This window comes from Pongo pygmaeus, chromosome X, assembly GCF_028885625.2.
Source record: "Pongo pygmaeus isolate AG05252 chromosome X, NHGRI_mPonPyg2-v2.0_pri, whole genome shotgun sequence".
Taxonomy (NCBI): Eukaryota; Metazoa; Chordata; class Mammalia; order Primates; family Hominidae; genus Pongo; species Pongo pygmaeus.
Window position 1 is genome coordinate 16,931,688 of NC_072396.2, and position 72,089 is coordinate 17,003,776.

The 72,089-nt window shown below is 41.3% G+C and overlaps 1 pseudogene; it reads right to left on the minus strand.

Annotated features, from left to right (window-relative positions):
- Nucleotides 1-26,566: 26,566 nt before the first annotated feature.
- LOC129025430 (heat shock protein HSP 90-beta-like) lies at nucleotides 26,567-27,588 on the minus strand (annotated as a pseudogene).
- Between the last annotated feature and the right edge of the window lie 44,501 nt (nucleotides 27,589-72,089).

Sequence of the window (72,089 nt, forward strand, 5' to 3'; positions counted from 1 at the left end):
TGCTCTTTGCTTTCTCCTCTTCTTACCAGATCCTGAGGCTTCCAAACACCCTGCTCTCCCTCTCCTCTCTTCTTCCTCCTGTTTTCTTCACTTCACCCCTGCTGGACCCCAGAACCCCTGAATGGCAGAAACCCCAGGCATGGCATGGAGATATGGTCAGCCTTGGGGTTAAAGGTACATCGCTCCCTCCACATCCCCCAGGGTTTGCTGTGTGGCTCAGATAGGACTTGGGAAAAGGCCCTCCTGCTCTGATCATTCTCCCAATGCAAGGCCAGCTCTGGGATTTGGACCCATCCAAGGAAGAGCCAGGAGTCTGTCCCCAGCCTCTTGCCTTATGAACCCACCTCCTATGTTGGCCCTATCCTCTAATATCCTCTACACTGGCTGCTACCTGTGACTGCCTAGACTTCTCCAAGGCTTTCCAGACCTTGCCCATAGTAAGCCATGGAGCAGCAGTCAAGTAGCACCCAGGCTCAGGCCTTAGGGGAAGAGTTTCTCAAGAAAAGTTCCCCATTGGGTTCCTGATCTGGGATTCCATCACTACTGGTTATTATTCCAGAGGCTTCTTACTTCAGAGAGACTTTAAGGAACAATGAGGCTAGGCTCTCTGTTTAGGTCAGGAGCCACCTTTGGCTGAACTTAATTTCCAGGATGTCACAATAAGGTCAGAATCCCTGTGTCAAGTGGTAGCTATGGAGTGGAAAGAACAAAGACAGCTTAGAAGCTCAGACAAAATGGTGACCTGAATGTATATTGAAAACAACATGAGCTTTTGAGTTATAAAAAGCTCTCTATTGAGGGCATATTCTGTACTAGATACTGCACTAGGCATTTTATAAACATTTTCTCACATGCTAGCTGTGTGACCTTGGGCAAGGTGGTTAACCTCTCTGTTTCTGTTTCCTTTGCCAGGTAGAAATACCTACCTTGAAGAGTTGTTTTGAAGATTAGTCAAAACAACATACAGGAAGTTCCTGGCACATGGTAGGTATCTTAGCCCAGGCTGCCATAACAAAATACCACAGAATGGGTGACTTCAACAACAAAAATTTATTTTTCTCACAGTTCTGGAGGCTGGAAGTCTCAGATCAAATTGCTGTTTGATTCAGTTCCTGGTAAGGGCTCTCTCCTCGGGTTGCAGACAGACAGCAGACAGATCTCTCTCTCTTCCCCTTCTTATAAGGGCATTAATTCCATCAAGAGGCCGGGCACGGTGGCTCACACCTATAATCCCAGCACTTTGGGAGGCTGAGGCGGGCGGATCACAAGGTCAGGAGATCGAGACCATCCTGGCTAACACAGTGAAACCCCGTCTCTACTAAAAATACAAAAAATTAGCTGGGCGTGGTGGCGGGCACCTGTAGTCCCAGCTACTCCAGAGGCTGAGGCAGGAGAACGGTGTGAACCCGGGAGGCGGAGCTTGCAGCGAGCCGAGATCACGTCACTGCACTCCAGCCTGGGCGACAGAGCAAGACTCCGTCTCAAAAAAAAAAAAAAAAAAAAAAATTCCATCAAGAGGACCCCACCCTCATGATCTCATCTAACCCTAATTACCACCCAAAGGTGCCATCTCCAAATATCGTCACTTTGGGAGTTAAGGCTTCAACATAAGAATTTCAGGGGCCACAAAATTCATTCCATAACAAAAGACAGTAAGCAAATGATAGCTAGTATTACTATTACAATTATTAATAATAAAACAGGTATAAACTACTCCTTGGCACTAGGAAAATAGCTACAACGCATGGCTTTGTCTAAATCAAAGAAAATATGGCTTGAGCACCCACTCAGCTGAATGCGTATTGGCAGAAACTAAAGCATCAATTTCTTGGTGCCTCCTCGAAGACTCTCAGTGCTGTAGCAGTGCTGAGCTATTTCTCCCTTCTGTGTCTTGAGACCTCTGATGAACAGTTCCTCCATCACTGATTGGGCACCATTGATCTGGTCAGCTGCTACAGCGCCTGCTAACCATGATGCTTTCCACCATCAACAGAGCATTCTCTGTGATCCTTCCACATCTAAAGTGCTACACTCCTGTGAGTGCCACTGTCTTCTAATTGTGGAATTTCCATCCTAGTCCCTCTTCCTTATCCCCAGGATCCATAGCACCCAAGAATCAAGATTCCTCCCTCTTTAGACTTCCAAGCAGAAGTCTCCACCCACTCCCTTTCTTTGATAGTCCAATCCAGTTATGGGTTACCTTCAGGGCAGCCTTCCCACATCCCCAGTAAATTTGTCTTCTTCCACCCTGAGAAAGGTGAAAAGTATGTTTATTTCTGTTTTGATCAGCCTCAACTTCAAGTGAATATGTCAAAAGTTAACTTGTCAATCGTCTTCTACATGATTTTCAAAAGGATATTTGCTTACAAAGACATACGATGCCGTAAAATTTTAAGAAATTTAGTTAAAGAGGAATAAACATCCTCATTTGTTTTATTGGTATGTGGAATATGTTTTTTTTTTCTTGGAATATGGACTCTTTTAGGTTCTGAGAGGCCATCTAATCTATACTCCCAGATGAAATATTAAGTTTTATTTCTGTCAATTAAACCCTTTGCCCTGCACTGTGCCAACAGAACATCCAGTGAAAAGAACATCAAGTTGGGCCTCAGAAGATTTGGACTCTGGACCAAATTCACTCACTATTTGAGGTTTCAGCTTCCCCATCTCTAAGGCTCCTTCCACCCTTAACATTCTGTATTGTTTTAAGAAACAAGATCCTGAATTCTGAAGTGGTTACAACATTCATCTAAATATGGCATTCTGTTGTACAATAAGCCCCCTTTCCAAATGTCTACTCTAATTCAAAGAGCAGTGAGAACCATCACTAATCATGAAGTCCAGCAAACACTGATAGAACTCCAACAGAATTCTTGATGAGTTCAAATATTTCAGAATTCCTTGAGCACCCATGGCTTTGTGCCTTTAACCAACATTTTGTACATATGTTCCTCTTATTTATCACTGCTTTCTTAGGTATGAGTCTTAATGGCTATTGAACTATTGTGGAAAAGGGGTAAAATTTCAACATAGGTAGATGAAAGTTTGCTTTCTTGGAGCCAAACATTTCCTCTGATTTTATTACCCAGATATAATAAATAATCTTTGTGCTGAAAAGTGAAAATGAAACACAAAAGTGAAGGCTGTGTGATTGAAATAAGACTTGTGCATTCAGATATAATGTATAAAGTAGAAGACAGTATCTAGCATAAATCCTCTAATATCTCTCCTATAGTGTGCAAGAATCTGGGAAGCAGAAGTATGGTAATTCAGGCTCATGGTTTTCCTATCTGGAAAACAAGGATAAAATTGTAGGTCTCAAAGGGAAGTTGTAAAAATAAAAATACATTTGAATCAGAAGTATTTACTGGGCATCCAGCCTGTATTCCACCATGCTGGGCCAAGAGGAAGCAGGAGAGCAAGAAAGTCCCTGTGTCCAATCTCACAGGTGGCAGCCTCTGTCCTCTCACCATAAGCAGGACTGAGCACTCTCCTCAGACACCATAAAGGATTCATTTGCACTAAAGAATCAGTGAAAATCCATTGATCGTCTCCTGAGGAGATGAATAAGAAATTTGCATTGCACAGCACATAGCACATCTCATAAAATTTCCTATAAATACCTCTCCCCAAGTCTTTTCTCTGAGCCATGCAACCCCTGGGCTCATCTTTTTCCTCTAGCTCAGATATCACCATCTACCCTACTTATGTGGAAAATTTTCCCCATGTCCTGGCTTCTTTCTTCAGTCTCGTATAGCCCCACCCAATGGTGAGATCATAAGCTTCTTACAGTGAGGGATCATGTTTGTACTTAAGTTGCACAACGAAAAGTACCTTTATAAAAAATCTTCAATTCACTCTATGATAGCAGTTGGCAGGCGGGCGGGTGTCGAGAGCTGCAGGCACCCCAAATGCTTTATCCTCAGCAAAATGGCCCCTCCATACCTAAGGAATCCTGCCTGTTGGGTGGCAGTAACAAGACTAAAGAAAGAAACCAGGACAGGGCTGAAATCTTCCGAGGGGAGGAATGAAAGAAGGGGAGAAGCCGCCTGAAGGGATAAGTGGTGTCGGGGCTGGAGCTGGGAAATTGAATGGCTGAGAGGAGAGACTTGTGAAGAGACATTTATAGAGATTTTTTTGAGTGTGTTGTACAAGGCACTCAAGGCCCTGGCATAGAGTACAGATTTTACATGCAAGAAGCAGTAGAAGTGAGACAATTGCCCAGAATGTGAATGGGCAATGGGAAGGAGTTCAAAATAAGGTGTTAAATTCTTGTTGCCCAGACTGGAGTGCAATGGCGGGATCTCGGCTCACTGCAACCTCCGCCTCCCGGGTTCAAGTGATTCTCCTGCCTCGGCCTCCCAAGTAGCTGGGATTACAGGCATGTGCCACCACCCCGGCTAATTTTGTATTTTTAGTAGAGATGGGGTTTCTCCGTGTTGGTCAGGCTGGTCTTGAACTCCCGACCTCAGATGATCTGCCTACCTCGGCCTCCCAAAGTGCTGGGATTACAGGCGTGAGCCACCGTGCCTGGCCAATTTTTTTATTTCTTAATGTGACTGGATGACAGTTCATAAATGTCTCCCACCCTGGAATGACTCTCACCTCCCTCCAAATATCCTGTGCATCCTTCAAGATTCAGATCCATTTCCAACCATCCCCTCCCTGAAGTCTCCTCAAACCCTCTGACCACAGTGACACTTCCCCCTGTCTCAATTTAGAGGTATAATTTGTAATGTTGAACCGCTGTTTGGGGGTTCTTCCTCTCCTGCCATCCATCCAATACACAGCTGTGGGTCACTTTAACGATGGGAATACAATCCGAGAAATGCTTCTTTAGGTGATTTTTGTAATTGTGCAAACATCATAGAGTGTACTTATACAAACCTACACACCTATGCTATGTGGTATGGCCTATTGCTTTAGACTACAAACCTGCACAGGATGTGACTACTGAATGCTATAGGCAGTTGTAACACAATGTTAAGTATCTTTTTTTTTGCATTTAAACATAGAAAAAGTGCCAGGTGCGGTGGCTCATGCCTGTAATTCCAGCACTTCAGGAGGCTGAGGTGGGTGGATCGCTTGAACTCAGGAGTTCAAGACCAGCCTGGGCAACATGACAAAACCCTGTGTCTACAAAACATACAAAAATTAGCCGGACATGGTGGTGCACATCTGTGGTCCCAGCTACTTGGGAAGCTGAGGCAGGAAAATTGCTTGAGCCCTGGAGGCAGAGGGTGCAATGAGCTGAGATCGCGCCATTGCACTCCAGCCTGGGTGACAGAGTGAGACTCTGTCTCTATATTTAGAGTAAATAAATAAACGTAGAAAAAGTACAGTAAAAATATGGTATTATGATCTTACAGGACCACTGTTGCATATGTGGTTTATCCTTGACCAAAACGTTATGTGGGGCGTGACTGTATTATTATAGAAGCAATCCTTAACCACAGTTTTTATCACGTCATACCTCCACTCAAAAAAAAAAAGAAAAAGAAAAAAGAAAAAATTGACTGGCTCCTCTCTGCCAACAGGATTTTTAAAACTGAAGGAAATAAGTCATTTATGATCATGACAAATGTATTCTGCAGATAATGACCCAGTACCTCCCCTATATAAGCATTTTCCCAGAGCTTGAATGAATGTGGCAAGCTGTCAAACTTCAAGCCTATTTTAATACTCTTTCACAGCTTATGATCCTGGCTTACTTGTCTACCTGTCAATTCTATGCAGCCTCCAAAAACCTAGAGCCATGGAGGACAAAATTTAATGCTCACATTAGTGTTTTTCAAAGCCTAATCTAGGCCAACAAAGAACTACTCACTGTATCAACCACGGAAGTATGTAAGTGTCAGTAAAATGATTCTAGACCCCCTTTGGAAGCAATCATTCTGTAACTTCCATTGCTGGACTGTCGTGACCACCATTTAAATATTCCCAAACCTGTTGACCCAACCTAGTTATACAGTCCTCATTAGAGGATTTTCCTGAAAGTTTATTCTAACATTGGGTGAAACTCAAAGGAGCTGGAACCAAAATTACAACTGATTAAAGTAGTATTTTCAACCCGAGCTGCACATCAGAATCCCCAGTACCCGCTGTGGGCCAATTAATTCAAGATCTCTGGAGGTGGGCTTGCACATCAGCATTCAAATTCTAAAGTGTAGCCAGGGTTGGAAACTATTGCCTTGGAGGGGCTGCCTCTTGCTATCTCAATAGAAAGGGGGCATGCCCAGGCCAGCCTCAGGAACTTTGTAAGACATGGAAGCACACCAGCTCCTGAGAGGGCTGACAAGAGCAAGAAAGGATGCCAGCTTCAGAGAACCTAGGCACTACACTGAGGACTGAGGCAGGAAGACACCAAAGAGGAGCAAGACATCTGCATCCCAGCCACCCACGCTGCCTCCTGGAGGAAGCAGCCACGTTTCTGCAGTGAAATAAATACACAGAATCTTACTGATATCAAGATAATCATGGCTGGGTGTGGTGGCTCATGCCTGTAATCCCAACACTTTGGAAGGCGAGGTGAGCAGATCACCTGAGGTCGGGAGTTCGAGACCAGCCTGACCAACATGGAGAAACCCCATCTCTACTAAAAATACAAAATTAGCCAGGCGTGGTGGCACATGCCTCCTGTAATCCCAGCTACTAGGGAGGCTGAGGCAGGAGAATCACTTGAACCTGGGAGGCGGAGGTTGCGGTGAGCCGAGATCCCGCCATTGCACTCCAGCCTGGGCAACAAGAGTGAAACTCCATCTCAAAAAAAAAAAAAAAAGATAACCATGTAGCAGCAACGGGAATTTGGGAATTCGTTAAACTTTCCTACAACACTATCTTGCTTCTAGAGAAAAATCTATATGATCTGTAATTCTGCAGGGAAGCCCTGTTGTCCTCTGACCTAATTTAAACCATTATTAAATTACTTCTTCTCAACTGATGTTGAAAACAGAAAAGGCCTCGCTGAATGGCCATGTCTTAACATTGATTTTTACACCAACAACTCCTGACTCTGGGCCAGGCTCCCAGCCTGCATTTTCAGGGAGGTTCTGGGTAAACATCAACGAACAAACATAACCCTACACAGTGACATTGAAACTATCTGTCCGGCTTGCTTTAGCTCAATATTCTAGGTGACATTAGGCAAAAGAACAATGATGATTCAGATCTGGTAATTAAAAACAATTGCAATATTCAGATAATGGGACATTTTAATTCTGTTATGGTAACTTTCTTGTTTTGCAACATTTAAATCATTTTTATGCCATCCAGATATTTCTAAAACTTGAATCCAGTTATTGACAACAGACCATTTACATTCTTGTGAATCCTCAAGTTGAGAAATACCACAGAAATTATAATTTCCTCCATAACATGCAATAAAAAATAACTGGGTAACGTAAGTAAGCCTACTGGGCTCTGTGCCTAAGAAAGTAAAACAAAATCTTGTGGTCCTCCTTATCTCTAAAACTCAGGGTCCCACGACCCTCAATCTCTTATTTGTGTCATGCTCCCCCAACATACTCACCGTGCTAGCCTGTCCTCTCCCCTCAGCCTGAAGTCCAGCCTGGAGCAAAGCCTGCCTTTGTAGTGCCTAGGAGTAGTGCCTAGGTTCTCTGAAGCTGGCATCCTTTCTTGCTCTTGCCAGCCCTCTCAGGAGCCTGCCTTCCACATTATCCCTGGTTCTCTTGCCCTCAAACTTAACTTCATTCTCCCCAAATGGTGAAATTCTTCCATTCTGCTCTTCTTGGGAGGTCAGCATTAGGCATTTGAAATAGGAGTGTGCCACACTTCATGGGACCACTTTGTTGCCTCCACTCTCTCACTGTGTTCATTCTTTTGCCCACCAGCCACAGAGCAAACAATATTCATATAAATATATATTTATACACACACACACACACACGTACATGTGTGTATGTGTTTGTATGTAAATATATGTGTATGTATATATATATATATATATGTATGTGCATCACTGTGGTCAGTGAAAGAAAATACAGCATCCTTCCTCCCCACAACTTTCCCATCATCTCAACCCATTACTAGTATCTGGTTGTGGCAAAGAGTTGAAAGGAAAAACCACATACAAATAGGAAACTTCACTGCAGTACTATGTATCAACCAGCCAGCCAGTGGTCTTTGAAACCCCAAGACTCCAAAGACACATAATTTAAATGTTTATGGCCCCAAACACTACATTGTCCATTCCCATTGTATGGCATGTGCAGGATGACACTAACATAAAACTAGTCCCAGAAACTCAAAGCAGGGAGCAACCTCCCTGCCTCCATTGGCCTTGTCATGCAAGAGAGGGACAATTTGTCCACAGCTTTATTCACTGCCTGTGATTGTCCTGCCTGGAGCTTCGGGATTGCCAGATCAAACTGTAAACTTCTGACATTGCTACCTTGAAAATGAGTGTGGGATTAGGGGAGTGATGGGGGAAGGGAAGGTGAGTGCAAAGAGAGGGAAGGAAAAGGTACTTTCCTTGACTCAGAGATACTCGGGGATAAAGATTCTTATTGGATTTTTGTGGCTTATAAATGTCACACGCGTTCGTGTGAAGAGTCCACTAAACAGGCTTTGTATGATCAATAAAGCTTTTTAATCACCTGGGTGCAGGCGGGCTGAATTTGAAAAGAGAGTCAGCAAAGGGTGGTGGGATTGTCATTAGTTCTTATAGGTTTGGGATAGGCAGTTGAGTTAGGGGCAATTTTTTACAGGCGGGGGTGGATCTTACAAAGTACATTCTGAAGGGTGGGGAGAATAATACAAAGTACCTTCTTAAGGGCGGGAGAGGATATTACAAAGTACCTTCTCAAGGGTGGGGAGGGTGTATTGTACAAAGTCCATTCACAAGGGCAGGGGAAATATCACAAAGTACATTATCGCAAGGGCAGGGAGGGTGTATTGTCACAAAGTCAATTGATCAGTTAGGGTGGGGCAGGGACAAATCACAATGGTGGAATGTCATCAGTTAAGGCAAGAAGTGGCTAGTTTCACTTCTTTTGTGTATCTTCAGTTGCTTCAGGCCATCTGGATATATACGTGCAGGTCACAGGGAATATGATGGCTTAGCTTGGGCTCAGAGGCCTGACAATAATGACCTCAAATAAGTGATTATCCAACCTACAGTCAATACCTTCTGAAGCAGCCCATTCTATTTTCTGACAGCTTTAATCATCGGATACATGAAAATAAGTCTCTAGACCATAAACTCCACAAGGGCATGGGTCTTAGGTCATGTTCATAGGTAGGTCTCAAGGGCCTAAAAGTGCCTGGTACAGAGTAGTTGCTCAAAAAATGTTTGTCAAATGAATGCCTCCTGGTGGCTTCCCACAATGATTCTATTTCTACTCTAGAAAATTCAAAAGAAATCTGTTTCTTCATTATGACAACCCAACAAACATCTTAAGAAAATTGTCATGTTTACCCCTCTTCAAACTCCACTATAATTTTTTTTTCTTTTGCAAGTTAAACATTCCTAGTTCACTCAACCATTTCTTATAGGTTGGATTTCCACTCCCCACAACAAAGATTTACTGGATGCCTCTTATACAGTCACCACTGGGGAGGGGTGAGGCCATGAAAGAATTCTGGATAGTATCTACTCCATTCATCAGAGCCCGGCTCTGTCATCCACCACATTGTCCTAATTTGTCCACCAGAACAGTAATGAAAGGTTGTGGTGAATGGCCGGTGGAAATCCACATGGACAGTGTCTACTATTTTTCCCCAATAGAGCTGTCTGGCTACTTTATCCAAAAGAAGAAGGAGGAAAGGAAAGATAAGAAGAAGGAAGGGAGAGAGGGAGGGAGGGAGAAAGGGAAAGGAGGGAAGGAAGGAAGGAGGGAAGGAAGGAAGGAGGGAAGGAAAGAAGGGAGGCAGGAAGGAAGGAAGGAGGAAGGGAGGAAGGAGGAAGGAAGGAGGAAGGAAGGAGGAAGGAAGGAAGGAGGAAGGGAGGGAGGGACGGAGGGAGAGAAAAGGAATGAAAGAAGGAAGGAAGGAAGGAGGGAGGGAGGGAGGGAAGTAGGCAGGGAGGGAAGGAAGGAAAGAAGGGAGGGGGAGGGAGGGAGGGAAGAATGAAGAGAAGGAATAACAAGTGGGAAGGTCCAAATATTAAAAACAAAAACAAAAAACAAATAAACAATGGTGCCCTGGTTTTTCAAGAGAAAGGCTATGAACTTCCCAAACTACAGACTGATGAATTTGATATTGATTCTAAGCCAGAGATCAGCAAATTATTCTCCAAAGTGCCAAATAGCAACTATCAGAGGCTTCTCAGGAAAAAGAAGTGAGGTTAACCTGGCACTACTTCACGACTTCATACAGTCGTTCTCAAATGTGGCTTCACATTGGAATCACTTATGAATCCCCTAGAAATGATGAACTTCTGAGGCCCCATCCCAGGGATTCTGATTTCATTAGTCTGGGATATAGGCTGAGCACCAGGATTTTTCAAGGTTCCCCAGTGATTCTAATGTGTAGCCTTGCTAGGCTAATGTGGTTCTTGCTGGGGCTGAGGACCACTGCGTTCATGCAAACTCCCGGGGATCAATACATCTCTTTTTAAGGACTCACAATCTTTTTTTCTTTTAAGCCTATTCTAAAATATTGCATCTGGCCCTCCATCCATTTTTGAATATCAAGTTGTGTTGACACACAGCCATGCTCATTCACACACACATTGTCAGTGTCTGCTTTCACGCTCCTGCAGCAGCGTGGAGGCGTTGTGACTGAGACCATGTGACCCACAAGCCTCAAATAGCTACTTACTCTCTGACACTTTTGAGAAAAGTTGGCTGACCTCTGGCTTAGAATCAATATCAAATTCACCAGTCTATAGTTTGGGGAATTCATGGCTTTTCTCTTAAAGAATCAAGGTACCATTGTTTGTTTATATATTTGTCTTTTTTTAAACTTTTAAGTTCAGGGGTATACATGCAGGTTTGTCACAGTGGTTTGTTGTACAGATTATTTAGTCACCCAGGTACTAAGCCTAATACCCATTAGTCATTTTTTTCTGATCTTCTCCTTCCTCTCACCCTCAACGTCCAGTGGGTCCCATTGTCTGTTGTTCCCCCCATGTGTCCATGTGTTCTCATCATTTATCTCCCACTTATAAGTGAGAATATGCAGTGTTTGGTTTTCTGTTCCTGTGTTAGTTTGCTAAGGATAATGGCCTCCAGCTCCATCCATGTTCCTGCAAAGGACATGATCTCATTCTTTTTTATGGCTGCATAGGACCTTCTTACCTGTTACTCTCCTGAACCCTTCTCCTACTCCTCATGATTACTTAGAAAGCCTGGCAATAAGGTGATTTTCACAATATCACTTATCACAACACTGAAGAGGAGATGTAATAGATTTTATTCTGATGTATGAACGTATGTAATAGGAAGCCTTTTAAGATCACCTACAGTAGCATTTCATAATTGTTATATACACGAGGTTATTGACCAGAATAAGCATGTGTTTCATCAGTGTTTACATATTTCCTATCTGAGCATCCCACATACTGTACGCAGCCAAGCTTCCTACTCTACTCTCTGAAGCTTCAAGCTATTAAAACTCAAGATTATGATATATAACAAGTAATATTTGATATATAATGTCTACTATTTAACATACACTGGATGGCACACAATAGGCAATGTATGTCTGTGAGGCAGATATTGTTGCTGTGGCACTGGCTCTTGGGCATTTTTGGATTTCACATTGCAGGCGTTTTTAAAATTTATGATCAATGATCCGTGAAAAATGAGCCCTAAAATAAACCTGTGTTTCACTTTAGGCATGAATAGAATATATGGGAAGACATCTGTAAGCATATCCACCCCACCTGCCTTTACCTAGATCCTTCTCATATTACATAATAATAAGCTGCATTTCTGAGATCATTCAGCATGATCTGCTGGTAGCACAGAAGGTGCAGATGGATGACATGCGGCCAGAGCATTTATAATTATGTGTAATGCATACGCATATCGCTTTACTCCAGGTACATTAGAATTAGGGATAGTTTTGTCTGTCACTTGCACAGTAAATATGGACCTTCGTAGAGACTCATTTTCCATGGGATATTGATAAGCCCTAGAAATTTCCACAGCTGGAAAAACTGCATCACAGTGTGGACCTTCTTCAATTATGGACTTGCTCTGGTCCTAATAGTTGCAGGTTCAAAGAACACAGCATTGAGCTAGGCTGCTGGCAGCCCTCAGATATTAAGTACGTGAACATGCCTCCCACATGGGAATCACTCTCATTTCAGTCAATAACCCTTGAAGAAAATGGAATCATTAATTGGAGTAGTAAAATCTGAGAAAGCATTTTAATGCACTTACTGCATGAAATGTTTTCACCATTAGAAAGTCCTTTGATTGAGGGGAAGAAAACTGCTGAGAATTTTCAAAAGCTAAATGATCTTCAGAGTTACTCCTAAGCCTTTTACTAGCTTGATTTAAATCACAAGTAATGAATGACTATACAGTGTACCCCAACATAACATATACACAATTTATTAATATATATTTTGACAAGAAGATAAAAGAACCCATTTTGATTACCTTAAAGTCCCAAATATTCAGAATACCCAATGGCTCATGTGTCTGGTCTTGGGATGACTGAGAAAGCTCCTCCCAGTCCCACCTCAGCTGAACTCCCATCTCATCACCAAGTGGCATCTGGCCCTGCTTCCAGGTCCCTCAAGTTGTGACAGTCTGAATCATTGTTGATTTCTGGAAATCCACTTTAAACCATCGCGAAGAGCTATTGATGTGCTTTTAGTACTGAGTTGGTGTGTTTTGTGATCAAATTCTTTTCTAAAAGAATTCATCCATGGTGGGTCTGTGGTATTGTTCTCTCAGCCAGAATATTTAATTAACCAGAAGAACCCATTTCCATGTGTAGCTTAACTAAGTTTAGTACATCAAGTCACAGAAAAAAATCATTGTTCGGATTCCACCCTGAGCAGGGAAGACCGTACTCTGTTCTTTCCCCCATCAGAATGTGCCATAGCCCAGTAGAGGGGGGCTTTTACCTCAGTCCATCACCACGTCTCAGGTAAAAACAGCAGAGGTGGAATTTGACCCTGGCTTGCCTGGCTCCAAAGCCCACGTTATCTGTACCTCACAATAATGTTTCAAATTATGTTTTTGTTGTTGTTGTTATTGTTGTTTTGTTTGTTTGAGATGGAGTCTTACTCTGTCACCCAGGCTGGAGTGCGGTGGCATGATCTCAGCTCACTGCAACCTCCGCCTCCCTGGTTCAAGCAATTCTCCCGCCTCAGCCTCCTGAGTAGCTGGGATTACAGGCGTGCACCATCACGCCTGACTAATTTTTTGTATTTTTAGTACAGGCGGGGGTTTCACCATGTTGGCCAGGCTGGTCTCGAACTCCTGACCTCAGGTGATCCACCCTCTTCAGCTTCCCAAAGTGCTGGGATTTCAGGTATAAGCCACTGTGCCTGGCCTCAAATTATGTTTTTTAAATGTACCAAGGCTGCTTGTTAATTAAAATGAGACTGGGATAAATCTTTTAATAAGACAATTAACCACCTGACACTCTCTTTGGTCAAATCCAAAGTTAAACAGAGTCACCACATGACTCAGCAAGTCCACCTAAGGTAGATATCCAAGAAAAATGAACACATATGTCCACACCAAAACTTGTACATGAATGTTTACAGCAGCACTATTTCAATAACCAATAGGTGGAAACAAACCAAATGTCCATCAACTGATGAATGGATAAACAAAATGTGGCATATCCATACACTAGAATGTTATTCAACCATAAACAGAAATGAAATTCTGATATATCCTACAACATGAATATGACTTGAAAATATTATGCTAAGTGAAAGCTGCCTGACACACACACAAAAAAAACCATGTACATGTGAGTACATTTATATGAACTGCCCAGAAAAGGTAAATCTCTAGAGACTAAAAGTGGATTCGTGGTTGTCAGGAGCTAGGGGTGGTGCAGGGAATGGAGAATGGGGAGTGACTACTAATGGGTACAGGATTTCTTTTTTGGGGAGATGGAAATCTTCTAGATTACATTGTGGTGACAGTTGCACAACTTTGTGAAAACACTGACTTGTAAACTTTGAAAGGGTAAATTGTATCGTATGTGAATTATATCTCAAATGTAAAGGAAGGGAGGAAGGGAGGGAAGGAAAGGGGGAGGGAAAGGGGGAGGGAGGGATGGAGGAAGGAAAGTAGGAAGGAAGAAGGAAGCAAGCAAGCAAGCTTTCAGGCTAAGGGAGACTAAGGAATAAACAAACTTGAAATGGTATGCGGGAGAGGCCTCCCCAAGGCTAGGATTCAGCCTTCACTGGAGACGATGGGCTACAGCCCACTTGGTGGAGGAGAAGTGTGTCAGGTTGTCTTGGGGTTGCACTGGGCCAGAGCTGGTCTGTGTACTGACAGCCCTGGCCAGAAACTGTGGGCCACAGCTGGCAAGCTGGAAATCCCCCAACATGGGCCATCAGGCCAAGGCTGGTGGGAAGGAAACTGCCCACTGGAGTCCTGATAATTCATGACAAAGCTTCCCTTGGGGAATGGTGTTAAATTTTCTGGGAAGCTGGCATGGCTGGACTCTCCCGAAAAACACAAAGGTGTCACCTGCAGGGGGTCCTGCTGAGCTCATGGGGAAGCTAGCCGGGGCACCTATGGAAGAGGTTGTCACTGAGCCCCACCACAGCTGGGGCACCTGCAAAACTTGCCATGAAGCTGCCCATGGAGTGCCATTGAAACTCACTGGCATGAGCTCCACTGGGTATCCCACATGCCCAGCCCACTGCCACAGGACCAAGGAGAAGCAAAGCATACCAACACTAGAAAGAGAAGCCCTACCCTTCTCCCGAGTCATCCCAGCAGCCTCTACCAACAAAGCTCAGCATCACGCCAGTCAGCAAGGGGGAAGCGTCCCAGAATCACAATCTGGGCAACAAAGTGTGGATTTGGAGCTGAGGGGCAAAAGATGGATATTAATGGCTGTTCTTTAACTAGGAAAGGAGTTTGTGTTCAAATAAGTTTGGAAAACCCTACTTAACACACCACCCTCTTGATATACATTATTAGCAGTGCTAACAGGTTCTATGGGAACGCACCTTATTTAACTCTGCTCGACGTAGCATTTCCAAAATTCACTTGATCACAGAACTCTGTTCCTCCTGATCATTAACACCCACGCTCTCTGGGAAACTGCTCCGAGTGTGGTGTGGTGAAACTGGCAAAATAACCAGAACAGGAAAGAAGCCACGGCGGTTGGAAAGCAGCTTGTGCGCCTTCACTGAATCACATGGAGCCGTCTGCTGCTGAAGGGATTCCTCTGGAACAGAATGCACACAAATGGAGTCATCTGGCTGGGCTCACTCACGGCATTCCATCATTTTATTTACTGCACACAAACCATAAGCTCTGCAGACACTGTGGAAATACAGTTTATTTAGGTAACTAAAAATATCCCCCAAATGGCATTTGGCCATTGCTGCATTTCCCAACTCCTCTGGCTTGCCCAGGCCCTGCTCTAAAAATTACCCCTTGCTGATCCAAGGAAAAGAAGATGGTATTTAACAACCAGAATTGATGGTATTGAGGTCAGGGGGCTTGGGACGCCATAATCCTGCCTAGCTACTCAGTCGATTTTCCCTTTTTGAGATTCCTAAGGGAATTAGACATACACAAAATCACAAATGAGAATCAAAACAGTGTTTTATTATCTGCCCACTGGAAAGGGCAAAATGCAGCTAAGAAAAGAGTGAGCACACATGGGCTGTGTGGGGAGAGAGCCACTACATCATTCAGTCAGGGGTTCAAAACCCAGTTCACTCCATTTCTGGGCAGCTAGCCTCCAGATCCAAGTGCTTATGCCCAAAACAACATGTCTATAACATTACTTATCGCAGCAGGGCTTTTAACAGCAAAAGAATGAGAATAACCTAAAGTATTCATCAAAAGGGGACTGGTTGAATAAGCCATGGTACATCATGCAAAGAAAAACGATGGGCTGGGCGTGGTGGCTCACATCTATAATCCCAACATTTGGGGAGGCCAAGGCAGGCAGATTGCTTGAGCCCAAGAATTCAAGACCAGCCTGGGTAACATAGGGAGACCCTGTCTCTCCAAAAAATACAGAAATTAGCCAGGCATGGTGACTTGCGCCTATAGTCTCAGCTACTTGGGGGCGCTGAGGCGGAAGGATCACTTGAGCCCACAAGATCAAGGATGCAGTGAGCCATGTTTGCACCACTGCACTCCAGCCTGAGTGACAAGGCAAGACCCTGAAAAAAAAAAAAAAAGAAAGAAAAGGAAGGAAGGAAGGAAGGAAAAGAAAAAACAATGAAAACTATGCAGCTATAAAAACAGAATGAGGGAGATGTCCACCTAATGCTACACAGAGAATTCCAGGAAATAATGTTAGGTGGAAAAAACAAGGTGAACAACATTGTATATCATATACTCTTGTGTGTAAGAAGGAGGGAAATTACAAACGTATTCATACTTGCATGTATTTGGCAAGATTCTTTCTAAAACCTGATGAAAGGAGTTACATAGGAGGCAAGAAGGAACCAAGAAGAAGCAAATGAGGAGAAAGCTTATCAGTCTGTATTTTTAAAACATTTTTTTGGTTTTTGAACTATGTCGATGTGTTATTACCAATTTGAATTTTTAAAATCTTCCCCATCCCCCTACAAAAAAACACCAGTCTGCCACTTGCTAGGTACATGGTCCTAGCCAAGTCATTAACTTCCAATCTTAGGTTCCTGAATATGTAAATTGTCGGCAGTGATATATATCTTGCAGAGTTGTGAGTGTCGAATGTCACATTGTCAGTGAAAATGCTCTGCAATGGTGGGTTCTTTATTGAACTCCCAAAGCCTGCACCCATAGTTTTGTTAAAAAGTAATTATCAAGGACAATGAATTACATAGAGGCTCACAACATAATTGTTTTCTTTCAGTGCATGTATTTTAGAGGATGCACATATGCCTCTCTAAATCGAGCTCCTTCATTAGCAAATGATCAATTAAAGCAGTGCCTTTCTGTATTTTAAAAAAAGTACATTTCCAAAACATGTACCCCACATTCCCATGATCCTCTCGATTAACATTATACTTAATCTTTTCAATGTGATCTATTAGAAATTTGATGTTCTAAACCCTAATAAATTACTGGCATTTTGATATAATAATAATTATTACTAATGAGGATTCAAATATACAAAATGTTTATTTAAAAAAAATACTTATATTTTCTTATATTCCAAATAGAAAACTATTATTACAGGAAGGTACACACCATGCTTGTGTCCTCATAGAACTGTTCAACTGTTAGAAAAGAACAAACATTTGTCAGGTAGAGGAACAAAAGAATTGGAAGACATGAATCAGAGATGAAGTGTATTTGACCATTTCAGTCCATTCTCTACTCAAGAAGAGAAGGCAGAGAAAGAAAGGGCAGGATAGGATGAACACTTAGCTACATATCACGAACTAAAAAATAACAAATATGATAGGTTCTCCATCTTCTTTCCTGTTAACTCCCAGTGGACTTAGTTGTGAATTTGGCAGTGTCACATCTGACTCATGACATAAGAAAGTTGCTCACTGACTTAAGAAAACTGCCCTATGAATTTCTATGCCCTATATCAATCTGAAAAGTACATTAAAATAAATATGTCTACAGTCTTATTTGAACACTAAATATAATTGGTATTGAGCACATGCTTCAATGACTGTTGTCTGTTTAAAATGGCAACCTTGGAATAAGTTTTCATGGTAGTTTTTTTTTTTAATGTCCACAAAACCTTTGATATGCCTCCCTTCAAGAGGTAAAGCCTAACTCTCGTCTTTAGTGTGGGCTGGACTTGGTGACTCACCTCTAACAAATAGAATGTGGCTGAAGTGACTGTGGGTGGTGAGTTTGGGGATTAGGTCATAAAAAGGTATTGTGGCTTCCATCTTGGTCACGTCACCTCTAGCCCTCTCTTGGATCACTTGCTCTGGGGGAAGCCCTCTGCCATATTGTGAGCTGTCCTATGGAGGGGAACACATTGTAAGGAGCTGAGGGAGGCCTCCAGCCAATAGTCATGAGGATCTAACACCTCCTGACAAGAGCCATGTGAATGCACCATCTTGGAAGCAAATTCTCCAGCCCCAGCCAAGTTTCCAGATGACTGCAACCCCAGCCAATAGGTTGGCTGTAACCTTACGAGAGACCTGGAGCCAGAACCATCAGCCAAACCACTCTCAGATTCCCGACCCTCAGAAACTATAAAATTAATAAATTTTTGTTGTTGTAAGCCACAAATTTGGAGGTAATTTATTTCACAGCAAAAGATAACTAATGCAGATTCTCAAAATGTAATTCTGAGTAAATGATTGCAAACTGCAATTCCATCTCATCTCTCCACCAAAAAAAAAAAAAAAAAAAATGTCTAAAACAGCCTTGAAAAAAATTCAAGATTGTGGTATCTGCTGAAACCAGAATTAAGATTTCCAGCCAGGTGAAGTGGCTCACACCTGTAATCCCAGTACTTTGGGAGGCCAAGGCAGAAGGATTGCTTGAGTCCAGGAGTTCAAGACCAGCCTGGACAACATAGGGAGACCCCCCCCACCCCACCCCATCTCTACAAAAAATTTAAAAACTAGCTGGGCATGGTGGTATGTGCCTGTAGTCCTATCTACTCAGGAGACAGGCAGGAGGATAGCTTGAGCCCGAAACGTCGAGGCTGCAGTGAGCAGTGATTGCTCCGCTGCACTCCAGCCTGGGTGACAGAGTAAGACTCTGTCTCAGAAAAGAAAAAAAAAAAAAAAAAAAAAAAAAAACCTTCAAATTCCATTATATCACAACTATATTCCTTGCATTTATCCTCTCATTTATTCATTCAACAAACATTATCAAGCACTTACTCAGTGCCAGACAGTGTTCTAGACCCTGGGATACAGTAGCAAGTGAGACAAAACAAAATCTCTGCCCTCCTGAGGCTTACATACTAGTGAAAAAGAAATAAACAACAATACACAGTATACTAGGTAGTGATAAGAGCTAAGGAGCTCAAAGAATGCAATGACTCAGGTCAATCAAACTTCATTTGCGGCTCTCAAAATAGCTCAGGGCAGTTTCCCTCCTTGTAGTGATTCAGAGACAGGCTCCTTCTATCTCATGGCTCCACCTTCCCAGGGGCTCGGAGTCCTCTGAAGATTGTCAGTAGATGAGGAAAGTGAGGAAGAAGGTACACTTGCTTCTCAGTCGCCTCCAACCAAGAGTGATACACAACCCTTCCACTCACAGGCCATGGCAATAAAATGTTATGTAGCCCCGTTGCTATGTAAAGCAATCTGGGGAACGTAGCCCCAACTATAGTGCTATGCTAGAAAGAACAGCAGAATCTTTGGTAGGCAGCCGATTTTCTCTGCTACAGTCTCATTGATCTATTCCATCCCTGCCTGTTCTACCTGCTGACCCAGGCTTTAGCCCAGGCACACTCATGCCAAGGGGAACAAATATCTCCCATCTGGATATCTGTAATCTCATTGTAAAAATTTCAATCCTTTTTGTGAGTCATTTCCTTGGGTTTTTTTTTAATCACCTGTAGGGGCGACATATGGAGTTCTCAATCCTCAGAGAAGTTCATCAGATTTAATTTTTCATTCCTTAAGAAATCACCAGCTTACCTGGTAACTCAACGAGCTTTAATTGGGGACTACAAGGGAGGTGGATCTGGGTATGTGCTGATAGCCACTCACAGCTTTGCTAAGGGTGAGTGTTTGGGGTCTCCATCACAAACTTTACTCCAGGCATCATCTTAACTACTTATCACAGCCACTCTCCCAAGTCAAAGAAACACTTTGCAAATGCATATTCACTGCACATGGTCCTTCTCCAAGAGAAAAGAACGGCCCCCAGTTAATTGTACAAGCAGCTAAATGTCAGGAGCAATCACTGAGATGAGGGTGGCTCATCAAAGCAAGTCAGGAAAGAGGAGTCTTATTTAAAACCTAAATGGGGTTCTGAAAGGCAGACCCTGAGAAGAGCGATTTCTGGGCTGATTTCACTTTAATGCAAAGATCCACTCTTTGCTCTTACTCTCTATGATTATTTTATACAAATTACATTACATCAATTCCTTGAGAAATACAGGTGTAAGCTGCATTTCCATTTCCTAGAATTGAAAATGACTTCGGAGGGGCTCAATTTGAATTTTTAAAATCTTCTTTAAACATTCATATGTTCTGGAGGCAATAGATGCGAATACAGAGACACATTGCCTTGGTTGACAGTTTCAAAGTCTATAACATCAACCTGTAACCTTATATGCTAAAGAAATCTGTTTGCCCAAGGAAGTTTAACAACTTCCCCTTGGAAAGGCAAATCATCAGCATATTTCTATAAAAGTGAATTAATTTGATACCACAAGGAAAAAATGCCACCCTGGGTTTTTAATTAGTTATCACATCTGTTCCGATTCTGAATTTAAAACTGAATGTTTAGTGTCAGTACGCAATGTCGCGGTCACTTTAACTCAGGAGAGTTAAAAATTTGCTGTCTCTATGACGTTAGAACTGAGCACTGCAAGAACTGTCCTCTCATCCCAATCCTGCTCTTTAAAGCCACAGACAGAAACATCTTTGAATTAGTGTATTCATTTTCTAGGTCTGCTATAACAAAGTACCACAAATTTGGTGGATTTAAGCAACAGAAATTTATTCTCTCCCAGGTCTGCACGTCAGAAGTCCAAAATCAAGGTGTTGTCAGAGCCATACTCCCTCCCAAGTCTGTAGGGTGGATCCTTCCTTGCCTATTCCAGTTTCTGGTCACCCTAGGCATTCCTTGGCTTGTGTCAGTATCACTGCAATCTCTGCCCTATCTCCACGTGGTCATTTCCTCACCGTGTGTCTTCTGTCTTCACATGGTGTTTTTCTCTTCTTATAAAGACATCAGTCACATTGAATTAGGGCTCACCCTAATGACCCATTTTACCTTGATTACATCTGCAAAGACTCTATTTCCAAAAAAAGGTCATAGTCACAGGTACTAGGGATTAGGACTTCAACCTATCTTTTGGGGGGACCCAGTTCAACCCATAATAGAAGGTAGCCCAGATAAGGGGTTCAAAACATTATTGTAAATATCATAAAACCTGCAAAGCTACTACAACAGCTTTGCAAAGTAACATTTGCAGAGCCTAGAGCAAGCATATGAATGCAGTCTCACATACCGTAGTCTAAAGATATAGAATTTACGAATCAAGCTACACCAACAGCTTGGCATACCTTCCCACCCAGCACCCCACACCCTGGGGACCATCATTCCCTTGGATAGGCTAAAGAAACCTAAGTTTACCCCAAGGTCAGCTGTGTCTGTGAGTCTAAATACCAGAATGGGTCTTGTGGGACAGGGCATGGTAGAAGCTGGACCCAAGTCAAGGATGCCTAGGCAGTGTCAGGGTGACTGAATCTGCCCCCAGATCGACCAAGTCAAGCTCCCCAAGGAGCCGGGAAGGACACTTTCACAGCTCAAGATTTCCAGACAGTTCTAAGCATTTTCCAAAACACCACCACCCAAGCAGAGGGGGAGGAGGGAACAGTTATTTGGGGCACCCCATCTGCCTAATCACCCACGTTGGGTGATTTAGAACAGCCAACTTAATGTGTTTTTTTCTTAATTTTAATTTTTTTTTTTAGAGATGGAGTCTTACTCTGTCGCCCAGGCTGGAGTCCAATGGCTGATCATAACTCACTGCAGCCTCAAACTCCTGGGCTCAAGAGAGTAGCTGGATCTACAGGTGTACCACACTGTGCCAGACTAGAATGGCCATCTTCAAATGAAAGCAGCCAATCTTCCTCTGGTTTCCTGGGGTGGAAGCTGTCTCCCCACCCTCCACCACACACACACACACACACACACACTTACAGGTTCTCAGCCCAGAATCCTCTGACCTGGGAGGCCTAGGAGAGTACATCTCTCTCCCATAATTCCCAGTAACTTAATCAGTTATCGCACTTACAAAAAGTCTGTAAAAATATTAAAAATTCATCAAACTTTAAAACATTTCAAATTTTATGAGTTCAAAAACATACCAAAAGTCATTGTCTTTCATTGCTTGTGGTGTATGGGGTCTTATAAGGTGTGGGGCCCAGGGCAGGGGCCCCTGGTGTCCTGGTCTGGGAGGGCAGCACTGCTACCTAGTTGTGATGCAGCTATTCAAAAGAATTCCGGTTCCTTTGCAAGCCCTAGAGGGACATACAATTCCCTCAGTGCCCCAACCTTGAGCAAAAGTCAGCCCCAAATCATCTCACCACTAGGGGCCAGAATTGGTTACTGAGGCAAGTCTGATGCCACCAACTGAACTGCTGGGGGCAGATGGTGCCGGGTTCTTCGGAATCCCTGCAAGCAAGCCACCTGTTCCGCTTGGTTCCTGGGCAGGGCAACCTAGGTTGAAACGCTTTAGTGGAACCCCGAAGAAGCTGTGTGAGGTTCTGAGGTCCTGATATAAGAAAGAGTCCCAGGCTTGGAGTGAAAAGAGATCAGATCCTACTCTTCCTCCTTTCCTCAAGTAGCCATATGAACTTGGGTGTGGCATTTATATTCTCTAAGCCTCGACTTTCCCCTGTAAAATGGAAATAATAAATCATAATATCTCTCCAGCATATGTCACAGAGGGTTGCTTCTGCTCTTGCACCATACACTGGGTTTGTTGGGTCATGACATCTTGTAGCTGTCATTAAGGAGCTATAATTTCCACTAAGAAGTTAGAGTCCTAGAATGGTTTACCCTCCAGGCCTAATAAATTCAAGCTTAGATGATGATGATGATAACAATATAATATAATCAATTAATATTTTATGTAAATACCAAAATAATACTGATAAAACAAGGGCAGGTTCTTTTTTTTTTTTTTTTTTTTTTTGAGACAGAGTCTCGCTCTGTCACCCAGGCTGGAGTACAGTGGCACAAACACAGCTCACTGCACCCTCGACCTCCCGGGATCAAGTGATCCTCCTGCCTTAGCCTCCAGTGTAGCTGAGACTACAAGCATGCACCACCATGCCTGGGTAATTTTTTTTTTTTTTTTTTTTTTTTTAGAGATGAGGTCTTAAAACTATGTTGCCCAGGCTGGCCTTGAACTCCTGGCCTCAGGTGATCCTACCCCTACCCTGGCCTCCCAAAGTGCTGGGATTACAGGTGTGAGCCACCATGCCCAGCCCAAGGGCAGGTTCTGTTTGATGAAGGGGGTAATCGTTTATGTGATATAATATAAAGGGAGAGGTGCTAGGAAAATCCCCAATATAAACATAATACCTCTTCTGTGCTGTTGCCTACAGTTCAATTATCAGAGTATTTTTTTCCTTTGGTTGAGTCATGCCCACTTCTCATGTCCCACTTGAAAAGCCATAAACTTACTAACATGTCAGTACAAATGTGCTTATCACACAGTGCACTTTCCAGAGAGGTGACAAGCCCAAAAGACCCCCGTGCCCAGGAAGGGGTGGGGAGTTATGGGAGAAGAAATGAGTTAGGGAGCAGAAAGCAGGATGGGGGGCTGGTTAAAAGACAGACCAAAGGAAAACTGAAAGACCCCTCAAAGGTAGTTTCTACCAACCTCATACTTCACAGCCTCACAACCTGGCCCAGTCTCAGGACAAATGGATATATATATATGCACTTATACAATTATATACGTAAATTACGCGTGTGGGTGTACTTTTTTCCCAGCACACTGATGTTAAGGGAGAAATGAAAAATACGATGTAAGTAGATAACGCCTAAAAAGTAAGCATCACGAGTGAGCTATATAGACAGGATTTCCAGGAAGCTAATCATATCTCACAAAGAAATTGAGATGCCCTCTTTATCTTTATCTGAAAAGAAAGTCTTTCCAGCTATAATAAACCTATAATTTAGAAGAGCTCAAAAAGTCTTCTAGCTTTGTTAGTGAAAAGCAACCTGTCTTTAAGTGCCCCAGGTCATGTCCTCTTTTCTCATCTCAAATTATTCTGGGACAATCAAAAAGAAAGTGATCTACATCTGTTTACCTTGCTGAAAAAAAGAAAAATGTCAGAGCTGCCTGCCAGGAGTTTTTTACAGTGTAGTTCCTCTTAGACACAGGAAATGGGGAGAAAGTCGCTGTCATTTAACAGATATTAATTTTGACCAGCCATGAATGAAACTTCTGCTGCTCCTGAAAAATATGTGTAGCTTGCCATGCCCTCAGACATGTGATTGAAATCAATTCTCCACCTGTCCATGACTTTTGCCATGTGGTTTTGCCATGGAAAAATCACTAAAGCATCTCACTAAAGCAGCAGTCTATCTTTGCCCCTTCAGTCTGAGCCCCACCTGTAAAGGGCCTGAGAGTAAATAGTTGAGGCTTTGCAAGCAAGACTGTCTCTTTTGCAACTACTTGTAGCACAAAAGTGGCTATAGAAAATATGTGTATAAATGGACATGAATGTATTCCAATGAAACCTTATTTACAAGAGCAGATGGCCGGCCAGATTTGGCCCACAGCCATAGTTTGCCTACTTCTATCCTAGACACACTATTACCATAGCAATAATAGCTAATGATCATATTGACAAGAACTTACTTATGTCATTGTGATGTAGTGTTCCCTTCACCCAGAAGGCTCTGCCCACCTGTGCTTGTTGTCAATATCCTTTTTCTTTATGTCTTACACTCCTCTTCCAAGAAGCCTGAGACTGCTTACCTTAGAAGAGTGTTCTAATCACCTATTTACTCATCCTTCTCCTTCATCACACTAAAAGTGTCTAAAAGCAAGGTTATGTCTCAATCACTTTTATATACCCAGAGCCTCGTGGAGAACCTAGACCATAGAAGATGCTCAGTAAGTGAATGTGAAGTGAATTAATTCAAGGAAATACAATCACTTCAAGAGAATGAGAGGACAAGCCACAAACTAGGAGAAAATGTTTGCAAAAGACAGATCTGATAAAGAACTATAATCCAAAATACACAAAGAACTCTTAAAACCCAGCAATATGGAAAATGAACAATCCAGTTTAAAAAATGGGCAAAAGATCTGAACAGACATCTCACCAAAGAAGATATGAAGATGGCAAACAAACATATGAAAAGATGCTCCATATCATCTGTCATCAAGAAAATGCAAATTAAACCAACAATGAAATAGCACTACATACCTATTAGAATGGTGAAAATCCAAAACACTGATAACACCAAATGCTGGCAAGAATGTGGAGCAACAAGAGCTCTCATTCATTACTAGTGGGACTACAATATGGTACAGCCACCTTGGAAGACAGTTCAGCAGTTTCTTGCAAAACTAAACATACTCTTACCATACCATCCAGCAATCACAAGCAGAAAATTTATGTCGACACAAAAACCTACATACAGATGTTTATGGCAGCCTTATTCATAATTGCCAAAATTTGGAAGCAACCAAGATGTTCTTCAGTACCTGGATAAATGGTGGTACGTCCAGACAATGAAATATTTTTCAATGCTAAAAAGAAATGAGCTATCAAGCTATGAAAAGACAGGAAAGAACCTTAAATGCATATTACTAAGTGAAAGAAGCCAATCTGAAAAGTCTACATACTGTATGATTCTAACTATATGACATTTTGGAAAAGGTGAAACTATGGAGATGGTAAAAAGGTCAGTTGTCTCCAGGGGTTGGGAAGAGGGAGGGATAAATAGGCAGAGCACAGAGGATGTATAGGAATGTGAAAGTATTCTGTATGATACTGTAATGGTGGATCCATATCATTATACATTTGTCCAAACCCATAGAATGTGCACCACTAACAGTGAACCCTGATGCAAACTACACTTTGGATGATAACGACATGTCAATGTAGGTTCATCAGTTGCAACAAATGAACCACTGTGGTGTGGGATATTGGTAATGGAGGAGGCCAGATGTGGTACAGGGGAAGGGGACATATGAAATTCTATGCTTTCTGCTTAATTTTGCTGTAAAATGAAAATTGCTCTAAAAAGTCTATTTTTAAAAATGCACATGCAATTACATATCATTGTTGCAAGTCTTTACTCAGCCTCTTCTATGGCCCTTATTCTCAGGAGACACTGAAAGCTAATTACTTGATTAGACAATGGCTCCTTAGATCTGACAAGGTCGAAGCACAACCAAAAGCACAAGTGACAAAAGAAAAAATAGATAAATTGGGCTTCACCAAAATTAAAAATGCTTGTGCTGCAAATGTTACTATCAAGAAAATCAAAAGACAACCCACAGAACAGGCAAGTGTTTTTTTTTCCACATAAAAACGGCATCTGCTTTATTTGGTATACTTTCATTTCAGAACAAAATAAACAAAAAAGCACAATACACAACATCCAATATCCTGTTATAAAAGTAGAAAGAGAATGGGGCTTAAGGCTCTTGTTTCCTGCCTTAGACACACGGACAGGAGAGAAAAAACACTAGACATCAGCAGAGGGAGCCAGGTGGGATAAGGCCACTCAAGGCCACGGGACAGAGCCACTCAAGGAACCATGGGGACACTATACAAGGGCACAAGGTTTCCAAATATAAACTCCTAGTCTACTTCTTCCATGTAAGACCCATTCTCCTCACCCTCAAACAGGGGTATCTCATCAGAAACAACAGCACTGGGTTCCTCTGTTGTCACTTCATCTTCATCAATACCTATACCTAGCTTGATCATGTGGTAGATGCAGTTGGAGGGTCTGGGGATTCTCAAGGGAGAGAAGCCAGAAGAAAACAGAGCAGTTTCAAACAGCAGCACCACCAGGTCCTTGACAGCTTTGCTGTTCTTGTCTGTCTCAGCCTTCTGCTGCAGCGTCTCCACAATGGGGTGGTCGGGTTGATCTCCACGCGCTTTTTGGCCACCATGTAGCCCATTAGAGAGTTGTCTCCAAGTGCCTGAGCTTTCATGATTCACTCCATATTGGCTGTCCAGCCATAGGTGCTGATCACAATGCAGCAGGGTGAAGACACAAGCCTATTGGAGGTTGTCACCTTCTCAACCTTCTTATCTAAGATTTCTTTCATGAGCTTGCAGAGGTTCTCAAACTTTGCCTTGCTCTCCTCCATTTTCTTCTTCTCCTCTCATCCTCAGGTAGCTCGACCTGAGGTAATAGAGACCAGGCTTTTCTTACCAAACTCCTTGACCAGCTAGCTGCACGCAGTACTCATCAGTGGGCTTGGTCTAGTATAACACCTCGAAGCCCCACTTTGAGAGGTGTCTACCTGCTCTTTGCTCTCACCAGTGATGTAATAGATGGACTTCTGTGCCTCCTTCATATGAGAGAGATACTCTGACAGAGACGTCATCTCATCTTCTTACTAGGAGCTGTGATAGCACAGCAGCTCAGACAGACGTCCCTGGTTAGTGGAGTCCTCATGGATCCCAAGGTTTAGATTTTTAGAGAATGCCTCACAGAATTTCTTGTAATTCTCCTTCACTTCTGCCCGCTCAGAGAAGGGCTCAAGCCACTTCTTAACAACGTTTTCATGAATGACTTTCAACATTTCGCTCTGCTGGAGCACTTCTCCGGAGATGTTCAGGGGCAGATCGTCAGGGTCCAATAGTTCAAATAATTAAAAAGGGAAAGAGATTGACAGCAAAACTAACTATTAAAAGGAGTGCATTCAATTTGCAATTGCAGATATGGAACCAAACTAAGTGCCCAACAACCAACAAGTGAATAAAGAAAATGTGGTATATACACACCATGGAATACTACTCAGCCATAAAAAGGAATAAAATAATGTCTTTTGCAGCAACTTGGATGGAGGTGGAGGCCATTATTCTAAGTGAAATGACTCAGGAATGGAAAACCAAATATTGTATGTTCTCACTTATAAGTGGGTGCTAAGCTATGAGGATGCAGAGGCATAAGAATGATATAATGGACTTTGGGGACTGTGGAGGGGGAAGTTAGGAGGGGGTGAGAGGTAAAAGACTACATATTGGGTACCGTGTACACTGCTTGGGTAATGGGGAGAGCAAAAGTCTCAGAAATCACCACTAAAGAATGTATCCATGTAACCAAAACCACCTGTACCCCCAAAACAATTGAAATAAAAATTAAAATTAAGAGTGCATTAAGTAGATATTTTTAGGAAAAAAACATATAATCTCTTATCCCCACCAATGTTATACAGTCTTAGTAGCAAGTAGAATATATATAATTGTAATTGTTGCAAAATTGTTTTGTGTACTCTAAAAGTAAACAAAATAAGCTTTGAGAACTGTATTTAGTTTTTTGTTATCTAAAAAACACCTCAAAAACACTGCAGCTATGAAAATGGTGGAGAATTTCCAGGCCAATTTCTGCATGAAAGCCTGACCCTGTAGGGCTAAGGGGAAAAGCAAAGCCTCAAAACTTCTGGAGTCCTTTGTACCCTCACCAATAATGCAAACACTTGCCCTCAATTCCATGGCCTCCCTAGGCCAGAAGAACTGACACTGAAGTCCAAGGCACACAGAAAAGGGGGTGTCCTGGGGTAAGGGTGGGGCCAGATCTAGATCTGCCTGCCCCACTTCTCACCGAACCCCCATCGCCACCACCAAGCCTCTTGGAACTGCTCTGATCTGAGCCAGAGCATCAGGAACGTCAAATGTCAAATCAAGCTTGAAGCAGCTAACTTTGAAGGATAGTTATCTACTTTAAATTTTGGATGTTTTAAAAATATTTAAAACAAAAGTCATCTCTGTAATCCCTTTTCAGCCATTTTTTAATCTTCTTTTGGACTAAGACAGGTGTTTAAATCAATAATTTAAAGAAACTTGTGTATATATATAAAAAATATTAGAAATGACAATCAAAAAGTTCAACTTTAATTAACCACTTCATTGGTTGTGAGTTTCACTTCCTAGCAGTCATCCACTAATTAACATTTGTTAATCTCCATAGCAGAGTGAACAGACCCAAAAGTCACAAAAAAAGTCCTTTGACTTAAAAAGGAGAAGAATTTATTTCCTTTAAAAGAAAGAGCAAAGACAAATACCGTGGGATCTTACTTATGTGTGGAATCTAATAAAGTTGAACTCATGGAAGCAGAGAATAGAATGGTGGTTACCAGGGGCTGTGGGTGGGGCAGATGTTGGTCAAAGAGTACAAAATTTGTTAAGCAGAAGGAATAAGTTAAGAGGTCTATTGTGCAACATGGAGACTGTAGTTAATAACAATATATTATATACTTGAAAATTGCTAAGAGAAGATTTTGTGTTCTTACCACAAATAAATAAGTATTTAAGGTAATGCATATGTTAATTAGCTCAATTTAGCCATTCCACACAATGTAGACATAATTCCAAACCTCATGCCATACACTATAAACATATACACAATTATTTGTCAATTTAAATAAATAAATAAGGAGTGGCAATTTGATTAATCAAAAATGGGGGAGGGGGGATTTATACTAGATCCAGTCAACCAATAGTCAGGCTTTGTTTCCAGCTAATTAAATAGTAGAAAAGAATATGGTTTCCACCCATTCGACAACAGTATGATAAGCTAAGGAGTCACGACAAAATGCGATTAATTTCACTATCTTTTCAATCATTTCAATTGTTTGGTTCTATTCTATATGATTCTTTATTCAAGTTTGGTTCTATTCTATATGATTTTTTTTCTTTTTAATTTTACTCCCAACATTTTTATCCTTATTATTAGGAACGTCACAGTTCCTAAAACATTGTCTTCTGGCTGAAGTGTGAATTTTGCAAGTATAGTTTGTCGATATTAACTAGAAAAGAAAACATGATCCTACATAGTCACATGGGACAGTAACAAAAGAATATGGAAAGATGCTTTTAGGAAAAATTGCCAAAGACTTGGAAATGGGTAAAAGATTACTGAGTGTCCTTTCAGTGAAGTGCTGCATATTATCTAAATGACCATCCCAGGATTGTCTGGCTCTATCCAGGTATGCACCTTTGACTGATTGTCTTCCTACTATTTAGGCTATTTTGTAACTCTGTAAGGGTAGAAGTTAAGCTATAGAAAACTGTTAGTAAAGCAAATAATTATTATCCATTGAAATGCAAATACACTGTATCTAGAAATATAATGAATTTCTGCCCTGTAGAAAGAATAATCTCGAACATTACATTTCATTGCCATACAAGACAGCAACATCCAACAAAATATATGTACAATGCAAGCCACAGATGTAATTTTACATTTTCTAGTAGCACACTGAAAAAGATAGAAAGAGGTGAAATTCATTTTAATAATATATTTTATTTAATTCAATTATGTTCAAAATATTATCATTTCAACAAGTAGTCAACATAAAAAATACTGAGATAGTTTACATTCTTTTTTTGTATACTATGCCTTTGAAATGCCTAATGTACTTTATATTTACAGCACATCTCAATTCATGCTAGCCACAATTCACATGCTCAACAGTCATATGGTTAGTGGCTACCATTTTGAACAGTGCAGCTATAGTTTTTCTTTGTCTGCACAGGTCTGGATAATTCAACTATTACATCTCCCCATGCAACTATTTGTTAAAACACTTTCGGTGTCAACCCTAGATATTTCTTCAGCTCCTACTATGTTCCTGGCTGTTTGCTACTTATTAGGATGGGTATAAAAACTATAATAAATGTCCCCTGACCTCAAAAAGTAAGATGAGGTAAGACATATAAATCATTAAAAAAAAAAATTAGAAGCAAGACTACATGTAAATGAATTCTCGAATTTAGTGGACAATAGAGAAGTGAAAAATCAATATGATAGGCATATTCAAGGAGGAGACTTTGGAGGGAAGAGAGGAGCCAGGGATGTTCCAGACTTAATAAACAGAATGAGGAAGGAAAGGGATGAGTTAATGGTTAGAGAAAACAAGGAGTTACTGGCCTGCTTTTATTTATTTATTTATTTATTTATTTATTTAGCCTGATTTTGTCAAACATTCCATTTCTTTGTTTCGGATCATAGTTTTCATAATATATGGTTGCTCTTAGGTGGATAAATTAAAATAACTTTAGATTGAATATAGATCTTATCCATTATATGTTGTATGATCTCAACTATGTTCTAAAAAATGCATTTTAAAAAACAGGAAGAAAACACCCAAAATGGTGCAGACAACTGGATTGATTATGGTGGGGTAGAGGATGATCCTGCTTCTTTGAAGTTTGCTATACCTTTTATTATCTTTTTTCAATAATCACATAATATTTTATAATTAGAAAAAATATATACTATTTATATTATGTAAAGAAGTTTTATTCATTTGATGGTTCCAGAAATTCTGAAATGATGTTGGACAAATAGATATATCTGACCACCCCAGTAGGATCTCCTGATGTCTAAATACCAGAACAATAGTCCAAGATCTTTTATATCACATATTCCAGAACCACAGGCTATTGTACTGATAAACTGGAGTAAGATTTTATCCATTTTTCATCAATTTTGTCTTGCAACATGAGAAGAGTCAAGTCTTGCTGAAGTTAATAAGTGGCCATCTGGGGCTTATTTTATGTTTGGAAAAGCAGATTGCTGAAGGTGACTGCCTCGTGTTAAGAAAGGTTCATGGCTAATGGTTTTGACAAGTAAAGCTGTTCAACTGCCTAAGGTGATTCATTTGATCACTCATTCCCTGTTAGTCACGCAGCTGATGGGAATTTTAAACACAACTTTCATCTTTGGCCTTTGCCTTCATGATTTCAGCTCATAGAGCAAACTATTGTCGTATCTTCCAGTTAACTTGACTAAGCAGACCTAGAAGAACAACTGGATACTTTACTTTCACTTTGCCCACCCTACCTCTAGCACAATCATTAGGCATGCCTTATCCTTATTTGCTTTTGATATTTACTAATTACTATTAACCATTGCCCTTTGTCTACTTCATTCTGACTTTTTCCACCTACTCAGCTATTTCTCATCTTTCCCACACCCGCTCCTGATTTAGCCCAGTAGTTTCAAGTTAACTTCTTGAAATAAGCCTGGCACATTTTCAAAATGCTAGAACATTTAGTGGATTTATAATAAGATGGCTCTGTAAGTGTGATAACGCCTTATCAATTCATCAAGTTTGCAATTTTTTGTTGATCAACCATGGTATTGATGGATTTATGAAGCTATAGGGAATTTTTTTAAGCAGATGTGGACCTAAAGAAGTCCTGAATAGCTTGCTTGTATTCATGGAGTTAGATGGGGGGGTGGCGGGGAGACCATGAACTATAGAAAAGAGTATGCAAATGGATATGAGTAAGGATGTCCACCACAGTGTTCTTTATGCTAACAAAAACTCTAGAAACAACCTGAATATCCAAAGGGGAATAGTGGGAGGAAAATTATTGTATCTCTAAACATTGAAATATCAGGCAGCTATCTGCATACTCATTGTGATATTATTTGAGCAAAGTGTTACTAAGAACAGACTCTTAACATTACTTGCCCTTACATATATGATCTCACTCACTTGCCTGTGAGTCTTTGATGATCCTCTGTCTTCTGGATGAGATATCTTTGCTCTCTTCCTGCTTCCCCCAGCCAATCTCCGTGATTTGCATTTTCAAGTTTGTGGGCATAAATCACCTGTTGGTTGTGGTAGCCACATGGTCAATTTGCACATTTCCTTCATTAAGAAATTCAAACTGTTGTGCTAGGAGGGCAGAGGGGATTTCGGAAGACTCTTTGAGGAAAAAAATTGTTTGTACCACTGGGAACCTGTGTCCAAAGCACTGATGTCATTAGATTAACTCAGCTATATAAGAATCTGTTGACAGATTTCCATATAAATAATCTGTTTATTTCCCTGCATTCACAGCCTCCTCTCCCCATCGCTGGCCCCATTTAACTCCCATTCCAGAAACAAGATCCAATCAATGTGGCTGAAGCATTTATGGAAGGTTCCATAAAATAAGAAAGATCTGAGTGGGGCCTTGAGGAATGGCAAAAGCTTTTGTAGGCAGGGTATATGGAGAACAGTCTATCACACTGGTGTTAAACGGCGGGGCTGAAAAGGAGTGTGAGGTGCCCTGAAGTCAGAGAAAGTCTGATCCAGCCACAGTAATAGGTTCAGCTGGAAGGTGAGTGGGAGGTATGGTCTGGGGAGCCACATTAAGATCCTTGAATGTTTAATACAAGAGTTGACATGTCATTCAGTAGTTGATGGGAAGCCCCTGGCACAATCCTTCTCAATCAGCATCACACATGCAACTTCTCCAAACTACATGCGGCCTCCCCTGCTGCAGCTAAGAACCACTGCTGTAAGAAAACAGTAGTCTGATAAAACCAGGTCAAGAAAGAGGCAGAGAAAAGCCCTTGACTGGAATTAAACAGCAGCAAAGTGATGATAACCTTGGTAAGAAGCCAACCCTCTCACCCCTGAGCTTTGTATTCAGCTTTCTGTTCTCTCATTTTGATTACTTCTGCGCCTTCCTCCAGGATACTCTTTCCTTCATTCTCTAGCTGAACAATTCAGGGAAAACCTTTTTCTTTGTGTTTCCATGGCAGAGTGGAAGCAAACTGACATTTTCCCAAATTGCATTATAAACTGCCAAGAGGGGGGGAAAAAAAAGCAAGAAGATAAGAATAGCACAAAAAAGTCAATGTTCCCAAGTGAAGATTTGGAGTCCAAAATTCCCTAAGTAGGTAATGTCATTAAAGCAGTGGGCCTGAGAAGTGCTGCTATTAAAGAAGCACCATCCAAACAGGAACCCCAATCCCTACATAAAGGGATCCAATGATATAGAGCACACAACTCTTACTAAAATCCTCTTTCCTCTCCCATTTTCAGGCATCCCAAAATTCCCAGAAATTTTTCACTATCCTATCTGAGAAGTTACTCTCTCACCATGCTACTCTTAACTCTCTCTTCCACAAATCATCCCATATGTCACTTCCCAAAATATCACAATGTCTGTGCTACAAACCACTACACTTCTCTCTCCCTCTCTCCCTCTCCTTCCCACTTCCCCTCCCTCTCTCCCTCTTCCTCTCCTTCATTAACCTGGGCCTTTCCTGAACACCCTGTCACAGGCAGGAAAAAACCAAAGGCTGTGAATGTCTAAATGCCATATTTTCATCTGACAGCCATTCTTCCTAATTCTTCACCTGCCTGTAAGCTATGTGATCACTAAACCCTGCCTGTTCTTCAGCACACAGAAAAAAATGGCAATGTTCACAAACCCAACCTTATTATTTTTCAAAGCTCCTGTATTTGCTTGGGAGCTATTGCTCAGCTCCAGATTCCTGATGAAGGCAAATACCTACTTCACATCTGAAGCAGGACAGTGGTCACTAGTACCCCTTGAGCACCAGTAAATGGTACAGCCAGGCCCAGATCAAGTTGCCAAAACTACCTGCTCTGCTACTCCTAAAATAACTCAAAAAAGACTTCTCTTCCTCTACCCTCAGCCCCCCAACACTTGCATACATATAACTGGAAAAGGTGTACTCGTAGAATTTCACAATATAACAATTCCTTAACTTTATTACAAGACTAAGATAGATTCGGGGTGGGGGGGCGGGGGGAGGGGGACTGGTAAACATAAGAGAAAGGAAAAGAAAAGAGAAACTTAGATAACTAGTGTCAAAGCTCTGTTTTGAGAAGGCCTTAAAAATGTTTATGGACTTCCCTTCCAGTAGACTTTTTTGACAAAATATATTAGAAAGTTATGGGAACTACAATGCCATCAGACACTCTTAGTATTCACCTGGAAGTGAGAACCAAGCATAGTATCCTACTCAGTGTCCCGCAGAAAGAAAACTGTAGTACTTGCAGCCAAGTTGAAAATGGAAATCAACTCTTGTGGTAGATCATTTCCAAAGGTGGCCACCAACAATCCTTCTATCCCTGTACACCCCCTCCCATCAAGAGGTGGAGTCTATTTTCTCCTGAACTGGTCTCATGACTTGTTTTGGCCAATCAAATGAGGCAGAAGTGATGTTCTAGTACTCCTAAGAGCTACAAGAACTATAAGGCTTTAAGAACACTTGTAGTTTCTGCTTTTGTGTTTCTGGAATCAGCCAATAGGTTAAAAAGCTCAGGCGAGGCCACTAAATGAGAAGATAGGGCATAACCAGCCCCTAGTCATTCCAGCTGAGGCCAGACATGTATGTATGCCATCTTAGTCATTCCATCCCAAGCTGAGCTCCCGGTTGAATACAGCCAACACCATGTCTAGCAGAAGAACTACCTAGCTGAGCCCAGTGAATCCACAGAATCCATGAGAATTAATAGACTGTTATTGTTTTAATCCACTAAGGTTTGAGGGAGTTTTTATACACAGCAAGAGATAACTGAGACAACTCTGGTTATCAATTCAACCAATCTCCCTCAAGGATATCAACAAATCTGCATCCTAGATAGCCTTTTAATTTTCCTAGTTTTTATGTTTAAACTGTTCTTTTGTTACTTGATTGTTCTATATTGATCTCAATCATGCATTCCAGACAGTTTTGATTTCAAATATTATCCCCCATAGTTCCCATAAGAACAATCAAACTTATTAGAGCTTACTTTAGGTTCAGAAACTCTGATCACTTTATCTATATTACTCCCTTAATAGAGTTAATACCTAAACTTCCTCTTTGAGTCTGAAGATACTTTGGATTTTATTATTGGCCTGATTTTTAAATTTTTACTTTGAAAATTTCTGGGTCTGTATTTGCGGTGATAATTTCCTTTTGAATGTGTTTTTTGCAAGTTTATTCATGCTTTTCAAATGTAAACTCACTGATGTGAGAGCAATATGTATTCAGACAATAGCATTCATCAGATGTCACTGCTGAACTGGAAGGATTCTCCAGGGTTTAGTTCTAATCCTTCTCCCTTCCTTACTCTATAGAATCTCTGTGTGACTTTATCAATGTCAATGACTTCAATTATCATCTTTAAATGATGACTGTCAAATCCAGACTTCCCATTTGGACTTCCCCACTGACAGTCAGATACAACTCCAACTGCCCACCAGGCATCTCCACTTAAATGCTCTACAGACTTCACAAACTTATCTCCAAAATGAAATTCCTTGTCCTCCAAAACTTGCTCTTCCTCCCTTAATCTTTTGCTCAATCAATAGTAGCAGCATCCATCCAAAAATATGGCATGTGGGTCTCCTCACTCAATTATGAGCCCTAGGTCCCATTCATTTCCATATCCCCAAATCTTAGCACAGGACCTAATACACAGTAATGATCACTTTTTTTTAAATTAATAACGGAATGAACAATGAGGTTCTGGTTACCTCAATAAGAAATGTCAGCTGTTGTCTAACCCAGATAAATGTGCCAATACTTTTAGCATTATCTAGTCTTATTCAAGGCAAGACTTTCACTAACAGAAACAGGCAGAACTAAATGGGTCACCATAGGCCATATGCTTGAAAAAGTCTTGAACTCAACATGCTTATGAAGTACAGCCTTCCTTATCAGTACTGATGTTCGTTTGAACAGGTTGCATGATGAACCTATTCCCTCATTTCCTGAGCCCCTGCTGCACCCAAGCCCTATTCTGAGCAAAGCATGTCACCTTCCTGATTTCAGAAATGAGACCTCTTCCTGGTCATTCATGCTACCATAACCCCAAGATAGTCTTGTACTCTACAGCTGCACCATACCAAATAGCTCTACCTTCTGGGATACAAGCTTTTAACATTTTTTCCCCAAATCACAAATTTCCAGCCAGGTCCAAGTAGTTCAATGCCAACTCAGTTGAAATCTGTGATTTCTTTAAGGCACTGTGTTGCAGATGTTAATTCCTCTTTATTACTGAGTCATATGTGCAGACCCAAGTCCTGCCTGATTCACTGTGCACCACTTCCTCTCTGAGTAGCTCTACAAGTCCAACCTGCTTCAAAGCCAAACCAGTCTGAGTCACAGGCATTTTAAGTTTGTCTTTGTAGCCTAAATGTCTCATTCTCTTGGTAGGATCATGACTGACAGCTTGTGAACAACATTTTTTAATATTTATTTCTACAATAACTGCTTTTGTACTCCCAGATTAATTTGTAGCATCTTCAATAATAAATTATTTGATCTGGCAACTTCTTTATGAAATCAAGCACAGCCCCACATATCCATGACATACCCTCTGGGTTTATAATCCTAGACGCTTAAACATAACTACTTTTTTTCATTCAAATATCAAATACATTTGCTTTTCTGGAGTTGGGGGTGATTATAATGGTTCATTCAAAATACTTTTTAGTAAAACAGTACTTCCCAATTTTGTAACATCTGAATAAAAAAGCTATTTAATCTCCCTGAAAACATTTTTTGGCATTAAAATTCCTTATATCCATTTACATAATGATAAAGAAAGCTCAGTGAAACTACCAATCTATTTAACATCTCATGTTTGATGAAGCACATTAAAACATGAATGTACGGTCAAAAGACAGGTTATTTCACTACCAGACCATGTTATACTACTTCTCTAACAAATTCTTATCACCTTCTTCCTGTCCTTTGCCTTTCCATACAGTCTATACAACTACATCATTACAAATTGAATAAACTAAGAAGGATGTATAAGATTTAACACATTAGTGAAATGTGAATTGTATATAAATCAATGCCAGTGTGCTAACAGCAAAGATCTTAACAGCTCTACTTATAGAGTAAAACAAACATATTAACAATTTACATGAGAATGGTTGAAACTCAAAAACCTGAAGACAAAAATTTGGTTTAGCAATCTTTTTATTAAAGTCTAAAATTAACCTTTGGATCTCCCTATCAAAATCCCAGCTGGCTTTTGTTTTTTCCAGAAGTTGACAAGTTGATTCTAAAATTCGTATGGAAATGCAAGAGACTCATGATAGTCAAAACAATCTGAAAAAGAAGAACAAAGTTGGAGGACTCACACTTCCCAGTGTCAAAACCTACTTTAAAGTTATAGTAATCAAGATGGTGTTGCACTGGCATACGGATAGACACACAGGCCAATGGAATAGAATTGAGAGTCCAGAAATAAACCCTTACATTTATGGTCAATTGATTTTTGACAAGGGTGCCAAGACAAATCAATGGGGAAAAATAGTCTTTTTAACCAATGGTGCTGAGACAACATGCAAAAGATTGAAGTTGGACTTCTTCCTCACACTATATGGAAAAATTAACTTAATGTGGATCATAGACCTCAATGTAAGGGCTAAAATTATCAAGCACTTAAAATAAATAGGAGTATATCTTCCTGACCTTGGGTTAGCCAATGATTTCTCAGATATGACACCAAAAGCACAAGTGACAAAAGAAAAAATAGATAATCATGTATCTAACTGGTATCCTTAATGTATAAAGAATTCCTACAATTCAATAATAGAAAGACTAATAACTCAGTTTAAAAATGGGCAAAAAAATTGAATAGATATTTCTCTGAAAAAGATACACAAATGACCAATAAGCACATGAAAAGTTATTCAACATCATTAGTCATCAGGGAAATTCAAATCAACAGGATAATAAGATAGTATTTCACACCCAGTAGGATGGCTGTAATCAAAAAGACAGACAGTAACAAGTGTTGGTGAGGATGTGGAGAAGCTGAAACCTTCCTCATACACTGCTGGTGGGAATATAAAAGGGCACAGCTGCTTTGGGAAACAGTTTGACAATTCTTCAAAATGTTGAATATAGTGTTACAAATGACCTAGAAATTCTACACCTAAGTGTACACTCAAAAGAAATGAAAATACATGTCCATACAAAAATATGTATGTTCACACCAGCACTATTCTTAATAGCCAAAAAGTAGAAACAACCTAAATGTCCATCAACTGACAGTTGGTTAAATAAGAAGTGTTATACCCATACAATGAAATATTATTCAGCAATAAAAAGAAATGAAGTATTGATGAGTGAAACTTGAAAACATTATGCTAAGTGCTAGTTGAAAGAATCCAGTCACAAATACCACATACTAATATGATTCTATTTCTAGAAAATGTCTACAATAGGCAAATCTACAGGGACAGAGCGTAGATTAGTGATTTCTTAGGGCTAAAGGATGTAATGGGGTGAGGAATGAGGAGTGATTTTTTTTTTTTTTTTTCATTTCTTCTTTTATTTTTTTAAGGAGTGATTTTTAATGGGTACCAAGTTTCTTTTAGCAGAATGAAAACATTCCCAAGTTAGACTGTGACTGTGATTCTACACCTATTTTAAATAGGTGAAAATAACAAAAAAAAAATTATACACTTTAAATAGGTGAACTGTATGGTATGTAAATTATATCTCAATATAGCTGTTAAAAAATAAAAGTAATTTTCTTCCCACTTCTTGTCACAATTCATTATGAAATCTGAACCAGGGAGTTCATTAAAAAGGAAGTTTCACGAACTTCCTTTTTTCCCTCAATAGGTTTTATTTGTAGCTGAACATTCTGTAACTGAAGTGCCTGCTAAATTAATTCTGTTCCTTTTCATGGGGCAAATTTCATCAAATTTTCCTTCAATTGTTCTTTCCCCGATATAGATCAGTGCTCTTGTATTTAGAAGATGCAGTTCCAAATGATTCCTCACTTATACCCTGGGTAGTATGTAATGTTGCCACAAGAAGCTACTTTTCTTTTGATTCAAAAGACTTGGCCAGTCTGCAATCTATTTTCTGCTTCAAGAAAGACTACTCAGAAAACATTACTTCTGTCAGGAGCACTTGTGAAAGACTTTGAAATGGGCCAAAAAAATATTTCTGAGTGTCCTGTCTGGTACGTTCTATCAGGTTATCTGATTGTATAGGGATTTGTGCCTTTTTTTTTTTTTTTTTTTTTTGAGACCAAGTCTCACTCTCTTCCAGACTGGAGTACAGTGGTGTGATCTCTGCCCACTACAACCTCTGCCTCCTGGGGTTCAAGCGATTCTCCTACCTCAGCCTCCCGAGAAGCTGGGATTATAGGCAGGTGCAACCATGCCCAGCTAATTTTTGTATTTTTAGTAGAGACAGGGTTTCACCATGTTGGCCAGGCTGGTCTTGAACTCCTGACCTCAGGTGATCTGCCTGCCTTAGCCTACCAAAGTGCTGGGATTACAGGCGTGAGCCACCACACCCAGCCTGGTTTGTGCCTTTGATGCCTTCAACCTATTTTACAACTCTGTACATTGTAGAAAAAAACAGATAATAATGTAAATGATTCATGTACATAGAAATGCAAATGAATTGCGTCAGTGGAATAGAATGGACATCAGGCAGTTTTGCATCTATTTCTGAATTTATGTAAGCATTCTTGATGTGTTCTTTGAATTCTCCTTTGAACTGACTGTAAAGTCTTACTGGTTCCCTTAGTAATTAATTTGATAAATAAGATATTTTATAAGTGTCTACTTTATTTTTGTCCTGGTTTTAACATTTCTTTGAAGAGTATGTCTTAGTTCAGGCTATTATAACAAAAATACAATAGACGAGGTGACTTAAATGACAAACAATTTCTCACAGTTCTGGAGACTGGGAAGTTCAAGATCAAGGCACAAGCAGATTGAGTGTCTGGTGAGGACTCTCTTCCTTATTTGCAGAAAGCCTGTCTTCTCATTGTATCCTCACATGGTAAGAGGGGAGAGACATAGCAAGCTCTTGTGTCTTCCCTTATAAGGGCACTAATTCCATTCATGAAGTCTCTACCCTCATTATCTCATCTAAATTAAATCACTTCCCAAAGGTTCCACCTTCTAATACCATTACATTGGGAGTTAGGATTTCAACAAATGAATCTGGGGGTGAGGGACACAGTCAGTCCATAACAGTATCTTTTAACATTTCTTCTCTTACTTTACACACTAAAGTAGAAAATTTGGTTTCCCCCAAATTAGTCCCAAAGAAAGTGACAGATAATAAATAAATTAACTAGCAATCCCTAGTTCAATACCAATGTCGTTTTATTGTGTTGTGGCTGGGAGTGTAACATTAGCACAATACCTAATATATTGTTGGTGCTTGATAAATTTTTGCTTGTTAAGTAGTCCTTTTTCTGTTTTATATCTGGGAGTCTTATCTCTGGTCAATGGAGCCCTCTCATGTACATTTAGCTCACATCAGCCTAAATCAACTCTTTCTCAATGATACTGGCACCACCTTTTGCCAAGCAAGGTCTTCACACACTGCAGATCTGGCCTCTATTTGTGTGATTTGAGGAATCGCAGCCTACTCCCCCACCCCCAACTTGTTCCAAATTAGCCTCCTAGCCACCCACCGGCCTGCTGCCATCCCTGACATTCCCACCAAGATAACCATTCCTTTAGGTTAATACATAGTTTCCAGAGTAGAAAGGAACCAAAACCAGGGACAACAGATGTCAAAACAAACAACCCTATAATTGAAGAACATACTTGTCATCCCACCTCCTAACTCCCCAACCTCTACTAGCAGGGATGGCAGAAGGTAGTATTTCCAATCTAAGAACTTCACTGTGCCTTTGCAAGTTAATTTCCAGTCTTCACAGTCAGTCTTCATGAAGCTAAATGAGTTGCTATTAAAAGGATCAGTGATTCACCCTTCTCTCATTCTTGGCAGGGCTAAAGGGAGAAAAGAGGGCAGAGGAGGTGGATGTATAATATTGTGAGGTGCTAACTTTATTATGAGAGGACCAGCCTTATAATTATGGGGCAGTTAAGGAAAGGTCTGTCTCATCATCAAGTTTAGACTATAGTTTGAGAACTAAAGCTCATCTTTAAACAATGTGTGTTTATTCATTCATTCAATAAGTATTTATCAAGCACCTACTATGGGTCTACCACCATGTTGGGCTGTATAGCAGGTGCTGAAATCTGCCATGCCCATATCCCTGGATCTTCCCATAGGCCACCTACAGAGAATTCTTTTACAGACTAATGGACTCCCTCTGAAGGTGTTCGTTAACCTCTAAAGAGTGTGCTCACCCTGTCTGGGACAGGCCAGAAGTACCAGGATGGAAGTGGATGAGGACTCCAACTTCCTACCCCTCAAGGTAGTCCACAGTCTTTTAGAAGGTTCCAGGAGGGATTAAGTCCCTGCTGCCTACAGTGGTAACCTGCTCATTCATGCACTTTTGACTGATTTTCCACCTTCCCTCCTGCTTTTCCTACAATCATATCCCAAATAAACCAAATCCTTGTCTCAGAGTCTGTTTTGAGGGAAACCCAAACTAGGACAAGAAACGTCTGTGTACGTGTGGTAAGCTGACGTGCACTATAATATCTTTAGACATAGAGTGCCTAAGACTACCCTTCTGGAGCCCTGAAAACTGAGTAACACAGAATGGGGGCATGTCTTGCTGTGGGTGAGAACTGTACCACCTAGACCTACACGGTTTACTGTCTGCATTAACATAGCTTTCCTGTTCAGCCCACTTTACTCACTTTACTAACATCACTTTACAATTCTGCTGTCTTTATCAACATTGACTTTACTATTCCAAAAAAAATTTTGTCTAAGAGGATAAAAGTTGCAAATAAGGTTTTTCCAGAAACCTTCCCCAGGAAAACTGTTTAAGTGAAAATCAAACTGTCCAATTCAATAGACAGCATCAACAGCTATTTACTCCCTAAGACTCTTTAATAAAAACATTCACCTCAAAATCTCCCCTTGCTGTGTCCACCAATTTTAAACTACTATATCATGATTCTTATCCAATGATGATCAATCCTCTGCATGAAAGGCCCACTTTAAACTAGTATCTGAAGCCTCATAAACATCACAACTTAGCCCTTTCCCCTAAGGAAGCTACTAAGACTGCATTGAGGTAATGCTCACCCTTACTGGGGTAAGAGTAAACTTTGTCTTATTGACAGGTTGTTTGGGTAGTATTCTCAGGAATCCAGCATTCAAAGGGAGTGGAAAACAGGGTTGGGGGTGGATATCCTTAGATAAGACCATCTCTGTGAGTTCTTGGTAGAGTTTCATACAAGATGCGTAGCATGCCAGGTGCAGTGGCACCCACCTGTAGTCCCAGCTACTTGGGATGCTGAGGCAGAAGGATCACTTGACCCCAGGGTTTCAAGTCCAGCCTCAGCAACATAACAAGACTATCTCAAAAAAAAAAAAAAAAAAAAGGGTAGCAGATTTTCATGACAGATATTAGAACATGGTAGTCTCCTGGAGGGGAAAAGACTCAAGGTCAGAAGAGCAAGGTTAAGGATGCACAAAGGGATCCCCTGTGAAGGGTTTCAATCCCTGAGTACATTTTTCAAAGACCATGGAAATAAGACACAATCAATACACAGTTTGAAAGTCCTTCCCCTATAGGGTGTAATTCCCTTTAGCATTCTTTGACCCTTCCATAAAGCCTGAATTACTTACAAAACTTTGTGAGTGGCAAAGTGAGTGGCAAAACTTTGTAAAGGCAAGTGGAGGACAAGGTCATGAGAGGAAAGGTAAGTCTTGACTATATCCCTGCTCCTCCCATCTGAAAACACTCTGGTTAGGGGCAGCAGAGTACATCAAGGAGGACTGCAGTTTAATGCAGGTCAATGGCCCAGGCCATGCCCAACTGAGGTCCATGAGAAAACAGGAAATCAATAACACGGCATTTGTAGTATAATAAGGAGAACCTCAGGGAGCCTCCTCTCTTGCTCAAAGGTACCTATCCAAGAGAAATATCACATGAGCCACACATGTGAGCCACATATGTAACTTAAAATTTCTTGAAGCATATATTAAAATGTAAAAAGAAATAGGTGAAATTAATGTTCATATTTTATAAAAATAATGTATTCAAAATATTATCATTTCAACATGTAATCAATATAAAAAGTATTAATGAGATATTTTCCTTTTTACTAAGTCTTTGAAATTCAATGTGTATTTTGCACTTACAGCACATTTCAGTTTAGCCACATTTTAAATGCTGCATTGCCACATGTAGCTCATGGCTGCAGTATTGAACAGCATAGGACTATGGAAAGGTGACCCTGGGAAAAAAACAGACCCTTGGATAACAACCCCTCATTCACTATGTTTCATTTAGCAGCTGAACCAGTGCTCTCTATAGAAACCAGAGACCAAAACCAGCAGGAGTGAGCCACGGGGGAGGAATAAGGAATGAACCGGAAGCCAGCCCTCCTCTTAGAGATAATTGTGTGTGTATCCAGCTCTACTGTCTGGGCTACACATCTGCTGTGTCAAAACCCAATTTGGATTCTCACTTTCTACTCTGTCAGGAACAAGTTGTACTTCCTGATCCCTTTATTTTCCTCTATTATTCCCTCTGTAAATTTCTCTTTCAAAACAAGAAAAAAAGATTCTGGCTCATTCTGCTTGCTGTGCTGTGAGCAATAAAGTCTTTGTTTCTGATCCGAGGGTCTTATATCTTCTGCCAGTATCCATGAAACTGTGGCAAGCTAACTTGTTAGCTTTCAAGTAGGGTCAAATCTCAGACCTTTCACAATTCTTGACATTATCATTCCATCCTTCAATGCCTAACCGAGGTCTAAGTCCAAGGAGGAATTAAAGGCACCTTTACTCAGAGCTATTAACACTTCTTGTTTCTACTCAGCCTTTAGCATTTACAATATAGAATTTTTAAATAATTTTTAAATAATTTTGTGTGTCTACCTTTTAATATCTCCAATTCTCCCATTGCTCTATGCATAATATTCATTAAAATGCTTGCTGAGTGACTCTTTGATTTTGTCCCACACATGTGAAACACTGGAGAAATTTCACACCATGTGACCACCGAGTCCTACCTTTCCCACTTCCTACATTCAGATGTGCTGATGGTGTGTGCCCCTCTCTTCTCTCATGCACCATCAACCTTCCTCCTTCATCCCCACTCTTCTTAATTTTCCTTTCTTCTACAGTAACTTACCATGCTTTCACCTTAAAACACTAAACCAGATCAACTCAGTGAAAAAAAAACCCTTGAACCTGGAGTTATGGGATGCAGAAGCTAAAGATCACTTTTTAGTGAAATCGATGAATGCCCTAAGCACACTTGCCTTTAGGTTGCCTCAGGTAAAAAATCCTTCCTTTTCTTTACAAATGCAAATCCCATTAGAAAGAGGCTGCACTTAACATACTAAAGTTAACAGATTTTTGGCAGGGTGTGGTGGCTCAGACCCGTAATCCCAGAACTTTGGAAGGCCGAGGCAGCCAGATCACCCGAGGTCAGGAGTTCAAGACCTGCCTGGTCAACATGGCAAAACTCCATCTTTACTAAAAAATACAAAAATTAGCTGGGTGTGGTGGCATGCGCCTGTAACCCCAGATACTTGGGAGCCTGAGGCAGGAGAATTGCTTGAACCTGGGTGGCGGAGGTTGCAGTGAGCCAAGATTGTGCCGTTGCACTCCAGCACTCCGGCGACAGAGCAAGACTCCATCTCAAAATAAATAAATAAATTAAATTAAATAAAAATAAATAAAACAGATTTCCAGTCCTTTTTTTCCATAGAAAAAATAAATAATTATGGCATGAGTCCAATGACAGATGAAGGATATTTGCCATTCTACTGCAAGTTAATTACACCAGAAAATTCCAATTATTTTAACCTACCCACTATATAATATTTGAAAAGATAATCTTTTAGTCTCTAAATATGAGTTATTTTTTCTTTTTCTTCCCTTCCTACCTTTTTCTTTCCTTCCTTTTCCCTTCCTTTCTTCCTCTTTTATTTCTTGTTTTCAAGTCCATAGCACTTAACATGCATTTTTTTCATAGCTTTTCTTGGTGGGGTACATGGTAAGCAGCTCAGAGTAGTCTATAATATCAGAACTTTCTAAATTATATTAGAGATACAGAATTGCTCTCAAACTACAAGATGTGTCTATAACCTGATTGAGGGTTAATCTATGAGAATTGGAGTTTGTCAGCTATAGACAGAGTAGAAGGATAAAGTAGGTTGAACCAAAACTTCTCCCCAACATTCCCTTCCTTCATGATCAGAGTTAGAGGCAGGAAGAACACTGAGCTTTGGAGAAGAGCAACTTCACTGTGGCACCATTCATAGTCCATTATCATGGGAAGTTGTGTACTGAAACTCAAGATGTATAAGCAATGAATGCAGCTTAGTTTAATAAGGAGGAGCGAGGTCATATTGATATTATTGTGCAATTTTTAAGTAGTCATTCGAAGGCCATTCATCCCTTAGATGGTGTATTAGTCCGTTCTCACATTGCTATAAAGAAATACCTGAGACTGGGTAATTTATAAAGAAAAGTTTAATTGGCTCACAGTTCCACAGGCTGTACGGGAAGCATGGTGGCATCTGTTTCTGGGGAGGCCTCAGGAAACTTATAATCATGGCAGAAGGCGAAGTGGGAGCCAGCACATCACATGGCAGGAGCAGGACCGAGAGAGAGTGGGTAGACGTCACACACTTTTTTTTTTTTTTTTTTTTTTTTTTTTTTTTTTTTGAGACGGAGTCTTGCTCTTTCATCCAGGCTGGACTGCAGTGGTGCTATCTCGGCTCACTGCAAGCTCCACCTCCCAGGTTCACGCCATTCTCCTGCCTCAGCCTCCTGAGCAGCTGGGACTACAGGCGCCCGCCACCAAACCTGGCTAATTTTTTGTATTTTTAGTAGAGACGGGGTTTCACCGTGTTAGCCAGGATAGTCTCGATCTCCTGACCTCGTGATCCGCCCGCCTGAGCCTCCCAAAGTGCTGGGATTACAGGCGTCAGCCACCGTGCCCCATCACACACTTTTAAACAACCAGATCTCATGAGAACTCATTCACTACACAGTACCAAGGCAGGGATAGTGCTAAACCATTCATGAGAACTCCACCCCCATGATCCAATCACCTCCCATCAGGCCCCTCCTCCAACACTGGGGATTACAATTTGACAAGAGATTTGGGCAGGAACACATATCCAAATCATAACAGATGGTGACTGGTGCTCAATTTTTAGGAACCTAAAAGGAATTCTTCTGCACTCTACTATCTTTTCTCCATCCCATTCGTAAGACCGGAGCTTCCCATACTGTGATAACCAGCTAAAGTGAAGGGAAAAGCCCTCTACATCCAGGAGACTACTGGGGTGTCTGAATTCAAAAGTCTCAAGAAGAGATGGGAATTTTACTATTCTGTAGGGAGGGTTAGCAATCTCTAGGGAGGTGCTGGGAGGGGCATTCAACAGGGAAGATCTTAAGAGAGGACTGAAAGAGAAGTGGAAGAGCAAGAGAACAAGGGGAATTCACATGAGACATACTCTAATGGCTCACAGAGTGATGCTTTTTCCTCTATGTATAATACAAAGGACCAAAGAAGCTAAACCAGAGTTGCAATACTTGCTTTCCTTCTCACACCATTCCCCTAACTATTTAAATTGTGATCATTTCCTGAACCACTGGATAAAGAACTGCTCCATCAAGGTGCTATGAGTATTTGGCTTACAGAAGACAGAAAGGGCAGGATTCACAATGGACAGATGATAACCCCCACTCCAAGGTCATCTGAGGGTCACTGGCTCACCATCACAGTGAAGAGTCTCAACCAGCCAACCTGGGTGGGCATGAAACTGTCTCCCCCAACCTTTCCTTTCCCAAGAGGGTAGCTAGGAACCTGCCCTGTGGGAAAGAGAGTAGTGACAGTCAAAATCACCATATCCAACTAAACACCAGCCAGGTGAGGGTATGTCTAGATGCTCATAACGCACACATTACTGATGGCAAAAATGTCTCTATGGTGGAGTAGTAGACATCAGACTTACTCAGCCTGATCTCATTTGTGGTGGATATTTGTTGTTTTTTTACAACATGGGTTCCAAACACTCTTCTTTTGTGGGGAGTCCCCAGATGTCAGGTCCTAGCCTCCCATCATGAAGTCAAGGAAAGTGCTGCTCTATTTAGTAGCACACTGTTTAATTAAACTGACACTTTTTCCACAGCAAAGCTGCCTAAGTAGGAAAAGCACTAAATTGATTTACATTCGCGCATGAGTTCCTTGCCTCATCACAAAATAAAAACGATCATTCCATGGCCTGGCACCAGTCTGCAGATGACACTTTGAGAAGCACAGGTCTGGGGGCCATATATTTCCTCTTCTAGCATCCCGATAGCTGTGTAGATGCATATGACCTGAACTCAGCAACCAGATGTTCCTAGCCAGGTCTTTGGATCTTGAAGGAGAGAAACGAAGATGCAAGGACAGCTGAGAAGCTATACATGGTGGTGTAAGCATTTCCAAAAAAATCAGCAGTAGCATCAGCATTGAGAGTCCAAAGGTAGTAGCAGCATCAACTGCTCAGATTTCCGACAGCAGTGGAACACTGAACTGATGACGATGTGTCTGCCATTCATAGCCTCTCTTGGTTCCCATTGTCTTCTGAGCCTGGCTTTCTAGCCTACTCATCACTTCCGTGTACTGACCAAGAAGTACCAATGAATTTCTTTTCTGCTTAGGTGAGTCAATAGAGAATTTTGTTGCCTGCACTCAAGAAACTTGACCGACAAACCCTTTAACATTCAAATCAGGTGACTGATGATGCCTGTTCAGATTCCAAGCTCACCAAGCAATTTTATGATGGTAATTTGGCTTCTCGTGTGTTAGCTAGAAATTCTGGATTTCCTGGTAACTATGTTTGTCATTAAAATTAACTAATTGGCATTAGGTCTTAAACTTCACATGATGAGTAGGAATAATGTAACTGCACTCCAGAGAGAAAGACCTACTCTCTATATGTTGACACAATTGGATTTTTATATGCTACAATGCTGCCACCCAGAAAGTGGGTTGTGGCAAATTTACCACAATAAGGGTATCCTATGGAGAGCCTTCCTGGCTAGCCACCTGTCCCCGCCCAGGTGAGCCCTTCTGCATAGTTAGAACTCCTACACTGCCTTTTGACACCTGAGGTCAGTCAGCCGTACGGCTTTCTTACAGAGTTGTTGGGGGTTGAATCAAATTTATTTACAGGCTTCTAAGTCTGAAACAGGCAATGGACCGAGCAGGTTTGACTGAAGCTCTTAGAAGTCCATAGCTTGCCAGCAAGGCAAGCTATGAATCTTAAAATAAATTTGTGCACATGCATCACATTTGCATAGTTCCCCATTTGTCACCCATAAACATCCCATATCAAAGCCATATGGGAAGAAATCATTATCAAAAAGCAATCTGTGTCTCCTTTTTGACTACACCTCATTAACTTCCGACTTGATTCTCTCTAAATTGTGTCATTGAACATTTGTTTTTTGGTTTCACTTCTTTAAACACGAGTAATGATAAAAACTATACACCTTATATATATGGAGTTGTTTATGGTTTTCAGAGAATTTTCTCACCCAATGTTTCATTCCATCCTTCACAATGATCCCTAGAAGAACTTTTATCCTTTTTTTTTTTTTTACAAATGATAAAATAGCAAGCTTCATGTTGCACAGCTACTATGTGGCCGAATGTGGACTTAAACATGGATCTTTCAAAACCCAACAGTCCAATGCAGTGGAAGTTCCTGCCATTATCTGGCAAATTCATGGCAATTCTACATTGCATAAGCATTACTTTAAAATACTTGGATAAAGGTGTCTCCAAAATATTCCAATATTACCCCTCCACTGTCAACGAAGGCACTGGACAAATAAATTTGTATTGGCATCTTACTTTTAAAAACAAACAAATAAACAATCTTCTGCTAGACAAATCTTTTTTTAAATCATTTTGGCTTTTCTCTTTTATTTTGATATAATAGTCCATATGAAATTTCCTATGATGGAATGAATTCTTGTTTATGGTATATATATTTAATCTGTTAATGTTTCACTTAGAAATTTTAAAAAATTTATTTTTAATTTTTGTGAGTAGATAGTAGGTATATATATTTATGGAGGGTACATGAAATGTTTTGATACAGGCATGCAATGCATAATAATCACATCATAAAGAATGAGGTTTCCATTCCCTCAAGCATTTATCCCTTGAGTTATAAACAATCCAATCACACTCTTTAAGTCAGGGGTCCCCAGTGCCCGTGCCTTGGACTGGTACTGGTCTGTGACCTGTTAGGAACCGGGACATACAACAGGAGGTAAGTGGTGGGTGAGCAAGCACTACCACCTGAGCTCCGCTTCCTGTCACATCAGTGGTGGCTTTAGATTCTCATAGGAGCATGAACCCTATTGCGAACTACACACGTGAGGGATCTAGATTGTGCACTCCTTATAAGAATCTAACTGGGCCAGGCGCAGTGGCTAACACCTGTAATCCTAGCATTTTGGGAGGCCAAGGCAGGCGGATCACCTGAGGTCAGGAATTCAAGACCAGCCTGGCCAACATGGTGAAACCCCATCTCTACTAAAAGTACAAAAATTAGCTGGGTATAGTGGGGCATGCCTGTAATCCCAGCTACCTGGGAGGCCGAGGCAAGAGAATTGCTAGAACCTGGGAGGCAGAGGCTGCAGTGAGCCAAGATCACGCCACTGCACTCCAGCCTGGGTAACAGAATGAGACTCCATCTCAAAAAAAAAAAAAGAATCTAACTAATGCCTGATGATCTGAGATGGAACAGTTTCGTCCTGAAACCATCCCCCACCCCTCAACATGGAAAAGTTGTCTTCCACAAAACCGGTCCCCAGTGTCAAAAAGGTTGGGGACCACTGCTTTAAGTTATTTGAAAATGTACAATTAAGTTATTATTGACTATAGTCACCCTGTTGTGCTGTCAAATAGTAGGTCTTACTCATTCTTTCTATTTTTTATACCCATTAACCATCCTCACATCCCCACCAACCCCCCGTTGCCATTCCCAGCCTCTGGTAACTATCCTTCTACTCTCTATGTTCATGAGTTCAATTGTTTTGGTTTTTAGATCCCCTAAACAAGTGAGAACATGCAATATTTGTCTTTCTGTGCCTCTGCCAGACAAATCTTGAACCTCCAAGTCAATAAACTTTGGATTCCCAATAATGCCATTAGGAGGTCAACTTTTAAGTTTGATATTTTATACTCTCCTAATTCTACAAAATCATGTCTTCATTTTCAGTGAAGTATCAGTGTGTAGTATCTATGTACAGTACTTTACAGCTTGCACAGTGCTTTTATGCACATTTTGTTAAATTTTTACAGCTACCTCCATGTGATTGCTGGTCTCTCCTGCAAGTATTTTTACCTCAATTTTGCAGATAAGGAAAGCAGGGCTCATGATGATAAGATACCTTTCTCAAAATGACTCATGTCAGAACTGCTAGGGCCAAGACTGGTTCAAACTTCAGTAATCCACCCTTTTCACCTTGACAGCATAAAAAGCAATGGACCCCATGGGTGCATTCTTTTTTCCCTAAGCAAACAAAAGGCGTAATATTGCTGCCTTGGTGCATGGCATCCTATTTTTCTCTGAGTTTCCTTTTCTTCACAGTTGCCTCCTCCAAAGGATTAGTACAAATCTGCCCTTGATAGATCTTTTTCTTCCTGCTCATTTTATGAGATAGTTATGAGAATTAAATTTTTAAATATATGTAAGAGTACTTTGTAATTATATACAGCATGAGTATATCTAGGAAAGTGTCATTATGAAAATTACAGGTTATTCAGAAGCCAACAATAGCAGGTCTCCTTCCTCCTCCCTTCTCCCCTCTCCTTTCTCCCTTCTCTCTCTCCTTCCCTCCATCCTAAATAATTCAGAGCAAAAAACGGTAACCCGTAGAATCAACAGCCAACATAGATACCACAGGGCACAAAAGGCCAGGAATACAAAACATCACAGTCTCCTGAGACACATAAATGACTCTGAGATTGGCCTAAGCTCAGGGCAGAGCCATGACTATAACTTCATAAAGCTGAGTCCCTACTTCCTACCCTAATTATTTGTGGGATAAGTTAAGTGATGAAAGACAGCAAAGTAAATGCAATATGCTTAGACATCAGTGAAGTATGTCTTGTATTGTTCCACTAAATATCAGAAGTAAACATGTAATCATTTTAAATTAGATAAAATTATTAGAAAAATAATAAAATGCATAGTTTTCTTCTTAGAGGACAAACTTAGCCTTTATCTACACATCTCAGTTTTGGTGGGGGGGTTCCCAGAAAGATAAGGTCTCCAAGAGTTCTTGGCTTTGTCAAGAGAAAAATAAGTATGGCAATAGAAACAGAGCTAGCCCTTCTCAAACACAGGTTATGACACATGGTTTTTTCTATATGTTAACACATTCTTCAATCCACACAAAAACCCTAAAAATATATTATTATTCTTACCTTGAGATTAGAAAAATTGAGGCTCAAAAAAGGAAATAGCTTCCCACAGGTCTTTGATGCCAAAGCCAAGGCAAACGGTGATGAACTGAGTGAAGTGGAAAGACAAGGAAGAAGGGGAACACCAAATGGAACCAGGAGCAGGGGAGGCATGAGAAGTTTTCGACTGTCGATCAGCAAGTAAATCCATTACATGACCAAGACAATGTCAAACTGTGGAACCAACAAGCTAGAAGACATTGCGTGTCATAGGAGTAGCAGCCACTGTCTGCACCCCACCCATATTTCCCACACTTAGCATTTCCACACACACCAACCTGGTTTCCAACTGCCAGCACCTGCAATTGTCTGCCCTTGGACTTTCTCTGGCTGCTAGAGCAGCTCTTTCTGCTGGAAGTGCTGAAGGATTAAGATCCCCCTGGGAAGAGCCCTCAACCAATGACTGAAAAGAGTGGGTGGATACATACCCCAGCTTCCTTGCCCCTCAAGTGGGATGACTCTGAGATGTGTGTTCTACAATGTTTCCCAGGGTTTCTCCCAGTGAAATTGCACCCCAGTTGCCTCCAATGGTAACTGGCTTAATAACTCTCCCTTTATTGGCTACCTTCTTACTTCTGTCTCACTTCCCCACTCCCCTACCAGTGTTTCTTAAACTAACTTACCAGTGAACTACAGAATTTGCATAGAATCTTGTCTCAATATCTTCTTCCGGGGGGGAACCCACACCAAGAAAACAGCATATCCTATGAATTTAGAGCAGTGGCTAACTTGTATTGGAGTCATCTAACACTAATAAATTCATGCAGTAGAATTCATTCAAGAACTAGTCTGTAAAACAGAAGTTACTACATAACCCGTTTCCTGGGCTGCACTAGCTGTTGGGTATTCTGCAGAACATGAGCCACATCTCACTCCCTCCTGTTCCTACATTTGAGGCTCCTCTAAGTCATTTTCAGGAATACTGTAATGTGTCTCACATAACCTACAAACAAGTCAGTCAGGTCTCCGCCAATTGAGCTGGTTCTGCCCCCAGCATCCACTGCTTCCAGTAAGGGCCACCCTCCTTCCTCCGGGGTTCTTACCACACTGATATTACAATGAGTACCACAGAAAGGGAAAGAAATGTCCTCTTCCCCACTTTAGTCACACTTCCTCACATGGGCACCTAGATGATACTGTTTGTGCCCCTGTGTCACAAACCCTTTGTGGAAAAGCCTCTCTCACGTCTTCTGCCTATGGCCCCACCAACCACAGACCTCCACCATGAGCCTATAGGGCCATTTTGGAGAGCATGTCCAAGAAAGACACCATGCTGTCCTCTCCAGTATTTTCCAGTAATCATCCTCGAGCTCTCTTTTCCTTATTCCTCCTCAAACTCTCCTGCTTATAGACCTTTGGTGCCCATTAATCATCCTTTCCCAGATATTTGTGAATTGCAGGGCTGGTCACAGCTTAGGCCCAGACAGGCATCCTCAGTTCACCTATTATCCAACAAAGACACACACACATCTTTCACACTCCCTATCTTTACTCAGCTGACCTCACAAAACAGAGCCCAAGTGATTTGGGACACTGAAGTCAATTGGATACAGTGATGAATTGGTCTGATAATTACCATCATAAAACCAGCACTATAATGTGTGGTCATAGACTTGGTGACTTTCATTCTGTTCTGTCTGAAAACCTATAACCTTTTCTGAAGAACATAAGGTACCTCCACTTTGCCCTGGAAATTTTGCAAAGGCTTTTGATCCAAAGTTGTAAAGTTCTGAGCCGGTTAGACTTGGACAGATAATGGGAGAAATCAGAGGTCCAGGAATTTTGAAGTGTTTCAAGCAGAGTATAATTGGAATGTTAAGAAAAGATCAAGATGTAACAAATTGAACATAAAATGACATAAAACCAGAAAGATACAGCTCAAATGCCACAACCTCTTTAAAATCCCATTTCTGTTCCCTACATACACACATGCACACACATGCATGCACACTCATGCATGAGCACACAGAATCACTCACTCATTTGAATAGGAACATTCAAATGAATGGAACTTGGTTTAACCTAGGCAAGGTAGCAGGCCAATTCTAGAACCGGACTCTCTGGATCAAGTGGATCAAATTCCAGATCTGTCACTTACTACTTTGGTAACTTGGACAAAATACTCACCCTCTCTGTGTCTCAGTTTCCACATATGAAAATGGAGATAGTAATAATTATTGAAGGTTTTAATGAATTAACTATTTTTAAACTGCTTTTAAAAGAGTGACTGGCACAGAGTAAGTACTTTATATAGTGGTATATATTTTGCTATTTTCTGCCTCATTTTAGTGACCTATGCATTTTACCTTATCCTTTCTACTGAATTTTAGTTGCCAGAGAACAGGGATTCAATCTTCATACTGATATTTCTCCTGCAGGGTCTGGCATTTGCAAGATGCCTAACAATAAATGACTGCAGAATTGGATATGCTTTGGTGTTCACCAAAACTTCCTCCAGCTCCACGGGAAATATTTTTATCATGGCTTGAAGCCATAATGATGAAATTAATTCAGTAAAATAAAAATAGATGAAAAGGGAATTTGAAATAATATGCAAATGTACAACTAAGATGAGTGCTCTACTGTAGCATAACTAATGGTAGGGACCAGGTCTGATACCACAAAGATGACCCTAATAATATCAACAATGCTTGAGGTGCTCCTGTTTCCTTATATTTCTGCCAAGATAAGCTTGGGATTTTCAAATTGAATACTCATTACAAAACTAAAAGGAAACAAAGAACCCAAAAATTCATTAAAGCATAAAATATATGTGCATTTCACATGTACTGAGTACAACAGATTCATCCACTTATCAGAAGTCCAATCTCATACAGAGAAATTAATGAAACAGGCGTAAGGGGGTGGCTCAGGACTGTAATCCCAGCACTTTGAGAGGCAGAGGCAGGCAGATTGCTTGAGCTCAGGAGTTTGAGATCAGCCTGAGCAACATGGCATGAAACCTTGTCTTGACAAGAAATACAAAAATTGGCTGGGTGTGGTGGTGCACACCCCTGGTCCCAATGGCTCAAGAGGCTGAGGTGGAAGGATCACCCAAGCCTGGGGAGGTAGAGGCTGCAGTGAGCTGAGATCCCACCACTGCACTCCATCCTGGGTGACAGAGTGAAAAAAGAAATGAAATGAATGAAATAACATTAGTTCAGCAGTCCCCAACCATTTTGGCACCAGGGACTGGTTTCATGGAAGACAATTTTTCCACGGACTGGGGGACCATTGTGGGGGTTGTGGGGGTTTGGGGATGAAACTATTCTACCCTAGATCATCAGGAATTAAATTATCATAAGGAGTGTGCAACCTAGATCCCTCGCATGCGCTGTTCACGATAGGGTTCACATTCCTATGAGAATCTAAGGCCGCCACTGATCTGACAGGAGGCAGAGCTCAGGCAGTAATGCTCGCTGGCCCGCTGCTCACCTCCTGCTGTGGGGCCCAGTTCCAGGGGGTTGGAGACCCCTGTATAAGTTGATTCCTCATGCTCCACCACCCTCCTCCCCACAATAATAATAACTACCATTTATTGTGTACCTAATCTGGGCCAGGCACTTTAAAGATATAATGGTACCTTCCAAGTTAAAATTATAGATTAAAACACATCTACTTCTGTTTCTTCCCCAAACCACATTAAAATTATCAAGAAGAGATTTTTTTTAACTAGGGGGAAAGAGAAAGGGGAAAAAATATCAAAACTTTGGAAACTGGGAGAAATACTATGCAAACTACTGGAGGAGTTCTTTGAAAATACTACTACTAACAGTGACGTGTAGGCTGGACGTGGTAGCTCACGCCTGTAATCCTAACACTTTGGGAGGCCAAGGTGGGCAGATCACCTGAGGTCAGGAGTTCAAGACCAGCCTGGCCAACATGGTAAAACCCCATCTCTACTAAAAATACAAAATAAGCCAGGTGTGGTGGAATGAGTCTGTAATCCCAGCTACTCAGGAGGCTGAGGCAGGAGAATTGCTTGAATCTGGGAGGCAGAGGTTGCAGTTGGCCAAGATTGCGCCACTGCACTTCAGCCTGGGCTACAGAGTGAGACTCTGTCTCAAAACAACAACAACAAAAAACAGTGCATTGTAGTGAACAGGTGCGTGAAACAAAGTCTTCAATGCCTGAACAGAAAAATAATATTTAATGACTTATCAGAAATCGTTACTTTAATTCTGAGTGCAAGTAATTATCTGTCAGTATTAACACATAATTTACATATCATTAGATATTTGTGAATTGCATAGGCAAAGTTTATAACTTAGGAAACTATTTGTAAAATTTCCTTGGCCAAAGATCTAATCTACTAATCTACTATGTCCAGTAAGTCTACATGACCATAAAGACTAGATTGTCACACCCAAATATATCTACCAATAATGAAAATATAAATTTAAAAATACTTTATCTGATCCCCTTATGTTTAAAACCCACATATGCCAATGATCATTGACTAAAATCTGAGAAATACATTAATCATGAATTAACATAATTGGATGCCTGGATGTAAACATGGCAGGAAATATTCCCTCTCTTCAAAGGATAAATTTGTAAAAAGTAGTTTACATTCTACAAAATAAAGTGACTGGGCTGGAGCCAAGATGGCCGAATAGGAACAGCTCCAGTCTACAGTTCCCAGCGTGAGCGATGCAGAAGGCGGGTGATTCCTGCATTTCCATCTGAGGTACCGGGTTCATCTCACTAGGGAGTGCCAGACAGTGGGTGCAGGACAGTGGCTGCAGCGCGCCATGCACGAGCCAAAGCAGGGAGAGGCATTGCCTCACTCGGGAAGCACAAGGGGTCAGGGAGTTCCCTTTCCTAGTAAAAGAAAGGGGTGACAGACGGCATCTGGAAAATCGGGTCACTCCCACCCCAATACTGCGCTTTTCCGACAGGCTTAAAAAATGGTGCACCAGGAGATTATATCCCGCACCTGGCTTGGAGGGTCCTACGCCCACGGAGTCTCACTGATTGCTAGCACAACAGTCTCAGATCAAACTGCAAGGCAGCAGCAAGGCTGGGGGAGGGGCGCCCACCACTGCCCAGGCTTGCTTAGGTAAACAAAGCAGCCGCGGAAGCTCGAACTGGGTGGAGCCCACCACAGCTCAAGGAGGCCTGCCTGCTTGCCTCTGTAGGCTCCCCCTCTGGGGGCAGGTCACAGACAAACAAAAAGACAGCAGTAACCTCTGCAGACTTAAATGTCCCTGTCTGACAGCTCTGAAGAGAGCAGTGGTTCTCCCAGCATGCAGCTGGAGATCTGAGAATGGGCAGACTGCCTCCTCAAGTGGGTCCCTGACCCCTGACCCCCGAGCAGCCTAACTGGGAGGCACCCCCCAGTAGGGGCTGACTGACACCTCACACGGCCGGGTACTCCTCTGAGACAAAACTTCCAGAGGAATGATCAGACAGTAGCATTCGCGGTTCACGAAAATCCGCTGTTCTGCAGCCACCGCTGCTGGTAACCAGGCAAACAGGGTCTGGAGAGGACCTCTAGCAAACTCCAACAGACCTGCAGCTGAGGGTCCTGTCTGTTAGAAGGAAAACTAACAAACAGAAAGGACATCCACACCAAAAACCCATTTGTACATCACCATCATCAAAGACCAAAAGTAGATAAAACCACAAAGATGGGGAAAAAACAGAGCAGAAAAACTGGAAACTCTAAAAAGCAGAGTGCCTCTCCTCCTCCAAAGGAACGCAGCTCCTCACCAGCAATGGAGCAAAGCTGGACGGAGAATGACTTTGACGAGTTGAGAGAAGAAGGCTTCAGACTATCAAACTACTCCGAGCTACAGGAGGAAATTCAAACCAAAGGCAAAGAAGATGAAAACTTTGAAAAAAACTTTAGATGAATATATAACTAGAATAAACAATACAGAGAAGTGCTTAAAGGAGCTGATGGAGCTGAAAGCCAAGGCTCAAGAACTACATGAAGAATGCAGAAGTCTCAGGAGCTGATGCGATCAAATGGAAGAAAGGGTATCAGTGATGGAAGATGAAATGAATGAAATGAAGCAAGAAGGGAAGTTTAGAGAAAAAAGAATAAAAAGAAATGAACAAAGCCTCCAAGAAATATGGGACTATGTGAAAAGACCAAATCTACGTCTGATTGGTGTACCTGAAAGTGACGGGGAGAATGGAACCAAGTTGGAAAACACTCTGCAGGATATTATCCAGGAGAACTTCCCCAATCTAGCAAGGCAGGCCAACATTCAGATTCAGGAAATACAGAGAACGCCACAAGGATACTCCTCGAGAAGAGCAACTCCAAGACACATAATTGTCAGATTCACCAAAGTTGAAATGAAGGAAAAAATGTTAAGGGCAGCCAGAGAGAAAGGTCGGGTTACCCACAAAGGGAAGCCTATCAGACTAACAGCTGATCTCTCGGCAGAAACTCTACAAGCCAGAAGAGAGTGGGGGCCAATATTCAACATTCTTAAAGAAAAGAATTTTCAACCCAGAATTTCATATCCAGCCAAACTAAGCTTCATAAGTGAAGGAGAAATAAAATACTTTACAGACAAGCAAATGCTGAGAGATTTTGTCACCACCAGGCCTGCCCTAAAAGAGCTCCTGAAGGAAGCACTAAACATGGAAAGGAACAACCAGTACCAGCCACTGCAAAATCATGCCAAATTGTAAAGACCATCAAGACTAGGAAGAAACTGCATCAACTAACAAGCAAAATAACCAGCTAACATCATAATGATAGGATCAAATTCACACATAACAATATTAACTTTAAATGTAAATGGACTAAATGCTCCAATTAAAAGACACAGACTGGCAAACTGGATAAAGAGTCAAGACCCATCAGTGTGCTGTATTCAGGAAACCCATCTCACGTGCAGAGACACACATAGGCTCAAAATAAAAGGATGGAGGAAGATCTACCAAGCAAATGGAAAACAAAAAAAAGGCAGGGGTTGCAATCCTAGTCTCTGATAAAACAGATTTTAAACCAACAAAGATTAAAAGAGACAAAGAAGGCCATTACATAATGGTAAAGGGATCAATTCAACAAGAAGAGCTAACTATCCTAAATATATATGCACCCAATACAGGAGCACCCAGATTCATAAAGCAAGTCCTGAGTGACCTACAAAGAGACTTAGACTCCCACACAATAATAATGGGAAACTTTAACACCCCACTGTCAACATTAGACAGATCAACAAGACAGTAAGTTAACAAGGATACCTGGGAATTGAACTCAGCTCTGCACCAAGTGGACCTAATAGACATCTACAGAACTCTCCACCCCAAATCAACAGAGTATACATTTTTTTTCAGCACCACACCACACCTATTCCAAAATTGACCACATAGTTGGAAGTAAAGCTCTCCTCAGCAAATGTAAAAGAACAGAAATTATAACAAACTGTCTCTCAGACCACAGTGCAATCAAACTAGAACTCAGGATTAAGAAACTCACTCAAAACTGCTCAACTACGTGGAAACTGAACAACCTGCTCCTGAATGACTACTGGGTACATAATGAAATGAAGGCAGAAATAAAGATGTTCTTTGAAACCAATGTGAACAAAGACACAACATACCAGAATCTATGGGATGCATTCAAAGCAGTGTGTAGAGGGAAATTTATAGCACTAAATGCCCACAAGAGAAAGCAGGAAAGATCCAAAATTGACACCCTAACATCACAATTAAAAGAACTAGAAAAGCAAGAGCAAACACATTCAAAAGCTAGCAGAAGGCAAGAAATAACTACAATCAGAGCAGAACTGAAGGAAATAGAGACACAAAAAACCCTTCAAAAAATTAATGAATCCAGGAGCTGGTGTTTTGAAAGGATCAACAAAATTGATAGACTGCTAGCAAGACTAATAAAGAAGAAAAGAGAGAAGAATCAAATAGACGCAATAAAAAATGAAAAAGGGGATATCACCACTGATCCCACAGAAATACAAACTACCATCAGAGAATATTACAAACACCTCTACGCAAATAAACTAGAAAATCTAGAAGAAATGGATAAATTCCTCGACACATATACCCTCCCAAGACTAAACCAGGAAGAAGTTGAATCTCTGAATAGACCAATAACAGGAGCTGAAATTGTGGCAATAATCAATAGCTTACCAACCAAAAAGAGTCCAGGACCAGATGGATTCACAGCCGAATTCTACCAGAGGTACAAGGAGGAACTGGTACCCTTCCTTCTGAAACTATTCCAATCAGTAGAAAAAGAGGGAATCCTCCCTAACTCATTTTATGAGGCCAGCATCATCCTGATACCAAAGCCGGGCAGAGACACAACCAAATAAGAGAATTTTAGACCAATATCCTTGATGAACATCGATGCAAAAGTCCTCAATAAAATACTGGCAAACCGAATCCAGCAGCACATCAAAAAGCTTATCCACCATGATCAAGTGGGCTTCATCCCTGAGATGCAAGGCTGGTTCAATATACGCAAATCAATAAATGTAATCCAGCATATAAATAGAACCAAAGACAAAAACCACATGATTATCTCAATAGATGCAGAAAAGGCCTTTGACAAAATTCAACAACCCTTCATGCTAAAAACTCTCAATAAATTAGGTATTGATGGGACGTATCTCAAAATAATAAGAGCTATCTATGACAAACCCACAGCCAATATCATACTGAATGGGCAAAAACTGGAAGCATTCCCTTTGAAAACTGGCACAAGACAGGGATGCCCTCTCTCACCACTCCTATTCAACATAGTGTTGGAAGTTCTGGCCAGGGCAATCAGGCAGGAGAAGGAAATCAAGGGTATTCAATTAGGAAAAGAGGAAGTCAAATTGTCCCTGTTTGCAGATGACATGATTGTATATCTAGAAAACCCCATCGTCTCAGCTCAAAATCTCCTTAAGCTGATAGGCAACTTCAGCAAAGTCTCAGCATACAAAATCAATGTGCAAAAGTCACAAGCATTCTTATACACCAATAACAGACAAGCAGAGAGCCAAATCATGAGTGAACTCCCATTCACAATTGCTTCAAAGAGAATAAAATACCTAGGAATCCAACTTACAAGGGATGTGAAGGACCTCTTCAAGGAGAACTACAAACCACTGCTCAAGGAAATAAAAGAGGATACAAACAAATGGAAGAACATTCCATGCTCATGGGTAGGAAGAATCAATATCGTGAAAATGGCCATACTGCCCAAGGTAATTTATAGATTCAATGCCATCCCCATCAAGCTACCAATGACTTTCTTCACAGAATTGGAAAAAACTACTTTAAAGTTCATATGGAACCAAAAAAGAGCCCGCATCACCAAGTCAATCCTAAGCCAAAAGAACAAAGCTGGAGGCATCATGCTACCTGACTTCAAACTATACTACAAGGCTACAGTAACCAAAACAGCATGGTACTGGTACCAAAACAGAGGTATAGATCAATGGAACAGAACAGAGCCCTCAGAAATAATGCCGCATATCTACAACTATCTGATCTTTGACAAACCTGAGAAAAACAAGCAATGGGGAAAGGATTCCCTATTTAATAAATGGTGCTGGGAAAACTGGCTAGCCCTATGTGGAAAGCTGAAACTGGATCCCTTCCTTACACCTTATACAAAAATTAATTCAAGATGGATTAAAGACTTAAACGTTAGACCTAAAACCATAAAAACCCTAGGAGAAAACCTAGGCATTACCATTCAGGACATAGGCATGGGCAAGGACTTCATGTCTAAAACACCAAAAGCAATGGCAACAAAAGCCAAAATTGACAAATGGGATCTAATTAAACTAAAGAGCTTCTGCACAGCAAAAGAAACTACCATCAGAGTGAACAGGCAACCTACAGAATGGGAGAAAATTTTCACAACCTACTCATCTGACAAAGGGCTAATATCCAGAATCTACAATGAACTCAAACAAATTTACAAGAAAAAACAAACAACCCCATCAAAAAGTGGGCAAAGGACATGAACAGACATTTCTCAAAAGAAGACATTTATGCAGCCAAAAAACACATGAAAAAATGCTCACCATCACTGGCCATCAGAGAAATGCAAATCAAAACCACAATGAGATACCATCTCACACCAGTTAGAATGGCAATCATTCAAAAGTCAGGAAACAACAGGTGCTGGAGAGGATGTGGAGAAACAGGAACACTTTTACACTGTTGGTGGGACTGTAAACTAGTTCAACCATTGTGGAAGTCAGTGTGGCGATTCCTCAGGGATCGAGAACCAGAAATACCATTTGACCCAGCCATCCCATTACTGGGTATATACCCAAAGGACTATAAATCATGCTGCTATAAAGACACATGCACACGTATGTTTATTGCGGCACTATTCACAACAGCAAAGACTTGGAACCAACCCAAATGTCCAACAATGATAGACTGGATTAAGAAAATGTGGCACATATACACCATGGAATACTATGCAGCCATAAAAAATGATGAGTTCACTTCCTTTGTAGGGACATGGATGAAATTGGAAATCATCATTCTCAGTAAACTATTGCAAGAACAAAAAACCAAATACTGCATGTTCTCACTCATAGGTGGGAATTGAACAATGAGAACACATGGACACAGGAAGGGGAACATCACACTCTGGGGACTGTTGTGGGGTGGGAGGAGGGGGCAGGGATAGCTTTAGGAGATATACCTAATGCTAAATGACGAGTTAACGAGTGCAGCACGCCAGCATGGCACATGTATACATACGTAACTAACCTGCACATTGTGCACATGTACCCTAAAACTTAAAGTATAATAATAATAAAATAAAATTTAAAAAAGAAAATAAGTTGACCTACTTGTAAATATATACGTACTTTCTTAGTTACTAACACCATTTGCCCTTATATATTATCTACATATAAGACTTTGACATAATATTTATGAAATATATATATGTGTTATATCAGTCAAGCATTTGTGGTTGAAAGTGATAGTAAAACCAACGCAAACCCACTTATACTAAAATGGGAATTTGTTGGCTTGATTAATTGAAAAGTATAGGCAAGGAATTCTCATTTCAGTCACAGTTGTATCAAATAATGTCATTGGGACTCACTACAGTCTGCCCCTTGACTTCCTAGCATTTATACACCTTTTTTATACATACAGGTTTTAAAATGTATCCTCCCATCATTATGCAACTGTTCCATGGACTGCCAAAATTGCACTTACCCCCTTCCCAAAAGAATATACTCCAATGCTAAGTCTCATTAACTTATTATACTCAAGATATCTTGGTGATGTCTCCCAGACAAGTCTAAATGCAGCTCCTTATTGTCTGAAGTCTATAAATAAGTTATTTAACCACAACCAACAGACCCAGTGTATGAAGTTGCATGGACAACAGGACCACTTCAGAAAAACAACTCCCATTTGAAAAAAGAGAAGGGAAGAAAAAACACAATGATCATAAGCAATAATATATACTCCTTAAGAATTTCAGCAACTCCCTGCCCTAGAAAACCAGCTGCCCCTGGTTTTGCTCTCTGGGAGAAGCTGCCTTACTCATCATCTTTCACACCTACAGCTGAGGTGGACATTAGTAAGGGAGTCTCCTATTAGGGGACTGCACCTTTTAGCGTTTAATCTTCATTGTTGCAGGTGTGGAGGCCTGAAAATAACCTTTTAGGTTAAATAGGAGATCATGACCTTTACTCATCGGATCTAGGGTTTCTCCTGCAATACAACTTACTTAAAAGCTTGATGAGTTTTTGCTTATATTCATTCAGTGGATTCTTCAAGCTAAAAACCAAAGTCAGAGATCTTATCAAGTCATGGTCCATGAATCCAGACCCTAAACTAAAAATTTCTGTCTTTCAGAAACAAATCTCAGTGCTCTGCCTGCAGCCTCCAGCTTAATGGCCTCCATCTTGACATCTGATTTAGAGAAATGCAAAACAATAGCAGAATTGGGGAGGCCCAGATACTCTCTATTCCCAGGCTGCATGTTCTAAACCTTTGTCAGGCAGGGAACATACAGCAGAAGATGCCCTGGAGAGGCAGGGATGTGGAGGCTTCCCAGGCCCCAGTTTCATTACCAACTTTGTTTTCTGCCTCTCCCTTTTCACTTTAGTCTCTAACAAAGAATTCACCTTTTCCAACCCTGCATGTGTTGTGATTTCCTGACTCTCAGACAACCTAAATTGCTGCCTGCAGGCCAAAGGACTTCTAATAGTAAAGTTTTGAAATAGCCCCAAGTTGAGATGCTTTTCTCTTTCTTGTAAAAGTTATTGGAAACCACAGAAAATCACCAGCATATTCCAACATCTTCATTTGTTTACCTACCAGTTCCCCCAAAGCTTCGGCTTCAGTAGACAAGAGGTCTTGGTCCAAAAATGCCATGGGTGACACTTTAACCAACTTCTTTGCTAATACAAAACAGAAACTGCCAACTTCTCAGCCAGGAATGGGCAATCCCCGTAGCCCCATCCACAACTTGATTATCCAGTTCCATATCTTAGCTCTGTTGCCCATTTACTGGTACATGTTTTGACAGTCTGGGCAATGCACTCTACCAGGCTCATCAGAAATCTCCTGACATGCTCATCCCCTTCTGCATTATCACCCGCCCTTCCCTTTTTATTCCGCTTTCCCCTCATGTTACCATTTCAAAGAAATGCTGGGGAGTCCCAAGGCAGGCGCTTGAAGCCCAGCTTGCTTTTTGCTTGCAAGAGTTCTGATTTTCTCAAGCTCACATCCCCTCCCACCACCCCAGCACACAGCTTCTGTATTTAGGGTCCTCCGTGAGGCCTCTAGGCAGCTATTACTATATCCCCTCCCCCACTTAGCCACTCCCACCCCACACACATTTCAAACCCACATTGCAATCCCCAGCACATAATGGCCTAGTCATTGTGTGGCAGGCCAGGTCTCACTAACGCAGGCCTCCATAACAACTGTTTCAGTACTGACTGAGTAGTTAAGTTAAATATTAAAAGCTGAAAGAGCCAGTGCCCTATACAAAGGCTGGAATATAACAAAAGCCCACCAAGAGTTTTGCCTAGTCCTTTCCTGGGCCTTAACCCATTTAGAATTAAACAAGTTTTACTGGGGGCCTCAAGAAACTCCACAGGCCTCCACAAACAAGTTTATTGGAGGTCTGAAGGAACTCCCCAAACCTCCATGATTTTGCAGGAGACAAGATAAGGGTAATCACCCCAGCACCTGGACCCATTTAGATTAAGTAAATTTACTGAGGCTCCAGAGGAAGGTCTTCAGGACTCAGACCTTAGTTATAGATTAAAAGAAGTTAATCACTTGTGTCTTTAGATGAGTGCACACTTACACGTAGGCATATAGCTTAGAAGGCATATAAGCTCTGGAAAACTTTGTAATTTTGAGGTTGGCCTGGCGATGTTTTCCAGGCCTTCTCCCTGTAACTGGTTACAGAAATACTCTCTTCCTCCCCAGTTCATCTGCATGTTGTTATTGGGCTTCGAAAAATAGCAGCCCAACCCTCAGTTTGGTCCAGGAACAATGGCCTTAATTGGCTTCTTACCCTCACACGTAAATAGATATCGAATGTGGTAATTTGAAAGTCAAAAGTCCAGTCAAATTATCTTAATAAGATAAAAAGAGATCCTCCCTGCTCTTTTAAGTTGTTAATACATAGCTGCTGTGTCCCCAGAGCAAATCAACTTCTCAGGCTCCCTAAATAGAAGCTTCCCTTCTAAGATGGAAATAAATAGGTAGACAGAAAGAGGGATTAAATATATGCCAAAATAGCAGTGGTTGCCTGTAGACTGTGGAATGAGGGATTTTTTTTTTATTTAGTTCTTTCTGCTTTTATGTATTTTCTAAAATACCTGAAGTAACTTTAAGAAAAGGGGTCACTCTATGTTGCCCAGGCTGGAGGGCAATGGCTATTCACAGGCATGATTATAGCTCGCTACAGCCTCAGACTCCTGGCCTCAAGTGATCCTCCCCACCTCATCCTACCTAGTAGCTGAGACTACAGGCATGTGCCACCATGCCCAGCTTTAAAGTAACTTTCTATTGTTTTTATAACAAGAGAAGGTAAAAAAAAATACGTTAAAAAATTCAGTCAGCCCTGGAGACTTTTTGGGATCATGGAAATGTTCTAAAACTAGATTGTGGTGATGGTTGCACAACTCTAAATTTACTGAAAATCATTGAATTGTGCACTTAAAATGGATGAATTTTATGGTATGTAAATTATACCTCAAAGCTGTTAGCAAAGACAGAACTTCTATTTGACTAATTTAAAGGACAGTAATCCCATCAGAATACTCATATAGAACATCACAGAGTTTATAGCAAGAATAACAAGGAGAGGTCAGATGAGAAAGTGATGTGGAGAAGGAAAGAAGAAGGAAGAAAGAAAGGAAGGAGAAGGAGGGAAGGAAGGAAGGGAGGGAAGGAGGAAGGGAGGAAGGAAGGCAGGAAGGGAGGAATGGAGGGAGGAGAGAATGAGAGAGGAAAGGAAGGAGGAAAAGTGTGTGGGGAGAAAGTGTGTGGGGAGAAAAAAGCTTAAAAAATTAAGCAAGAGATATCCTACTACAGCATAGCTAAAGACAGCCTAAGGGTACAGCTCCCTCTTCCTCACATTGTGGGATCTTCGTGGTACTTCCCATGTTGGTAACTGAATTTTTCTTGGCCCTCCAATACAGCCACAGAAGGCTGGGACTTTGAAGATGTTGATATAATTTGGAAATTTTACCACCAATTCTGTCAGGATGCCCTCCACATGGCAATTTTGGATTATGTCTTTGAAAGACAGATTTTATGCAACAAATAAAATGCTATAATGATGTTGATGTGTCACATGGGCACAAACAACTCAAAGTATTTGTCTCAGCTAAAATGGAGAAATGCTGTCTTCACATCATTTCATTCAGCATTTGTTGAACACATGTTGGGCCCAGTGAAATAGGCATCCTGTTTTGAAGGACACAGAAATGAGCAAGGTATGCTTCCTACTCTCTAGCAATTTACAATCAAACGCAGTAAATACATTCTATTTTAGGGGCGCTGCCATACTTTATGAAGAAGGTAGTGTATGAAAATAAGCGTAGGACTTTTGTGGAGGATTTGAAAAGAAAGATAAGGAAGTACTTTCCAGCCTGGGGTAAGAGCATCCATGAAGGTACAGAGAATGGTAGATTTAGGGTGTGATTAATAAAAGGTGAATCCTGATCATTAGAGAAATGCAAATCAAAATCACGAGATACCATCTCACACAAGTCACAATGGCTATTATTTAAAAGTCAAAAAATAACAGATGTTGGCAAGGTTATAGGGTAAAAGGAACACTTATACACTGTTGGTAGAAGTGTAAATTAGTTAAACCATTGTGGAAAGCAGTGTGGCGATTCCTCAAAGATGTAAAAACAGAAATACCATTTGACCCAGCAATCCCATTACTGGGTATATACCCTGTATTAGTCCATTCTTGCATTGCTATAAAGAAATACCTAAGACTGGGTAATTTATAAGAAAAGAGGTTTAATTGGCTCACAGTTCTGCAGGCTGTACAGGAAGCATAGTAGCTTCCATTTATCTTCTGGGGAAGCCTCAGGAAACTTACAATTATGGCAGAAGGTGAAAGGGAAGCAAGCATGTCTTACATGGCCAGAGCAGGAGGAAGTGTGGAGGGAGGTGCCACACACTTTTAAACAACCAGATCTCACAACAACTCACTCACTAGCATCACAAGAACAGCACCCAGGGGAAATCCACCTCCATGATCCAATCACCTCCCACCAGGCCCCACCTCCAACATTAGGGATTACAATTCAACATAAGATTTGAATGGGGACACAGATCCAAACCATGTCACACCCAGAGAAATATAAATCATTCTACCAAAAAGACACATGCACAAATATGTTCATTGCAGCACTATTCACAATTGCAAAGACATGGAATCAACCTAAATGTCCATCAATGATAGACTTGATAAAGAAAATGTGGTACATATACACCATGAAACACTATGCAGGCATAAAAAAGAACGAGATCATATCTTTTGTGGGAATGTGGACGGAGCTAGAGGCCATTATCCTCAGCAAACTAACACAGGAACAGAAAACCAAATACCACATGTTCTCACTTATAAGTCGGAGCTAAATGAAGAGAACTCATGGACACAATGAAGGGGACAACAGACACTGGGGCCTACTTGAGAGTGGAGAGTTGGAGGAGGGAGAAGAGTAGAAAAAAATAACTATTGGGTACTGGACTTAGTACCTGGGTGACAAAGTAACCTGTACAAGCAACCCACATGACACAAGTTTGCCTTTATAACAAATATATACACATACCCTCGAACCTAAAATAAAAGTTTTAAAAAAGAAAGTGATAGGTACTCAATACAGAATGGTTAATATGATGGCTCTGTCCCTCCCCCACCCCAGCCTGCCTTCAAAATGTGCTGCCTGCAGAGAATCCAGGCATATCCCACTGCCTCGGGGTTGTTTGTATTTTTTACAAAAAGTTATAATTAAATATATAGTAAATCTTCTTAAAAAAAAGAAAGAAAGAAAAGAAATGGTGAATCATTTGATTTGACTGTATGCAGGATTCATAAGCAAGTGGTGGAAAATATGTAATTAGGACCAGATGGTGGAGGATCTGGGGAGTTTGAGCCCTCCCATGTATGTAAAATGGAGTCACTGAAAGATATGTCTCAAGATCCCAGTTTCTGTGAAGTGTAAGATGGTGTACTAGTTTTAAATATATGCCCACAAATTCTTTGATTATGTATTTTGCATGTGGGAGAAAGACAAATAATTTGTGGCCAGAAAACAGATTTTGGTGGTTTTGAAGATACATTCACAAATTCTTCCATACTCCTCTCCTCAAGAGATGGAACTTGGTTCCCCTTTTCTTGACTGTGGGCTATATTTAGTGACACTCTGTTAATGAATAAAATATGGCAGAAGAGATGGGATCTCACTTTCAAGATTACACAATAAAAAGACTACAACTTCCATCTGGGAGACTCACTCTCTAATTACTCTGCAGGAGAAGCCACCTTCCATGTGCTAAGGCAGCCCTGTGGCAAGGCTCATGTGGTAAAACACTGAGGCCTACTAAAAGCCATGAGTGGGAGGTGGAACAAAATGGCTGCATAGACGCCTCCAGGGAACATCCCCCATGCAGGAACACCAAATTGAACAACTATCCACACACAAAAAAAGCACCTTCATGAGAACTAAAACTCAGGTGAGCGATCATAGTACCTGGTTTCAACATTATGTTAAGGAAATAGGCACTGAAGAGGGTGGGAAAGACAGTCTTGAATTGCTGACACCACTCCTCCCCCATTCCCTAACTATGACCACATGGCACAGAAAGAGAATCTGTGTGTGCTTGGGGGAGAGACAGCCCAATGATTGTGGGACTTTGCATTGGAACTCAGTGCTGCCCAGTCACAGCAGAAAGAAACATAGGGCAGAACTCAGCCAGCACCCACAGAGGGAACATTTAGACTAGCCCTAGCCAGAGGCAAATCATCCATCCTCATGATTGGAATCTGCATTCTGGCAAGCCCTATCACTGTGAGATAAAGGCAAAGCACTCTGGGGTCCTAAATAAACTTAAAAGACAGTCTAGGTCACAAGGACTGCTATTCCTAGGCAAGTTCCAGTGCTGGACTGGGCTTAGAGCCAGTGGACTTGGGGTACATATGACCTAGTGAGACACCAGCTGAGGCAGCAAAGGGAATGATTGTGTCACCTCTTCCCAACCTCAGGCAGCACAGCTCACAACTCTAGAAGATACTCCTTCCTTCAGCTTGAGGACAAGAATGGGGAGAGTAAAGAGGACTTTGTCTTGTATCTTGGACACCAACTTAGCCATTTTCTGTATTATTCCCTTCTCACATTGCTCTAAAGAAATACCTGAGACTGGGTAGTTTATAAAGAAAAGAGGTTAACTGGCTCATGGTTCTGCATGCTGTAGAGGAAGCACAGCAGCTTCTGCTTTTGGAGAGGCCTCAGGAAGCTTCCAATCATGGTGGAAGGCAAAGGGGGAGCAGCTGTCTTACATGGTGGGAGCAGAAGCAAGAGAGAGCAAAGGGAAAGGTGCTACAGACTTTTAAACACCCAGACCACGTGAGAACTCACTATTGTGGAGACAGCATCAAGAGGATGGTGCCAAACCATTCATGAGAAACTGCCCCCATGATGCAATCACCTCCCACCAGGTCCCACCTCCAACACCGGGGATTACAAATGAACATGAGATTTGGGCACAGATCCAAACCATGTCTGAAGACTTTGTCTTGTATCTTGGATGTCAGTTCAGCCACAGTAGAATAGGGCACCAGACAGAGCCATGAGGCCCCCATTCCAGGCCCTAACTCCCAGATGACATTTCTAGACACACCCTAGGCCAGAAGGGAATCCACTACCTCGAAGGGAAAGACCCAGTGCTGGCAGGATTCACCACCTGCTGATTAAAGAGACCTTGGGCCCCTGAATAATCAGCAGTGGTAGCCAGGCAGTACTTGTCGTGGACTTTAGATGGGACCCAGTTCCATGTTGGCTTCAGGGGTGACCCAGCACATTCCCAGGTGTGGTGGCTATGGAGAGAGACTCCTTCTGCTTCAGGAAAGAAGATAAAAGAGTAAAGGGACCTTTGTCCTGCAGCTTGGGTACCAGCTTAGCCACAGTCGGGTAGAGCACCAAGTGGACTCCTGAGATCTCTGGTTCCAGGCCTTGGCTCCTCGATGGCATTTCTGGACCTGCCCTGGGCCAGATGGGAGCCCACTGCCCTGAAGAGAGAGACCCAGGCCTGGCAGCATTCACCACAAGCTGACAAGCTGATTGAAGAGCCCTCGGGCCTTGAGTGAATATCAGCTGTAGCCAGGCAGTACTTGCTATGGGCCTGAGGCAGTGGTAGCCATAAAGAGAGACTCTTTTGCTTGAGGAAAGAGGAGAGAAGAGTGGGAAGGACTTTGTCTTGTGTCTTGAGTACCAGCTCAGCTGCAGTAGAATAGAGCCCCAGGAAGATTCCTAAGGTTCCCGACTCCAGGTCCTGGCTTCCAGATGGCATCTCTGGACCCACCCAGGGACAGGGGGGAGACTTGATGCCCTGAAGGGAAGGACACAAGCTGGCTGGCTTCACCGCCTGGTGATTATAGTGTCCTTGGGCATTGAGTGAACACAGGCACTAACCAGGCAGTGGTCACTACAGGCCTTGGACGAGACCCAGTGCTGTGCTGGCATTGAGTATAACCCCACACAGTCCCAGTGGTGGTGGCCACAGGGTTGCTTGTGTCACCCCTCCCCTAGCTCCAGGCAGCTCAGCAAAGAGACAGACTCCAGTTGTTTGAGGGAAAGTAAGTGGAGAGAACAAGACCCTTTACCTGGCAATCCAGAAAATTCTCCTGGATCTCACCCAAGACCAGCAAAGCAGTACCTGTATGAGTCCACAAAAGCCACAGCATTACTGGGTTTGGGATAGCCCCTAATGTAGATATGGCTACAGTGACCAAAGACTTAGATCACAACACCCAGGTCCCTTTGAGTACTTGGAAAGCCTTCCCAAGAATGGCAAATACAAACAAGCCCAGATGGTGAAGACTACAATAAATACCTAACTCTTCAATGTCCAGACACCAAAAAACATCCAAAAACATCAAGAACTTCTAGGAAAACACGACCTCACCAAACAAACTAAATAAGGCACCAGGGACCCATCCCAGAGAGACAGAGATATGTGACCTTTCAGCCAGAGAATTCAAAGTAGCTGTTTTGAGGAAGCTCAATGAAATCCAAGATAAAACAGAGAGGAAACTCAGAATCCTATGAGATAAATGTAACAAAGAGATTGAAATAATTTAGAAAGAATCAGGCAGAAATTCTGGAGCTGAAAAATTCAATTGACATAATGAAGAATGAATTAGAGTCTTTTTTTTTTTTTGAGAAAGAGTATCGCTCTGTCACCCAGGCTTGAGTGCAATGGCGCAATCTCAGCTCACTGCAAGCTCCACCTCCCGGGTTCACACCATTCTCCTGCCT